General features: G+C 43.7%; 1 pseudogene across 1 annotated transcript; it reads right to left on the bottom strand.

Annotated features, from left to right (window-relative positions):
* Nucleotides 1-35234: 35234 nt before the first annotated feature.
* LOC308525354 (DNA-directed RNA polymerases I, II, and III subunit RPABC4-like) lies at nt 35235-35411 on the bottom strand (annotated as a pseudogene). Its single transcript has one exon. The product of its transcript is annotated as a DNA-directed RNA polymerases I, II, and III subunit RPABC4-like (transcript).
* Between the last annotated feature and the right edge of the window lie 36678 nt (nt 35412-72089).

Below are 72089 nucleotides of genomic sequence, written 5' to 3'. Positions count from 1 at the left end.
TATGAGAAGACATAGCTTAAAACCTATTGTAAAAGTCCTATAACTCATCGATTATAAGAATTATTCCTTCACTTTTCACAAATAAAATTAGATGTGGATTGACATTATTATTATTTATTGGACTCTTTTTTTTTTATTTCAGAGAGAGGAAGGGAGAGGGGGAGAGAGATAAAAACATCAATGATGAGAAAGAAGCATTGAACAGCTGTCTCCTGCATGCCCCCTACTGGGGATTGAGCCTGCAACCTGGACATGTGCCCTAGACCAGAATTGAACCTGGGACCTTTTGGTCTGAAGGCTGACGCTCTATTCACTGAGCCAAGCCAGCTAGGGCTATTGGACTCTTTAAAATGATGAAAGATAATTTCAACCTGATTGAAAACTGGTGTCTTATATGAAGCTAGAGGCCTGGTGCATGGAATTTGTGTACAGGTGTGGTCCCTAGGCTTGGCTTGCTATCTAAGTGAGAGCATCTGGCGTGGAAAGGCAGGTCCCAGCTGAACGCTGGGTTCTGGGCAGCACCTGGGCCCCCGCGCCCCCCGCCCCCCCGCCTGAGTCATGGCGCCTGAATCCCCATGCAGAGATGTGGTGAGTGCGGCTGGATGCCACAGGCCGGGGTGCAGCGTGGGCTTCGGGGCCACCCAGCAGCCCGCATGGAAGCCAGGCGGGCAGCGCTCTCTCTCTGGCCTCGCAGACTGGCTCCTGTGCGAACCCACAGGGAGCCCGACTGGCCCCTGCGGTCCCAGCGGCTGTGGCCCAGCTCACCCAGAACAGGCCGAGTGGGTGCAGGGCGAGCTCCTCGTGGGTGCCCCGCACCTGAGCATGGGGGCTTCCCTGGCGCGCAAGCCCTGGTGTCCTGGGGGAGGGTAGCAGGGGGAGTGAGAGCGACCTCGGCGGACAGCCCACATTCTCACTGCACCTCCATCTCCGTCACCCCCGCCCCCAGGTTGCCAGTGAGAGGTTTCAGCCCCTCACCTGAGTGCTGCCACCTCCAACCCCCCACCCCCCAGTTTCCTATCCCAGTCTGCAGCCTGGCCCGATCAGGAGATCAGGGCCTGCCAGCCGCTGATCGCTGATCGCCATCTGAGGGGCCATTGGTTGGGGCCAGGTGGCAGCCCCACGCCCCGCCACCACTGCTGGTTACTGTCTGTGGGGTGATTGGCAGGGTGATCGGCCCGCTTGTACTTGCCTTGACCTGGTGCCACCCGCTCACCTGTTCCACCATCCTGCCGCGGTCCCGTTCTCGTTAGGGCCCATCAGAGCTGGCAGTGCTTCCGCTGCCACTGCTGCTAGCGCTGCATCGCCGATGCCCGCCATGTTTCCCGCAGTGGTGGTCAGTGCACATCGTAGCCAGCAGGCAAACTCCTGGTTGAATGACGGCCCAACGGGACATTTTGCATATTAGGCTTTTATTATATAGGATGCCCCAAGAAATACAAGAGATAATGCTTTTTAATGGAAAGATTAAAATAGATTTTGAGATACTGGTGCTTTGTAATTTCTTTGGGGTATGACTTTTAAATAATAATAGCAATTACTAATATTAGAAAAGTGTCTACTGTGTGCCAGGAACTTTAATTGTGTTCACTCATATGTTGTCCTCATAACAACCCCATGAAGGCTCTATTAGTCTCATTTTTTAGATGAGGAATCTGAGGCACAGAGTGGTAATAGTTTCCCAAAGGTTGCACCACTATGTTAAATAGACTTTAAACTCAGTTGCTTTGGCTCCAGTGTTGTAACATATCTATTCTACATGTCAAGCAAAAGTACTCAATATTTAAAATATATCTTTTATATTTATTTTTTAAAAATTAAAGCCTATTAAGAAATATTTATCAACTGACATTGGTTTAAAAAAGTGTATATTGTTTATGGAATTTTTTTTTTGCTAACAGTGTAAAATCCAGATGGAAACCAAACCCTACACAACATAGAAAAGGTACCTGTGACATTTTGTGCTTCGTGTGGTATTAGAACTGGTTAAGCATCCTTTCAGTTGAAGGCATATCCCTTGTGTCATTGGTTTCTTGATTGACAGGCTGAAACTGATGTGCAGCACCCAGGAGGGACTTCAGTCACATCCCCTTCCTTTCATTGAAGTCCAAGCCCGCCCTCGTTGCCTTAGGCCTTCTTGTGCCAGCTCTTTAACATAATCACAGTATCACTTGATGTCACGCGGATTTGGGCCCTGCTAACAGGCACTGGGGAATGGTAATTAGGACTTAGTGCATGGCCCTTATGCGAAGAGGACTGACCCAGCTATAACATACAATAAATACAGCCCTGACAGAAGCCTGAAAATTGGTTCTGCTTGATTGCCTTTACACAGGGCTGTGACTCATTGCTTAATTTCTTCCTGATGCGTTTGCCATAAAGGTTCTGTAGCCTATAATTTTTGTAAAAAATATATCCAATTTATGGTGTTAAAGAAGGTTTCAGGTAACTAATCACATTTATGGGACATCTTAATCCTAGGACAACATTTATACTAACTGTGCTTTATTTTTTTAAAAAAACAAGTGTAATAGGTTTAGTTTGCTTATTTGCTGTTTTCTTTTTTTTCAATATGAAATGTATTGGACACCTATTATGTGAGAGGTCCATAAATTTAATCCTGTCTGCCTTATCCTCCCCAGATATCATATACTCATTCTCTAAGAATCTCTATTATAAAGTTGATCTCCCTGTTAACCATACTGTGATCAGATGTAACACTACTGGTATGGATCCCAGAACAGCAATAACTCTGACAATATTTCCAATCCTTATGCTTTTTTGCAACACGAGGTAGTCTCAGCACACACTCCAGCCAGCTGCTCCCAGCCTTATCTGACTCTGTTTATATCTCTGTGAGGTTTATAGACACCACAAACACTGATAACTTGCATTGAATGCCATTGTGGACAGCCATGCTCCAGCCACAGTTCTTCCCCTCCCAATTTCACACTCCCGAAGGTTCACGATCTTCTGTCATTCAGTCCCTAGGACCTGGAATAGAGTGCCTAGCAAGTGGCAAAGAATCAATAATTGCTTGTTGATGCAAATATGGTGCATCCATTAAAACATGCTTTTTCATAAGGGTGTTGGTTCTTTTTTTCTTTTAATATATTTTATTGATTTTTTACAGAGAGAAAGGGAGAGGGATAGAGAGTTAGAAACATCGATGAGAGAGAAACATCCATCAGCTGCCTCCTGCACACCTCCTACTGGGGATGTGCCCGCAACCAAGGTACATGCCCTTGGCTGGAATCAAACCTGGGACCTTTCAGTCCACAGGCCGACGCTCTATCCACTGAGCCAAACAGGTTAGGGTGGTGTTGGTTCTTATAATTGCCTATAGGTTTATTAGTTGAAATATCTTTTCAGTTAATTACATCTTTTTGTCAGATGATAAAAATAATATGCATTACTTATCGATATTTTACAGAAAACTTTAAATAAATAAAACAACCTCACACATTAACATGGTGTTTTTATTTTTAAAAAAATTTGGTATAATTTCTAGATCGTTTCTAGTGTTTTCTACTTCTTATAGTATTGGGAACCTTCCCCCTTACCATTAAATATTCTTTAGAATAATTTTAAATGAATGTTGGCAGAAGATTTTATCATATGGAATATACTATCTTCCATTTGCTCTTCTAGGTCCACTGTCTACCCTTCTCCACCCTTCTCCAGCTTCTCTCTGCTCTGGAGACTACCTCATGGACCGTACGTATAAGAGGGTTCCTGCTCTTGGCTCCTAGTAGGTTTGGTCCATGGGAAGTCCCAGCAGAAACTGGAAGAGAAGGGAATGAAGGAGGAAATGAAGGGCAGGTATTTTATTCTCTTGACTCTCTCCCTGGCAGGTCACCTCAGTTTGGTTGTGTCCTCCTACTAAAGGCTAACTCGACAGGGATCTCTCCTTCTGAGGTCCAGTAACTATTCTCTTCCTTCACCTTGTTACTACACTACCTGTTGTGGTTTCCAAAATATACTTTTGTAAATAGGCACTTGAATATCCTATCTTGAATGCATTATATTTTCCTGATATATGTAACAGTTTAATAATTTCCTGGGATTACATAATATAAATTATATTTCAGGGGAACATTCTGGTCCCTAGATCCTGGTGCTAATTTCTGATGTTGTACACCTAAAACTGACATAATAATCCATTACAACTGTACTTAAATGATAAATGAAAGGATAACTTCTAAAATATTATTATCTGGTCAAAAATTAAAATAATATAATGTTAAGACTATGGACATGCATCCAAATTAACTTCCAATGTGAAATATCTACTGTGGGTAGCCATTTGCTATTTGTTTATTTACTTTATGCTATTTTTTTTTTTGAAATCCCAGTATCTGAATTTCTTTCTCTTGTGGTTAATGAGTCTTGGTGATAAGTAAGGCTCTGCCTCTCACTTTAGAAATGAAGGAACCAGATATTTCCTCTCTACTCTATGGCAACAAATGCTTGGGCCTACGAAACAGGTTTTGGAATGGGATGTTCTTGCCCTGAACTTGAATCTGAGAGATCTATGGATCTGAAGAGAAGAGTGACAATTAGAGATTATGAACAGTGGGGTGGGATGGCAGAATTGCTAGTGTACTGGTTACCCTGGGAGCAGAAATAGTGGCACTAGTGAGTAAACCAATAGGTAGCCCCCCTGTTGTCGTAGCTGACAATGTCTTTGTTCTCTGCTACCAAGACTCTCTTGGTTCCTGGCTTTGATCTAAGCCTGGTTCTTCAGCCTCCCTGTCATTCCTTTGTGAATTGACTCTTTTTATCGTTATAAAATGTCTCTATTTCTTAAAATATTCTTCGTTTTGAAGTCTACTTTGTCTGATATTAATATAGTCAATTTAGCTTTTTTGGGGGTTGATAGAAATATTTGTTATCTTTATTGTGGTGATAGTTTCTTGGAAGGATTCATATGTTGAAAACTGCCAACATATTTCCACTTAAAATATGTTTATTTCAATAAAATTACAAAAAATGGCACAAGTTGGTCTTTTCAAGCATTTTTGAACACACAAAGAGAAATACCACCAGAAGTGCTACAAAGCAATAGAAAGAATATTATAATACCCCTCCCCCCAATTATATGTACAGGACTTATGCAGAATGGCTTTTGTGTTTTGCAAGTAGCCTTCATGAACATGTGCATGTGCCTCTATGGATATGCTGGCTTTGTAGACAGACTTCATGGGTGTGTGATCTGTGCAGTCACAGATGATTCTGTGTTTGATTTAATGCTCTGCTGTCACTATCTTAATTTTTTTTTTTTTTGCTTGAGCAACAGAAATTTATTTTCTCATAGTTCTGGAGGCTGGAAGTCCAAGATCAAGGTGTTGGGAGGTTTGGTTTGAGGCCTCTCTTCTTGGCTGACTTCTAGCCACCTACTTGCTGTGTCCTCACGTGCTCTAGCTTTTTTACGCTTACTGTTTGCATAGTATATATTTTCCACCTCTTATTTTAACTTACCTGTATCTTTATATTTAAAATGGATTTCTTATTACTATAAGAAATAGTATGGCTGGAAGCAGAAGTTGCATCTCTGCTATTATTTTGAACTAGTTTGGTCCTTCCTGTAAATTTCTTTTCTGTTTCATCAGCTAGAGTTCAATTCTATGATTTGCAATCAAGAATTTTGGAGGTACAGTATTGGTACTGGGAACAGATTGTAAGCAACAGATCCTTAGGAAATCCTCAGGCTTGCCAGTTGGGGCAAAAGGTGATAAAAGTCCCTTTATATTAAGGGATGGTCTTCCGGCAGCTTAGGCCATGCAGTGATGAAAAATATCCCTATTATCACCTGGAAGGAAGAGCTCATTGAATACAAAGTTTAAAGAAATAAAGTGGTTCTTGGTACTGAAGAGTATGAAGGAGGTGAAAATTGAAAATATTGTAGGATGGTCTGACCTAGCCAGACCTCACAGAAAGGGAGAAAAGGGGTAAATATAGCCTTTCTCTCCTCCCTCTTCCTCACACTGTGACTGTCACATTAAGGCTCCTCACTTTTCTGATTTTGAGTAATTTTGGATTGTATCATGCACATTATGGAGTCAGACGCGCCACCATTGCGGCACGAGGTCCTGGCGTATCATGCACATTATGAATGTCATGTTGTAGAGTCTGAATTCTATTAATTTCCTCTTATGAATCATTTTTTTATTTGTTTGTTTTGCTTCTTCTTTCCCTACCTGTGCCACTGTGCAATTAAAGTGGGGATCACTTTATAAAGCATATGGTTGTCTAACCACTATACCATATGCCTGAAACCAATATAAAACAATACTGAATGTCAACTGCAATTGAAAAATAAAATTAAAAAACCCCAGAGATCCTTCCAAATCATTTTTTTTTTCTATCTCAGGGAAGCAACACACCACCCACCTACTCGGAGTACTGTCCCTTTGGGGTTCCCAATTATCATGCAGCTCTAGACTAGACTGTGAAAGGTTAAAGATAAATGATGATGCCCTCCCCTGCATGACTCTGAGCTTTCTTTTGCAAGGAAGCAATAACAGAGACTTAGCCATGAGGAAGGAAGTACCACTTCCTTGTTACAGTTTGATGATGCTTTTCTTTGTGACTTGTTCAGTGCGCTTGTCCTAATTTATGATTTTTTTTATTACCATCTGGTTTATTTCTCTTATTGTTTTTTTTGTTTGTTTAATGTAAGCTTTTTTTTCCAATTATAGTTTACATTCAATCTTATTTTGTATTAGTTTCACTCAGGTGTATAGCATAGTGGCTAGATAATAATATACTTTAGAACACCCCTTCCCACCCTGTATTTCCAGTACTCACCCTGCACCATAGTTAAATATCATTGACTATATTCCCTATGCTGTACTTTATGTTCCTGTCAATTTTTTAGAACTACCAATCTGTACTTCTCAATCCCTTCATCTTTTTCATCTAGTTCCCCAACTCAACCACCCCTCTGGCAACCATCAGTCTGTTCTCTGTATCTATGAGTGTGTTTCTGTTTTGTTTGTTCATTTATTTTGTTCTTTAGAGTCCACATATAAGTTATATCATATGGTACTTTTCTTTCTCTGACTGACTTATTTCACTTAGCATTATACTTTCTAGGTCCATCCATGCTGTAGCAAATGGGTAAGATTTCATCTTTTTTTAATGACAAGGAGTCATTTTTTTTCATGTTAGCAAACTTGGTTGGATATGAGCTCCAAACTCTTTTTTCCCCCCACTTCCAACTCAGTTTGGTTCAGACCTTTTACTTTTAGGTGAGGTGTTTTGAGTCTGCTCCATGCATGCACAGTTCAGGAGTCAGCCAAATTTGTGGCATGCAAAATTTGCGTAATCCTTTCTGTCTCTTTTCCTACCAAAATTTCCCCTTTCTCCAGTGACTGTAGTTGCCCTTGCTTGATGCTCTGTGTATGAAAACTGAGCCTGCCCTCAGGCGAGAAGAGAAGTAGGCAATTGAGTACTTACTCCATATAATAATTCCCTTCCTCATGCGGACCCCTCCCTGGAACCCACTGTTCTTCACCCTCTTGTACCTCCATCGAGTCCTTCTTGTATCTGTCCATATTTCATATATAAACTGTGCAGAGTTTACTCTATGTATGCTGTGAGGATTATGTAGAGGGTTTATCCTATGTGAAGTAGGTTCTTGGCTATTACTGGAAGCTCGATCCATATTTTAAACCACCTCCCTTTTTTCTTTTCATGTTTCTAGATGTCCTTCTTCCCACCATTATAAATACAACATCTCCTTCAAAATGCTTTCATGTTTGCTGTGAAGTCTGGGTTTCTAAACATTGAAGGGGCATTACAGGTGATTTAGCTGAACCTCTTCCATGCAGATGAGAAAACTTGAAGCAAGTAATTTACCTACAGTGAGGGGTAGCATTGCTGGGGAAGACAGAGTGATCTGGGAGAGATGACAGAGTTTGCCCGGGAGAGATGCATCTTCTGAAGAGTGAAATGTAACTTGTGAAGCTTGTTGGGAAGAAATGTTCCCTTTGGTGCCTCTCTGCAGCCGTGACACGGCCATTCTAGATTTAGAGGCTTGAAATGAGGAAGAGAAAGGATATCTTTGGAAATCTTGTCTGAAACTGCCTCAGATTTTAGAAGCATCCATTTGGAAAACACATCAAACACGTCTTTCTCAAGTGAGTTGTCACATTGCATCACCGTGGCTGGTGCTCTCTTTCAGTCCCCATCTCCTAAGCGGCTGCGCTTGTGCTGAAATGGAGCTCAGAGCTTGAGGTGGAGGATGACGTATTGCCTCAAATGAGAAGCTTTTACCAAAAGGTTTACCTCTCAGATGTTTTTTGCCTGTCTGTTTAAATAAGAATATACAGATTCCTCCCCAATGCAATGTCCTCCTTTTTCCCATGTCTTCCTTCTTTTCTACTCTATCAAAACCAGTATTTGAAAAGTTTGACCTCAGTCTAGTCTCTTACCAGTGTTCACTCTTTATGCCAAAGCTGAATCTAGACATCTTATTCATCAAGATTCCTTGGCTCATTGGATGGTTAAAACATCTTAAATTTATGCTTTCTGAGTTTTTATTGTTGCTGTTGTTTAGATTCCAGAGTCACAGTAGTTAAGTTAAGGAAGTATGGGGGGAGGAGGGGGGGAAAGCCAAGTTAATAAAAAAACTTGAGAAGGGGGATATTTGAATATAATATTAAACATGGTGCCTGGAAGTAGAAGAGAAGGATAGTAAGGTATAAAATACTTTATCTCTAAATTAGATATATTTGACGTAATTTGTGGATAATTGTGACTTAAAATAGAAAGGTGGATTTTAAGAAAGTGAATTCATTTAATTTTGGCAACTTTATATTTGGCGTTACTCCTCCAGTACCATGGGCTAACCTGTGAGGGGCAAGATGCTGTCCTGTTACTATTCCTGGGACTTGAGAGCCATCTGTTCATCCAAAGGACTGCAGATTTAAACAAAAGCAACCAAACAAACCACCCAACTCTTATTAAGTGAGTAAAGAGGGGGTTGATTTATAGACCTGGAAAGATGCGTTTCCTCACATGTAATCACCACAACACACGAAACTATGAGATCTCTTCGTGCTCAGGGGCTAAAGGCCCTCTTAGTAAGGTGGGTGGGATTTTTCAGGTTCAACATGTTAGTTGAATTCAGCATGTTTAGAAGGACTTTTCTGCAGAGGGTAGATCCTGGCGGGCACACCTATATATTTGTGGGATGGATGAGTGGTTGGGTGACTCTATAATTCAGTGTCAGTGGTAATAGCATCTAGTGACTCTTCTCTTGGTGGGTTCATGCCAGTAACCCCATAGGTACAAGGCTTTTTATTTGGAGATCAGGAAGTAGCAACTGGACACAAAATTTTTCTCTCTGAAATCAGTTATTAAACACTAGAGGCCTGGTGCACAAAAATTTGTGCACCTGGGGGGTCCCTCAGCCCAGCCTGTGCCCTCTTGCAGTCTGGGGCCCCTTGGGGGATGACAACCTGCTGGCTTAGGCCTGCTCCCTGGGGGATTGGGCCTAAGCTGGCAGTCAGACATCCCTCTGGCAGCCCAGGAGCCCTTGGGGGATGTCCACTTGCCAGCAGGGAGCTGGCCTAAGCTGCAGTCAGACATCCTTAGCGCTGCTGAGGAGGCGGGAGAGGCTCCCACCACCACTGCTGTACTGGCAGCCATCAGCCTTGCTTGTGGCTGAGCAGAGCTCCCCCTGTGGGAGCACACTGACCACCAGTGGGCAGCTCCTGCATTGAGCATCTGCCCCCTGGTGGTCAGTGTGTGTCATAGTGACCAGTCATTTCCAGTCGTTCTGCTGTTAGGGTCAATTTTCATATTACCCTTTTATTATATAGGAGTGCCTGGCCAGCCTGGGTGAGCGGCTGATGGGTGTTTTCAGGCTGGCCAAACCCCCTTCAGGGTGGGGTTCCCCCCTGGGGTGCCTGGCCAGCCTGGGTGAGGGGCTGATGGGTGTTTTCAGGCTGGCCACAGCCCCTTCAGAGTGGGGGGTCCTGCTGGGGTGCCTGGCCAGTGTGGATGAGGGTCTGAGGGCCGTTTTCAGGCTGGCTAAGCCCCCCCAGTGGGGATCCTCACCCCATGAGGGTGTGGCCAGCCTGGGTGAGGGGCTGATGGCTGTTTGCAGGCTGGCCATGGCCCGCAGTCACCCAAGCTCCCAGTGGAGGCTGGCTGGAAGCAGGTATCTGGGATTTATTTGTCTTCTATAATTGAAACTTTGTTGCCATGAGCAGAGGCCACAGCTGGCTCAGGGCAGGTGGGAAGCTTGGCTTCTGCCATCGCCCGGGCAACCAAGCCTCCTGCTTGCTCCAGCTCTGTGGCTGCCGGCCACCATCTTGGTTGGGTTAATTTGCATATAGTCGCTCTGATTGGCTAGTGGGCATGGCTTGGGGCGTAGCAAAGGTACGGTCAGTTAGCATCTTTGTTTTTTTGTTTTTTTTTTAGTGTAAATAAGCTGTTGCCATCACTAACTTTCTCACTCTAAATGGAACTGACACTATGACCAAATAATTGGTGGTAATTGTAGGCCTGGTGTCAGATTTAATAAGCCACTCAAACCGCAAACCCTGTAAAGATGCAGTTAGTTCTTCTTTATCACAAGATAGGACTTTCATATCCTTTAGTACTAGGTTACTGTTGCTTATATTTTTCTTCAATATAATATTTCCTGCTTTTTAATAAAAGAACTGTCATTTCTAATAAAAATTAAAAAAATCACCCAGGAAAATAACACAATTGATAGCTATCACAAGCTGAACACACCAAATAAGTACACATCTTCAAAAACTTGCAATAGAATCTTGACCCTATTTAACCTGGGCCTTATATTGGCATTGTAACTCACCATGGGATGTGGGAGAGTTCCTCATTTCTGAGGTTCCTCAGTCTGATCCCCTTGTGTGCAGAAGGCCTCTCCCTTTAAATGAGTAGTGGAGTTGCTTGATCTTGAGTAGAAGCTGAACACCCTTTTCACCTTTTGGGGAATGCAAATACATTTATTCTTTTGGGCCCATGTGACAGAGTAAATTTACAATATGCTACACCCTTCCACATTAGAATTGTATACATCTGCGCCCTTTGTCATGTGATTGGTAGTCTCTCCCAGTATAGGGAAGAGAGCGTATTTCTTTATTGATGTTAAGATTGGTCATATGACTTGCTTTAGCCAATGGCATATAAGTGAAAGTGGCAGTACTATGCTAGTTTTAAGTCAGAGCTTCAAGAAGAATCATGTATTTCAGCTTATGCTCTTGCACTGATGACACTGCAGAGGAGAAAAACATGCCCCTTATAGCCTCTGGTGCAAGTAAGATGAGAGACTCATGAAGCAGACCTGATCCTGGTCTTGAGATTTGGGGTGGTTTGTTATGCAGCATTATTGTGGCAAGAGCTGACTATCATTGATCTCTAGCAAGATATGGAATGAGCCTGTAACCTAAGTGTGGCCAGTGAACTGCTTTTGACTGAGTCTTTGGTCCTTGACAGAAAGGCAAAGATGGGGGATGTCATGAAGACCTTCTTCCTGGTGGTTATGACTGAATTAGAGTCGGGCAGCATGGCAGGGAGCATCTGTGGAGCCATGGTCAATGGCTGGAGTCAACAGTGCTGGTGGTGGGTCCTGAGTGGACTGTTCTTATGACAACATCTTCACTATGCCTCACTGCCCTCAGAGTTCACTCAAGTTTTCTTTGCCAGGCTTTCTTTATTTCTGAGTCACTTGATATCCTTAGTGTAAATTTCTTTTCTCCTTAGGTTTACCAGAAATACGTTGTCTATTTGCAACCAAAAATCCTGACTAGTATACCGTGAACTGGGAATGACCTGTTTTTCCTATGATTATATCCCCTCTGAATGGTTTTATAATATACTAGTAGTCTGGTGCACAAAATTCGTGCATGGTGCGGGGGGGGGGGGGGTGTCACTCAGCCTGGCCTGCACCCTCTCCAATCTGGAACCCCTAAGGGGATGTCTGACTGTGGGCCTAAACCAGCAGTTGGACATCCCTCTCGGAATCTGGGACCACTGGCTCCTAACTGCTCACCTGCCTGCCTGCTTGATCACCCCTAATCACTCTGCCTGCTGGCCTGCTCTCCCACAATTACCCCCCTGCTGGCCTGCTCACCCCCAACGGGCCCCCCCTGCTGGCCTGCTTGCCCCAAGATGCCCTCCCCTCCTGGCCTGATTGCCCCTAACCACCTCTGCCTTGGCCCCACCAGTATGGCTTTATCTGGAAGGATGTCTGGAAGGTCTCTCAGTCTAATTATCATATTACCCTTTTATTAGTGTAGATATAGCAATCCTAGATGGTCTCCTATAACCCTCACAATACCTCTATGCACAGTAGAGTAGAGTAGTGAGGAGCTCTTACTCCATGCTATGGGGTTTGCGCTCTGTGCCTTCAACTGCCTATATTGTTGGGCAATCCATTTAACCTCTCTGTGCCTTAGTTTTCTCATGAAACTAGGGATAAAAATAATACTACAAACAGTTTATGTGCAGCTGAAGGAGACTTACTACCTGTTCCTTGACACATTCTCAATAAGTATCTATACTAATAAAAGGGTAATATGCTAATTAGACTGACATATTCTGGACATCCTTCCAGACAAAGCTGCAGCAGCTGCCTGAGCCTCGGCCCTCATAGCCAAGGCTCAGGCAGCTGTGGCGGCTGTTGCTGTGAGGGCCGGGCCAAGGCTCAGGCAAGTCGCGGATGGCGCCTGCTGCTGTGAGCGCCGGGCTGAAGCTCAGGCCAGCCGCAGCAGCCAGCAGTGGCAGCAGCAGTGGCATGATGGGGGCATCACCTTCCCCTGATCAACCTGGTAGCCTCCTGCAGAGGGAGGCCAGAGGCAGCAGCAGGGAGCGGGTGATGGGGGCAGTGCCTTCCTATGATCTGCTGGTCACCTCCCTAGGGAGTGGGCCTAAGCTGTCAGTAGGACATCCCCTAAGGGCTTCTGGACTGTGAGAGGGGGCAGGCCGGGCTGAGGGATTCCCCCCTGTGCATGCATTTTCATGCACTGGGTCTCTAGTTAGTTATAAACAGTAATAGTAGAGATGATGAAATGCAGTTGCTAATATAGTATTATCCTGTGAAATAACATTTGTTTGTGATGCTTGTTCTAACTTGTACAGATATACATGGTAGAACTGTGATCTACTCTGTTTTCTTCTAGGTTTCCATGCTTCTAAAGCCTTTTATGAGTTAACATAATGCAGTGCTTGTGAACCTTTTGTTCCACATGGCTGGTTCATATGTCCACAGCACTCTAATGGCCACACCCAGATTTTGAAGAGGCTCTTCTTGTGCTGGGATGATTATATTCAAACCCACATTCATTTGGGTAAACATAAAAAGCTCATACTTCACCTCATCTGCTCTCTTTCTGATGGAAGTTGTGCTGTTGTGCTTTGGGTGTTATATCTCTTAGAAATATTTGGGTAGGGAGAAGACTGATGATAATTATTAGATAATCTAGTTGCTACTACAGGGTGGTGTTTTGATGGTGGTAGTGAAAGGTGTGTCTTGAGCAAGCATCCAGGAAGATGCAGCCCAGGAGCCAGGAGGCAGCAGAGGGAACAGCTGGAGGTGGAATCAGCATTTCAGGATGGAAAAGTCTAGAGAAATCTTCACTTCTTTTATGTAAGACTCTCCATGTTTCATGAATGTTGCTGGTACCAAAAGAAGTATAACAGGTTTGAAGCTCAGCCCCAAACTCAGGTGTGTGAAATATCACTTGCTTTATATTCTACTAGGGGCCCAGTGTATGAATTCATGCACCTTGAAAGGATCTGTGGGCCACGAGGCTGTAGTGGGCATAGGGGCAGTACTCGGCCCATCCTCTGTGCCCCTGCTCAGCCCCTCCTGCCATGGCCCTGGTCTCCTGTCAGCTGGCAGCCCTGCTCCTGCCACTGCTGCTCCCATGCGCTGATGGCATGGAGCGATTGGGGCCAGCACCAGCAGGGGGTGCGAGGGGTGGCTGCCAGCCCCAATCGTCCCTCAGGAGCAGGGGAAGTTGGAGAAGCCTGATCAGGGCTTGTGCTGGGTGCTGGCAGCAGGTGCAAGCAGCGGGTGGGACTGCAGTGCACAGGAGCAAAGAATTTTCAGTAACCACCAGAGGCTCATCCCAATGACAGTGACCAGCACCCCACCTTGGTCTGACGCTCCTGCTTACCTGCTCCACCATCCCGCTGCAGCCGATGCTTGCCATGTTCCATGCTCTGCTGCCTGCTGCTGATGCCTGCTATATTCTGTGCGTGCCCCCTGGTGGTCAGTGCATGTCATAGTAACTGGTTGTTCGGTTGTTTGGTTGTTCCGCTGTTTGGTCTATTTGCATATTAGGGTTTTATATATATGGACTAGAGGCTCGGTGCAGAATTTGTGCATGGGTGGGGTCCCTCAGCCTAGCCAGCGATCAGGGCCAATTGGGACCAGCTGGCTGGGAGGAGGAACCGTGGGAGGTTGGCTAGCCATGGGAGGTTGGCTGTGGGAGTGCACTGACCAACATGGGGCAACTCCTGCGTTGAACATCTGCCCCCTGGTGGTCAGTGTGCATCATAGCAACCGGTTGACTGGTTGTTTGGTCAACCTATTGTAACTGTTGCTTAGGCTTTTCATATATATACTAGAGGCCCGGTGCACAAAAATTTGTTCACTTGGCAGGGTCCCTCTTGCAGTCTGGGACCCCTCAGAGGATGTCCACCTGCTGGCTTAGGCCCGCTCCCTGGGGGATCGGCCCCAAGATGGCAGTCAGACATCCCTCTGGCAGCCCGGCAGCCCTTGGGGGATGTCCATTTACCAGCAGGGAGCAGACTTAAGCTGCAGTCGGACATCCTTAGTGCTGCTGAGGAGGCGGGAGAGGCTCCCGCCACCACTGCTGTGCTGGCAGCCATCAGCCTGGCTTTTGGCTGAGCAGAGCTCCCCCTGTGGGAGCGCACTGACCACCATTGAGATGCTCCTGCATTGAGCATCTGCCCCCTGGTTGTCAGTGTGTGCCATATGGACCAGTCATTCCAAGTCGTTCTGCTGTTAGGGTCAATTTGCATATTACCCTTTTATTATATAGGATAGAGGCCTGGTGCATGGGTGGGGGCCAGCTGTTTTGACCTGAAGGGTGTCCTGGATCAGGGTGTGGGTCCCACTGGGGTGCCTGGCCAGCCTGAGTGAGGGGCTGATGGGTGTTTTCAGGCTGGTCACACCCCCTTCAGGGTGGGGGGTCCCCACTGGGGTGCCTGGCCAGTCTGGGTGAGGGGTGAAGGCCGTTTTCAGGCTGGCCTAGCCCTCTGGCAACAGAAGCTCCCAGCCTCTCCTTTTTTCATTTTTTTTTATTCTGGGATTTATTTACCTTCTATAATTGAAACTTTGTAGCCTTGAGTGGAGCTCAGAGCCGGCCAGGGTGGGGTGGGAAGCTTGGCTTCTTCCATCACCAGGGGCAACCCAAGCTTCCTGCTCGCTCCAGCTCCATGGCCACGGGTGGCTGAAAGCAGGTATCTGGGGTTTATTTATCTTCTATAATTGAAACTTTGTTGCCTTGAGTGGAGCTCAGAGCCGGCCGCGGCAGGCAGGAAGCTTGGCTTCCTCCATCATGGGTAACCAAGCCTCCTGGTTGCTCCAGCTCTGTGGCTGCCAGCCGCCATCTTGGTTGGGTTAGTTTGCTTATAGTTGCTCTGATTGGCTGGTGGGCATGGCTTAAGGTATAGCAAAGGTACAGTCAATTTGCATGTTTGTTTTTTTACTAGTGTAGACTAGAGGCCCATTGCAGGAAGATTCCTGCAAAGAATAGGGCTTCACTCCCATCTCTGCCATTCCTACTTTCTCTGCCGCTCCTACCCCGCCCTTCTCTGCCACTTCTTTCTAGCCTGTCTCTGCTACCTCTGCTCCGTTGCTTGGCTTCCTTCTACAGTGTCTTCAGTCTTCACTCCCAGCCGGTATATGCAAATTAGCTGCCATCTTTGTTGGCAGTTAATATGCATATAGCTCTGATTAGCCAATGGTGAGCGTAGCGATGATACGGTCAATTTGTGTCTTTGTTTATTATTAGATAGGACTAGAGGCCCGGTGCACAAAATTTGTGCACTCCGGGGGCTATCCCTCAGCTCGGTCTGCACCCTCTTGCAGTCTGGGAGCCCTTGGGGGATGTCTGACTGCCAGCTCAGGCCTGGGGAGTGGGCCTAAGCCATCAGTCAGACATCCTTAGTACGGCTGCAGAGGTGGGAGAGGTTCCTGCTACTGCCGCTGCACTAGCCAGCTGTGAGTCCGGCTTCTGGCTGAGCAGTGCTCCTACTGTAGAGCGCACTGACCACCAGGGGGAAGCTCCTGCATTGAGCATCTGCCCCCTGGTGGTCAGTGTGCATCATAGCAACCAGTTGTTCCACAGTTTGGTTGATTTGCATATTAGCTTTTTATTATATAGGATAGATAATTCAGAGTCACTACTCCACTGATAGATAATTAATGCTCAGCTGTCATGAGTATTCCCCCTTTACACTGCTTCTTCCAAAAGGACATGGGTCAATGTTTCAGGTATTAATGCCATGTTTGGGGCATGAAGAGCATTTGGGGGACCTCTGGTGACTGGTCCTCTGTCTCTAAGCTGAGACATTCTATGTCTTTGTCCTTATGGTCTTCTGATGTTGGGATACTACTACTTCCTAAACATGCTGGAGCTCTGAAAATCTTTGCTGAGCCCAGGGTCTATACCTAGGGTGTCACACACCCATAGCACTGCCTCTCAGGGTCTTTTCCCCCACCTGGCTGCAATGCCAGGAAGTGGGATTATGGATCACTTCTGATTTGGGACACAGCTCTCTCTTCCCACTCTTCCTGAATCTCAGCCTCTTTTACGTTGGGGGATGTCTTCTCCTTCCATGTTTCTCCATTTGCTATGTCTCCTGCACCTTTCCAACACTCCATCTTCCTACTTCCAGAATCTTGTGGAATTTTCCAGGGTTAAATAAATTTTTGCCTTCCCTGGGGCACTGAGCTGAGAACTCTGTTACAAGCTTGAATAAAGGGAAGAGAAACTATGGGGAGTTCTCTATGCTCATTGATCAATATTTCTAAAAGCTTTTCTAACCACATGAGCAAAATTGAATGCGATCCTCTGCAGATCAGTGGGAATCATCTCTATCACTGCCGGTCAGTTCCTGGAAAACAATTTGCTATTCCGTGCCTCCGTTTCCTCATTTGCAAATAAACAGTGTTTCTACCAATTTTCTAAACTGAAGGCACTGTTATAAGGATGAATGGTTTAAGAGATATAAAAGTGTTTTGAGAAAAGAAAAAATTACTACTACAGATATCTGGAATTAGCAAATGAAACCCCAGGACTCAGATGAATGAATGCTGGAGTTATTTTGTAATGGCTATAGTGTTTTGATGTTGAATTTGTGGAAAAATATAATCACTGAGGAGAAGGCGAGGGAAGTGAAGAATGAAAACAAAACCTCATACAGAAAGATAATAATGATGTTTCTCATCTCAAAATCATCTCCAAACTGCCTGTTTTCCTCCCATCAAACAATTGACGGGCAATGAGATTGTGCTTATTTGCAGTTAAAGCTATTGCAATGTTGACAATTAAATGTGCATGCGGAACAGAATAATGGGGCAGTCTCATTTTATCACCAGTGTTAGCCAACTTCTCCACAGGGCTTAAAGACATGTGGGAGAGCTCTGTATGATTTGCATGTAAAATGCATCCTCTGCAGCCTGAAGTGGGGTCAGTAGTTTGGGTTGGGTCACAGTGCATCTGCTGGTCACTGCAGAGTCACTCACTGTTAACTGCTCTGGTCTTGGTTTCATTCCTGTCCTCATTCCTTTGGTTTGTGGAAGAAATTACTGACCTGGAGGAGTCCATGGCTGCTATCAATCTCAGGCTGAGAGTATTTTCCACCTTCACAACAATTGGGTTCAGGGATTTCTTCACAAATGACCTTAATTATAGCCCTTCAGCTTAGTGATTAATAATGGCCACAAAAGCAGGAACAATAGGGAATAGAAAGTATGGCAGATACTTTTGTTGTTCAGCCTTTAGTCCTTGGCTGACCTGGGTTCATCAACTGCTTGAGAGACATTAGCTTCCTCCCTCTAAGCACCTGTTTCTCTTTTGCTCTGCCTGAAAGCTTGCTTTGGTGCTGCTCAAACTTTCTTATCAGTGAGGGACAACCAGGAAATGTGTGCGCGTGAGTTAATAACCCAGGACAAACCTTGAGCAATGAAATATCTCCATCCGTAGGACACCAGTCAATGGCTAGATGCCCAAGCTTCTCATCGTTTAGTAGGGCTTTTCTCAAAGTGTGGCCCTTGCATGCAGCAACACCAGCATTACCTGGAGCTTATCAATGCAAGTTATTGCTCCCCACCCTGACCTACTGAATGGGAAATTCTGGGGTAGAGCACAGCAATCTGTTAACAGGCCCTGCGGGTGATTCTGCTGTGTGGTCAAGTTTGGGAGCCATTGCTTTAGTGGGATGAAAATGAGCTGGTTTCCACACATTTTCTCAGATGGTCGGCAAACTGCGGCTTGGCAAACTGTGGCTCGCGAGCCACATGCGGCTCTTTGGCCCCTTGAGTGTGGCTCTTCCACAAAATATCGGCTCTTCCACAAAATACCAACTTCTGCGCATGGGCCACGAAGTTTCAATTGCACTGTACGTGCGCGCCCGCACATGGTATTTTGTGGAAGAGCCACACTCGTGAGCCACGGTTTGCCGACCACGGATCTAGATGGGTTTGAGCTCCATTGCTCACAGTGGTTACCTGGCCTCTAACATATCCTTTATTGACTCTTCTCCCTTCCCTGTCTCACTTGTCCTATTTCCTCATTTATGCTTCTCACGATCACTTCCCAAATCCACACAAATCCTTTTCTCAGGGTATGCTTTAGGGTAGGGGTCCTCAAACTACGGCCCGCGGGCCACGTGCAAATACAAATATTGTATTTGTTCCCGTTTTGTTTTTTTACTTCAAAATAAGATATGTGCAGTGGGCATAGGAATTTGTTCATAGTTTTTTTTTAAACTATAGTCCGGCCCTCCAAAGGTCTGAGGGACAGTGAACTGGCCCCCTGTTTAAAAAGTTTGAGGACCCCTGCTTTAGGGACATAAACTCAGCCAGGATGAAGACCATCTGCTGAAGGCTGACCATGTGTTAGGTGATTTACATACATAATCTCATTTAATCCTCACAGATGAGGAAACCAAGGCCCAGCTAATACAATTAGTTATGTTTTCTATAGTCACCATTGGTAAGTAGTAGGGTCAGATTTTAAATTTCTTCTCTGACTCCAAAACAAACAATTTATAAATATGCTGGTTAAGAGGATGAGTTTTAGAGTCAAATATTTGTGTTTAAAAACCAGTTTTATCATGTCCTAATTTTATCATGTAACCCTGGGGGATTTTCTTCACCTCCCTGAACTTTAGCTTTTTGTTCTGTGCAAAGATAATCATGGCCACCTCACAGTAGCATTTCTAGAGTTATTTAGCTAGAAATATCCTATGTGAAGTAGGTTCTTGGCTACAAGAACAATAGAGCTTCAACCTACCCTCGCCCATGCAAAGTGCTGCTCAAGCTCACTCCAACCCCAGTTACCTTCCTTGTTCTCTTTTGGTCCTTGAGCAATAAGAAGTTGCCAAAATGTTCCCAGGGCCAAGTTTACTTTAGGTGAGTTGGCAAAGCATAATTAATTTGTTCTAAAGCAGGGTATAATTTGGGACCGCAGCCTTGGAATTATTTAGTTTTGTGTGGTATGGTGTTATAAAATATGCTGAAAATGTAAAGACTGCACCTTATCTATATTTAAGTAAAGCCACTAAAATTTGAAATATATTTAAACTAGCAAAGAGTAAAAATATAGTATTTCTATATATAAATAAATAAGTAGCTATATATCAAATGTTATATATAATCAGAAATTTTACTGGGGGGAGAGAGGTAAAGAGCTGTAAGTTTGCACTTGAGGATAGCAGGTAAGGGGTGGGGTTGAACACAGTATAAAATATTATTAAATGCAAACAAAATAAGACTCACTTAGGTTCTCACCATTTATAATTTTGATCAACGTTTTTGAATCCATTTCTATTTCCTGCCTGCACCTTCTCCTGGGGGTAATGAATTCCACAAATTTATTACCTGCTGTGTGAAGTAATACTCCCATCAAGCACACTGGGAAACCAGCTTTTCCAGCTGGGAAGGTGAATAAACTCTCTGCCAGTTATTTCTGCTTATTAAGTGTGGCAGGGCCATTTGTGAGGTGGAAGGATCTTCTGACAAATTGTGTCATTGTGATGCATCATTTTCATAAATTATGTTACTATGCAAATTTAGGAAGCTTGAGCAATTGGTATAATTTTATCTTATGGACATTGAATTGTATTTCCATCTTTGGAATGATTGCTAGAGAGTGTAGAGAAAATTGATGGCACCCATAGCTTGTGAGTAGAGATCCATAGTATGCATCTTTGTATTAGTCTCATTTCTGATCCTATTTTGCATCTTTCTTTTGTTTTTCTTTTCCTTTCTCATCTACTTTGAATCTGCATTATCTTGGTATATTGTATGCATATTTGTGAGATGGCAATAAACCCTTTTTGAATATGCAAGGAGGAATGGGAAAAGCAGACACAGACAGATGGAGACAGCCCCACATAAGAGCCCCACAGAGAGAGACATAGACATGGAGAAGAGACTAGACAAAGAGAGAGAGAGAGACAGAGATAGGGATGAAGAGGAATCCAGGAGGTGAGTTTTCGAAGACAGTGACTTCCATGTGGGACTTAGGGAATTTCTATCACCATTTACCTCATAAACCTCATAATTATAGCATTCTTTGTTGATTGTTCTATAGTTTCATGTTTTAGTAAATCAATCCTATCTAATAATAGAGAAACATGGTAATTAACCATAACTTCGCTACCCTACCCATTGGCTAATCAGCGAGATATGCAAATTAACTGCCAACCAAGATGGCGGCCGGCAGCCAGGCAGCTGAAGCGAACAGGAGGCTTGCTTGCTCCAGTGATGGAGGAAGCCAAGGTTCCCTGCCTGCCGCTGCCGGCCTCTGAGCTGCACTCTAAGCAACTATGTTGCAATTATAGAAGCTAAACAATCACCAGAAACCTGCTTTTAGCTGTCAGAGCTGGAGCGAGCAGGACCACAACAGTGTTACAATTATAGAACCCAAACAAACCCAGATACCTGCTTTCAGCCAGCTGGGCCTCAGAGCTGGAGTTGCAACAGTGTTTCAATTATAGAAGCCAAACAAAAGCAGATACCTGCTTTCAGCAGCCGAAGTCTCAGAGCTGGAGCCGAGCCTCAGAGCTAAAGCCAGCTCTCAGCTCCAGTGACAGCCATAGAAGGTAAATAAATCCCAGAATTAAAAAAAAAAGAAAAAAAGGAGAGGTTGGGAGCTTCAGTCACCCGCCAGCCTAAAAACGGCCCTTAGCCCCTCACTCAGGCTGGCCAGGCACCCCACTGGGGACCCCCACCCTGAAGGGGGTGTGACCAGCTGCAAACAGCCATCATCCTCTCATCCAGGCTGGCCAGGCACCCAAGCGGGACCCTCAACCTGATCTGGGACACCCTTCAGGGCAAACCAGCCAGCCCCCACCCGTACACTAGGCCTCTATCCTATATAGTAAAAGGGTAATATGCAAACTGACCCTAACAGCAGAAGGACTGGGAATGACTGGTCACTATGACACACACTGACCACCAGGGGGCAGACGCTCAATGCAGGAGCTGCCCCCTGGTGGTCAGGGCGCTCTCACATGGGAGGAGCTCTGCTCAGCCACAAGCCAGGCTGATGGCTGCCAGTACAGCAGTGGTGGTGGGAGCCTCTCCTGCCTCCTCAGCAGCGCTAAGGATGTCCGACTGCAGTTTATGCCTGCTCCCCGCTGGCAAGTGGGCATCCCTGGAGGGCTGCAGTGCTGCCAGAGGGATGTCTGACTGCCATCTTAGGCCCAATCCCCGGGGAGCGGGCCTAAGTCAGCAGGTTGTCATCCCCTGAGGAGTCCCAGACTGCAAAAGGGCACAGGCCAGGCTGAGGGACTCCCCTCCCCTCCAAGTGCGCAAATTTTTGTGCACCGGGGCTCTAGTCTCTGAATAATGGCCAACAAGCAATATGAGACATTAATTACTCAACCAAATGACAAGGCTCATCGATAGTCCAATAGAAGCAGAGTACATGCCCTGTATCCATTGAACTTTCCTTTTTAAAAATTAAGTCAGATTTACCTAGGTCTTGATTTTTTTAAAAAAAATATTAAACATTTTTAAAATTCAGCTGTAGCAAATGACATCTCCCCCGAGGCTTTGGAACTACAAACCTTCACAAAGAGCAGAAAAGGAAAGGAAGAATGGGCAGAAAAGATGCAGGGTAGGAAGTGGAATTCTAAACAGTAGGACTGGTTAGATTAAGCTTTTTAGATGAAGTATTTCTGGGCCATTTCACGTCCTTTACCCTTTGTCTTGTTGCTTATTAGACTTTTCTCCTGGTCCCTTTCTTTCATAGACTCCTCTACTCTACTACTCAGATTCTTCTCTCTTCTTAAGACTGCACCCCAGGCCACGTCCCCTTGGATATCCCCAGAAAATCAATTCTGTTCACTTAATTATGCAGATAGAGTTGGCTCTCAGTGCCCTACTAGACTCTAGTCCTTCCTTTCCATATTTGAAGAGTCATCAACGTGCAACAAAGCTCATCTTACTGGTCATGATTCTTGGTTGTGAACAGCAGAAAAGGACTCTGGCTAATCTAAGCAAAAAAGGAATTTATTGGAAGGTCATAGTAACTCTCAGCATCAAAGGAGAGGCTTTAGAGCAGGCTCAAAAAATGGGAAGGAGTCAGAGAAAGCTCAGCAGGCAAGAATGCCACCAGTGTCATGCACAAGAATGATCTCATTGGGATGCTCCTGTGGGTACCACTGGAGATGAACGACTTGCTGTTGGTGGTACTGCTGCCACCATATACAACACGACAGCCACTGCATTCTTGATTCCATTATTACAAATAGCTTCTATCTTTGAATCTTGAGGGAGTGAAACAAAAGTGTAGACAGAACTTCTCTAGCCTTGGTCATGTTATTGCTGTGATGATTAGAGAGTGGAAACAGGAAATAATTCTTCTTCCACTGCTGTAGGCCCTGCTTCCTACTAAGAACCATAACATGGGAGGGGTAGGGGGAGGGGGAGGGGCGGTATTTATCCCAACCTGGAAGGAATTACAGATGTTGAGAAGTCCAAAAAGGGGGAAATGTCCCATAGACCTTCTGCTCTGGTCCTCACCATTTAGCATCACATGGGCAATTACTCTGAGTGAGGCCAGAAGACATTGAAACATTTAGAAGAGATGAGAGGCATGATATGACTTGTGTTTTATAAAATCACCTGGATTCTGTATTGAGAATAGATTGTAGGGGCATAAGGGCAAAAGCAGGTAGACCAGCTAGATTTAAAATTTTTATTTTTGGGAGAAAGGCATCTGTTATTTTGTTGCAATTTTTAACGGCACAATCCTCTGCACTCCTCTTCTTTCCTAATCTGATTTTTTTCTTGGCCTTCAAAAATGATGTGGCCTATTTAAAAATAGCCATTTTGAATATGCTTTCATTTAGATTTGATAATTTTCTTGTACTTTTGGCTAGTTTCCAATCTGGCCGTAGGACTGGTTCCACAGCCTCTCCTTTGATTCTGAGAATTACTGTGACTTTCCAATAAATTCTTTTCTGCTTAGCTTCGCTAGAGTCACTTTCTGTTGTTTACAACCAACAGGGCCAGCCATGTTGAGTATTGACCACATGGATGAAACAGGTCTTCCACATCAAGCCAGCCAAGAATAAGGTCATGTTCTACACATAAACATGAAGGATGATCCTTTTGGAGACATGCAGTCTCCCCTCACCCTGCCCCCCACTTATATGTTTATAGATTTAGTATATAGAATTCCTAGTTCAGCAATGGATTTGAGAAACTTCTAGCTCAGATATTTTTAAACAGCCAAATACGCGTGAATTATTGCTGTATAACATTTAACGCAAAGTATACATTTTAACCTTGAGTCCCTTGGCTGGCTTCCTATCTGCCAGTCTTCATCTATACATTGAACAAATGAAAATGGACTTGAATTCTCACAAACTGTCCTATCTCTCAGGGCTGGCTCTGCTTGTTTTTGTGTGTTTTTTTTCCCATTGTGTCATTCCTCCCATTTGCTGAATTTGCCTATTCTATGGATGGTAAAAAATATGACCTGCCCGAAGCAGTCATTAGCTTCCACATTAGATTAGTGTTCCCTATATTAATACACTCAACAAATGTTAATTCTCTTGAGTTTTTATCTCAGCCCAAGAGAATTGGACAGGGAGCCAGCAGTCCTTAAGTTTGGATGATTTTCTTTCTTTCTCTCTGACTATAGCTCTTCCCCACTCTATTTAAAAAACTATTTACTTCCTTCGGCAGCCCAATCCTACATGTACTTTATTTTTAGTAGGGACGAAATAATGAAAGTGAAATATATAGAGAAGTGAAATATATAGAGAAGGGAGTTCAAGTATTTAGTTATTAGATAAATACATGTTCATTTGATTTGATTATTTTTCTTGCACTTGAAATGTTTTTGTAATATTCTTAGATGGAACCTACTTTTTCAGTGGCAAGAGATTATGAGAGAAAGCTTCAATTATTTGGGAGCAGAAAAAAGAAGATACTAAATGATGTTTTTATTTTATTATTTTTTATATTCTGCATGATTCCATTTATATGAATCTCAAAAACAGAGTATTCAATTCTATGTGGTTACTGGTGGTGGTGGTGGTAATGTTGCTGTTATTGGTGATGGTAGTGTGTATGTTGAGGGGTGGTGACAGGGAAGGAAGATAAGGGAACTTTTTGGTATGCTGAAAATATTTTATATCTTGATCCAGGTGGTGGTCACATAGGTGTTTATGTAAGCGAAAATTTCTTACTTAAGACTTTCATTTTGATTGTACATATATTATATCACAATCATCATCATCATCATCATCATCATCATCATCACAGCATATTTGAATCTTTGCAGACTAATTATATCCTAAGCTTGGCTTACTCATAGTAAATTCTATTACTAAACCAAGGTGATTGGAATAGAATTAAACTCTCTTCTCTATTTTCTTTTTAAATTGAATTTATTGGGGTGACATTAGTTAATAAAATTATATAGGTTTCAGATGTATAATTCTATAATATAGCATCTGTATTGTGTGTTCATCAACCCAACTTAAGTCTTCTTCAATAACCATTTATCTCCCCTATATCCTCTTTTACCTCCCCATCCCTTTCCCCTCTGACAATCACCAGGCTGTTGCCTGTGTCTATAAGTTTTTTTTTAAAAATTAATTTCTTCACCCTTTTACCCATCCTAGTAACCCACCTCCCCTCTAACACCTGTTAGTCTGTTCTTCATCTATATAAGTTGTTTCTATTTGATTTGTTAGTTTATTTTGTTCATTAGATTCCACATATAAGTGAAATCATATGGTACTTGTCCTTCTCTGACTGGCTTATTTCACTTAGCATAATGCTCTCCAGATCTATCCATGCCATTGCAAAGGGTAAGATTTTCTTCTTTTTTATGACTGAGTAGTATTTCATTATATAAATGTACCACTGCTTTTTTATCCACTCATTGGGACTATTTCAAACTAAAAAGTTTTTTAAAATATATTTTTATTGATTACAGAGTGGAAGGGAGAGGGAGAGAGATAGAAACATTAATGATGAGAAAGACTCATTGATTGGCTGCCTCCTGCATGCCCCCTACTGGGGATTTAGCCCAAAACTCGGACATATGCCCTGACCAGGAATCCAATGGTGACCTCATGGTTCATAGGTTGATGCTTAATCACAAAGTAACACTGGCCAAGCCAAACTAAAATGTTTTTGCATAGCAAAGAAAACCATCAACAATAGGAAAAGACAACTCACTGAATGTGATAACATATTTGCCAATGATATACCTGATAAGGGGTTAATATCCAAAATTTATAAAGAACTTTAAAACACAACACCAGAGAGAACCGAGATGGTGGCCTAGGTAAATGCCAGTATTTGCTGCCTCCCATAGCCACATTAAAATTACAACTAAACTACAGACTAGCCATCATTCAGAACTGCTTGAGATCTATCTGGCTGAATGGAATTCCTACAACTAGAGAAGTAAAAAAGAAAGCACATTGAGACTAGTAGGAGGGGTAGAGGTTCAGAACAGGCTGGTCTGACACCCATGTATGGTGTTTTTTTAATCAGGAGGCATATCTAGGCTGCAGAGGCCTCCCATGAGGAGCAAAGGGCCCCAGCCCCACACCAGCTCAGGGTTCCAGAACTGGGAAGATAAATCTCTGTAACTTCAGGCTGTTAAAATGAGTGAGGAGAGTGGCTGAGTGACACAGAGGCTCTGGAGTCCCAAGCAATTCCTCTTAAAAGGCCAGCACATGGACTTACCCAGACTCACTCCCTCTGAGTTGCAGACAAGGATGGTCAAAGGGTTCATTGTGCCTATGTTTAGACCTCCCCCATTGCAGAGCTTACTTGTAGCCATATCTGAGTCTCCATCAGCCTGGCTCACACTATTCGCTCTGTCCTGGTGATTCCCTGAGACCCTTCTCCACCCAATTTTCAACCCCACCCAAGCTATCTGCAGTGGCTTTTCCCTATGAATGGTTGTCCTGGATCAGGCTTCAGACTCCTAAAATCTTTCAAACAAACAGCAGCTTATGTCAGTGTGTCCCATACCTATCAATAAAAGGCCCAAGACCCCAGCACTAGCAGTAGCCTGCCTTGCTTCACAGCTTGGCCTCACGTGGGCACTTCCAAGCCCAACAGAAGTATTAGCCATATGAAAATTGCTCTGTAGCTCCTGCTGGGTGGTGTTAGGCAGTGGCTGACTTTGCACCTCCTGGGTGGCCCCAGAACCTGTGCACCTGGTGGACACCTTCAGACAATACCAGATTATAACTGTATATATTCCCGAGTGACACACTCAAGGGGCAGACTCAGTGAGCACCAAAGCCCCACTGAAGCAAGTCCTGTTCCATAGGGGTGTCTCCTGAATAGCAGCTTTTCCACTGTAGTCGCAGCTGGTCCTCACAGCCAATTGACCTGAAGGCCAATTCATCCCTGTGACATCAACAGCAATCTAGGCTCAACTACAACAAGACTGTGCACACAGTCCACACAGGGGCGCACCTGGCATGCCCAGCTCAGGTGGCTGGGGAGGTTGAGCCACTGGGACACCTACTGCACAAGGCCACTCTACCAATTCCAGGAGACAAAGCAGCTCTAGCTAATACATAGAAAAAACAACAACAGGGAAGCAGCCAAAATGTGGAGACAAAGAAACATGTCACAAATGAAAGAACAGAAGAAATCTCCAGGAAAGAACCTAAATGAAATGGAAGCAAATAAACTACTAGATATAGAGTTCAAAACAATGGGTATAGGCATGCTCAAGGATCTTAATGAGAGATTCAAGGGACTTAGTGAGACTTTCATGGATCTTAGTGAGAATGTCAAAGACATGAAAAAGGACCAGTCAGAAATTAAGCATACACTAACTAAATAAAGAATAATTTACAGGGATTCAACTGTAGAGTAGAGGATTCTGAGAATCAAATCAATGATTTGGAATATGAGGAAGCAAAAACAAACAAACAAACAAACAAAAACAACAACCTCAAAACACCCAATCAGAAGAGCAAAAGAAAAAAAGAATCCAAAAATATGACGAGAGTGTAAGGAACTTCTGGGACAACGTCAAGCATACCAACATTCACATTATGGGGGTGCCAGAAAGAGAATAGAGAGGGCAAGATATGGAAAACCTGTTTAAAAAATAATGACAGAAAACTTTCCCTACCTGGTGAAAGAAATAGACTTACAAATCCATGAAGCACAGAAAGTCTCAAACAAGAGGAACCCAAAGAGGCCTATATCAAGATACATCATAATTAAAAAGCCAAAGGTTAAAGACAAAGAGGGAATCTTAAAAGCAGCAAAAGAAAAGCAGTTACCTACAAAGGAGTGCCCATTTAACTGTCAGCTAATTTCTCAACAGAAACTTTGCAGGCTAGAAGAGATTGGCAAGAAATATTCAAAGTGGTGAATAGCAAGGACTTACAACCAAGATTATTATACTCAGAAAAGCTATCATTTAAAATTGAAGGTCAGATAAAGAGCTTCACAGACAAGAAAATGTCAAAGGAGTTCATTACTACCAAACCAGTATTACATGAAATGTTGAAGAGTATTCTTTTACAAGTGGAAGAAGAAGGAGAAGGAGAAGAAGGAGAAGGAGAAGAAGAAATAAAAATATGAACAATAAGATGGCAATAAATACATATCTATCAATAATTGAATGTAAAAATAAAAATAAATGAACAAGGAATCTAATGAACAAAATAAACTTATGAATAAAATAGAACCAGAGGCATGGAAACATGGAACAGGCTGATGAATCTCAGAGGGAAGGGGGGGGAGGGGGAGCAGGAAAAGACTAACCAAAGAATTTATATGTATATATGCATTACCTATGTTCCCGAACAATAGGGTGTTGAAGGTCTGGGGCTGGGTGGGAACTGGGTATGGGGGGAGGGGGAATAGGGGGATATCTGTAATACTATCAACAATAAAGATTAAAAAAACACACAATTCAACACCGAAAAAAACCACAAACCAGTTATAAATGAGCAAATGACCTGAATAGATACTTCTTCAAAGAGGGTATACAAATGGTCAATAGGCATATGAAAAGATGTTCAACATTACTAATCATCAGAGAAATGAAAATTAAAACCACAATGAGATATCCCCTTAACACTTGTCAGAATGGCTATCATCAATAAATCAACAAACAACAAGTGTTGGTGAGGATGCAGAGAAAAGGGAATCCTTGTGTACTGTTGGTGGGAATGTAGATTGGTGCAACCACAGTGGAAAGCAGTATGGAGTTACTTCAAAAAGTAAAAAAAAAAAATGGAACTGTCTTGTGACCCAGTGATTCCACTTTTGGTAATATACTTGAAGGAACCTAAAGCACTAATTTGAAAGAATATATGTACCCCTATGTTCATTGCAATGTTATTTACAATAGCCAAGATTTGGAAGCAGCTCAAGTGTCCATCCGTAAATGATGATTTTACAAGCTCTGCTATGTGTGACTCAGCCAGGAAAAAGTAAATAGAGACCACAGGCAGGCTCTCCTTTTGCCACAATGGGTTTCTAAAACCTCTCACAAAGGAAATTTCATTTCTCTCTTTGGGGCTACATTCTTAACTAAGATATAATATAAAAAACAGTCATGTATATGGTCATCAATATTCCCAAAAGAAACTATTATAAAATCAATCTAATTTAAAATAAAGTTATATTACAATTTCTAGAAAATATTAATAAATATACTGTGTATATTTACTACAGAAGGGCCCACAGAGTACTATAAAACACACATAAACTATCAAATATAAATCTACTGCTCTATAAATGACCTGAAACATATTAATTAATTCTCACATGATTATTACAGCTACTACCTATTTTGTTTGCTTTTTTATTATTTAGGAGATTTATAAAAATAACTAGAGGCCTGGTGCATGAAATTTGTGCACTGATGTGTGTGTATGTGTGTGCGTGTGTGTGTGTGTCTCCCTCAGCTCAGCCTGCACCCTCTCCAATCTTGGACCCCTCAGGGGACATCCCTCTCACAGTTAGGACTGCTGGCTCCTAACCACTTGCCTGCCTGCCTGCCTGATTGCCCCTAACCACTTCTGCCTGCCAGCCTGATCACCCCCTAACTACTGCCCTGCCAACCTGATTGACACCTAATTGCTCCCCTGCCGGCCCGATGGCCCCCAACTGCCCTCCCTTGCCGGCCATCTTGTGACAACGTGGGGGGCAGCCATCTTGTGATGATGTGAGGGCGTGAGGGTCAATTTGTGTATTACATCTTTATTATATAGGATTTTGATGACATAAAAGAAACAATGGGTACAGGGAAACAAATCAGGAAAAATAGAAGGTATCTATGTATCTTTCCTGGAACAAAAAGGCATCTCTACCAACCCCAGAGCGATATGGGCTCTCAGTAAATCATTGCTTTCTGCTGTGAGCAATAGTGATAGTATGTTTTCCATGGAAAACCATGTTTACAAATAAAGGCCTCTCTCCCTTTCAAGCTATAGCAGGGAGGCTCATTTACCTTCTCTTAACCTTTAGTGCTTTAGCCAGCTCTTCCCTGCTGCACAGACATTGCATTTTCTCTGTAGATAACACTCTAAACCACTGATTCATTAGATCTCCACTGCCACCCCCTAGTGCCAGCCACCATCATCTCTATCTTGGATGGCTGCTGGAGCCTCTTAATTATCTTCCTGTTTCTATTCTTGCTTACCTTTCAATCCATTAGTCAGAGTAATCTTAAAACAGGTAGATTAGATAATATCACTCCCTTGTTTAAAATTCTCCAGTGGCTTTCCATTTAACATAGAAGGAAATAGAAATTTCCTACTGCAGCCCATCAGCTCCACACAGTCTAATTTCCTCTCTCTCCCCCCCTGCCATTCTGCGCCTGGCTCACTCTGCTCAGCTCGCCAACCTTCGTCAGTATTAGCATTCACCAAACTCCTTTCTGTCTCAGGGACACTGCACTGCTGTTCCTTCCTCCCCCTGCCAGGAATTTTCTGCTCCAGCTATCTGTGTGGCTGGCTCCTTCTCAACTTTCAGGTCTTAGCTTAAATGACCTCCTTGGAGAGCCTTCTCCGGTCCTGTCTGAAATACTCTCATGGCTCGTGTTATTCTGTGTTACGCTCTGCATTCATTTTCTTTGTAGCACTTACTACAAATGGTAATTATTTGGCTTGTCTGTTTATTTTGCTTATCTCCCACTAGACTATAATAATAGTCTAGAGTACTTGCTATGTGCCAGGCAGTAATGTTTAACATTAATTAACTTGTTTATTGTAACAATGCTATAAAGGAGGTACTATATTATCAGTGGCTTACAGATGGAGAAACTGAGGCATGGAGAGGTTAGCGTTCCTTGCTCAAGGTCATGCAGGCTAGAAAGTGGGAGAGCCAGGTTGTGAACCCAGGTGATTTAGCTCCAGTGCCCCCACCTTTCACCTCCATGCCCTCTTGCCTCTATGATGACATGTCTGCCTTGTTGACCATTTGTGCTCGGTGCAGGCACAGCGTGATACATGGGGTGGTGTGGACAGTTGTCCCTGTTTGGTATAGATGAGAATCAACCATAGCCAGTGAACCACTGGGGCAGGACAGAGGGCGAGAGGAGCGAGGCAGGTGCGCTTTCTCTGTAAGGAATGCTGCAACTGTTGGAAAGGAAAGTGCTGAGTCAGCTCAGTGTTCATCACCTAGATTTATCTCCTGGGTTCTGGGGCCTCATGCAGAGCAGGGTGTACAACTCAATGGCAAAAAGATATCTTATTCACAGGTGTGTAATAAAATTGTGGCACAAGCTGTATTGTTGTGGGGCACTTTAATGAATGAGATAGTCTTTCTCTGCTTACTTCCACCTCTCCTCCTTTGCCAAGGACCACCATCATATGGACTTTAGGGTATCAGTGGAGGTGCCAGGAAGGAGTATCAGTGACTATTGGAGACAATGGTGAGATCAGGAACAGGGTGCTCCTACAGGCCGACTAAATCATGTGTAAACAATTGCCTAAGCACTTTCACTGCATGTATGTGCATGTGCAAGCGTGTTTGTATTTGCAGAGTCTAAGCTCTAACATGAAAAGATGGGGAATAGATTTATTGGCCTTTGAGCTACTATTATTAATAGCTGGTGAGGTCTGGGGAAGCTTTGCAAATCACTCTGCAAACATTTATTTAACATACACTTATTGAATACCTACTATATTTCAGGTCTGTGATAGGTACTGTTGATACTGAATATCAGTGATCACTGGCCTTGGGAGCATACAACATAGCTGAAAATGTAGAGGATATGGACATGTAAAGAAGTAATTACAAAAGTGTGATAAATTCTAGGGTCATGGGAAGTACAGAGTGCTTTGGGATTCCCAAGAAAGTAGCACCTGCTGGCTGGTGTGGCTCAGTGGTTGAGCCTTGACCCATGAACCAGGAGGTCATGGTTTGATTCCCAGTCAAGGTACATGCCCAGGTTGTGGGTTTGATCCCCAGTAAGGGACATGCGGGAGGCAGCCGATCCATGATTCTCTCACATAATTGATGTTTCTATCCCTCTCTCCCTCTCCCTTTCTCTCTGTGAAATCAATAAAGAATATATATCAGCACCTAATTCAGACTGAGGATTTAAGGGGAAGGGAAGAAAAATATTCTGGAGGCAATGACAGTTCATCTGAGTCTGGAAATGTGAGCCAACCTAGGTAGACAAGCAAAATGGTGAAAAAGGTCTGGGTAGAGGTACAGTGTGTACAGAGTCATTGAGGAATGAAGGAGCATGGGAGACCACAGGCACTGAACACAGGCAGCAGAGTGGGTGTTGAGATATAATACTGGACAGGTAGGTGGGAGCCAGATCATTGATACTTTAATGGGTTTGAATTTTAACCTGGGGCAGTGAAATCCACTGAATATTTTGTAGACAGAAATGCTCTTATTAGATTGTGTTTGAAGAGAACAGTGTGCAGAATGGCTTGACAGGGACTGAGACTGAAATTGGAGACCAGTGAAGAGTCTGTTGCAATAATTCAGATGAGAAAGGATGAAGCAGGAACTGGGGCAGGGCCAATGGACTGGAGAGGAAGAGAGTGATTCTAGAGAATTTAGGAGGTAGAAACCATAGGACATTGTAGCTATTTAAATTTGGGAGTGGATGAGAAGCAATTTAAAGATTATTATTAAGTTTTCACTTGGTAGTTTATGACTTGATAGGTGGGTGGGTGGAGTGATTTCCTTAAATGGGCAATAGAGAAGGAGGAATAATGAGAGAGAGAGAGAGAGAGAGAGAGAGAGAGAGAGAGAGAGAGAGAGAGAGAGAGAGAGTTAGTTTACGAGGATACTTTCAGGTTTGGACATGCCTGTAGATCATTCCAATAGAGATGGCCAGTGGGGAAGACTATAGAACTGGCACATAGTGGGAACTCATTATGTATTTGTCAAATGAATGAAAATGGTAGACCTCTGGGACACAAGTTTGGATGGGTTAGCCATCACTACACCACATTCCCACTTATGATCATATAGATAGATAGTAGTTGCTTTTATGGGAGTTGATAGAGTATACAGCCAAAAGATGAAGACTAGAAGTAGTCCTAATTTAAGGCAGAGGTGGATAGGAGCCTAAAAAGGAAAATAAAGAGTAGTCAGAGGCAGAAAAACTCCAGGAGAGAGAAGTAACCTGAAGCCAATGGTAATGATTTCAGAGAAGAAGGCATCACTGATGAAGAAAGTCAAGTGAAGGAAGAATTGGAGAGGTCCCATCTAGTTTACCAACTGAGGGGGAGGTTGGCTGAAGTTTATTATTGTGATTTCACCATATGCAAGGCACCATGTGATGCACTGAACATACAATTAGGGTTCAGTGATGTGGTGGAGGCTGAATCCAGATTGCACTGAGTTGATGGCAAGGAAATGGAGACACAAGTAGAGAGTACACTCTTATGGGTGGCTTGTGTGGGAGAAAAGAGTTTGAATGAAAAAATCAGAGGTATGTTGTCTGAGGGGAGTTACCCTTCCCTTCCCTTCCCTTCCCTTCCCTTCCCTTCCCTTCCCTTCCCTCTACTTCCCTTTCTTCCCCTCTCCTCCCCTCCCCTCCCTTTTCCTGTTTCTTCCTTTCCCTTCTTCCCTTTCTCTTTGTATTTTATTTACCCCCCACCCTTCTGTCTCTGTCTTTCTCTCTCTCTCTGACAAGGTTAGGTCTCTGAGAAAGTGGAAAGGTTGGGATGGAAGCTCAGGTGGAAAGATGGACAAGAAGAGGGATATCTGACAGTGACAGGTGTGATGAAGAGTGGAGACAAAAAGGTGATGGGGGCCAGGAAATGAAAGGAGTTCATTTCTCATGCCCCTATTTTCCTCTCCATGTGGAAGGAGGGGAGTTGGTGAGTCTGGGGACTTAGAAAGGAAGATAAAGTTTAGAAATTGCTAGTTATGAGGAACAAGAGGGGCACATAGAAGGACTGCAAAGCACCATGGAAGGCGTTTAATTTTATGCCTCCCACCCAACAAAAGTGTGTGAGTGATTCTTTCTCAATGGTCCTGGTGTGGAATGGGAAGGTGGTTGGCAGTACTGGGCCAAGCTGGGGATTTAGAGTGTGTGTGATAGACTCTTCAAAGCCTAATCTTTTTTTTTTTTTTTAAATCTTAAAAGCAGATTTTTTTACTTTAATGAATGATTATGCCTGGAACTGCATGTGCCTGAATAGTCTTCATCTTATGTGGGTTGGTTTTTCCTTACAGGAAGCAACCATTAGTTTCTTTTCCCTCACTCAAGATTTAAAAAATAGTCAAGCTTTATATACAAATACAGAAAGGCCTACTTCAAGTAACAAATGAAAAATGTAACTACAAGTGATGTATGCACACTGACAGTACGTTCACTGGCACCTTCCATACAAAATGATGCTGAAGACTTTACAAACAGTTAATATAAAACAATGGTTTCCAAGGGACAAACTTAATCAGACCTATAAAGAGCCCTAGAAAACTTTAGTTTAACAAAGGCCCCAATGAGTCTAGGTTTTGATAAAAGTATGGTTTGGGGAAGCACTTTAAAAAATGTATTTTTATTGATTTCAGAGAGGAAGTGGGGGGGAGAGAGAGGGAGAGAGAGAGAGAGAGAGAGAGAGAGAGAGAGAGAGAGAGAGAGAGACATCAATGATGAGAGAGAATCATTGATTGATTTGCTGCCTACTACACGCCCACACTGGGGATCTAGCCTGCAACCCAGGCATATGCCCTGACCAGAATCAAACTGCAACCTCCTGGTTCACAGGTGAACATTCAACCACTGAGCCAAGCCAGCCAGGCATAGGGAAGCACTTTTCACCTTTATCATGTCAGATGATATATACAATAAAATTAAATTACAAATCATGTAATTGAACAAGAATAATTTCTTTATATAAACTGTTAATAGATACCTAAATACAATATGATTTTTAAAATGAAATTGTGTGTGTGTAGTTGTATTCATAAAGATAAGTACACTAATCAAAAGCTATACAATATTAACAGCAAGTCCAAATTGGAACAAAGATATTCTTCTGAATTCCATATTTCATTGAGCATCAAAAACTACCAATCTCTTAGTCCTTTTTTTTGTACATTATTCTGTATCCACATTCTCTGCATCTGATTGGATTCCTGGATTTTATTTCATTTTCTGCGTGACATGTTCCACAGATATATATCATTGGCTGTTGCTTTGGGGGTTGGACATGCTCTGGGTGTCCATTGTTAGTCTGTAGCAATGACAAACTCTTCACCCTGCTCAACGTCTAATCTTAAGTAAAGCTCCCTAAGATGAGTTTAAAAAGTTACAACATACTGCCAATTTGTAGTACTAAAACTTTGCTGGAATAATAGAGTACTCCACTCTCTTGGAAATCCATAAACCTAGCTACTAGGTTATTGCACTCTAACATAGCCAGATGGTAGAATCCAACACAGATGGCTGGAAAAATCAACAAATGAAAGGGTGAAAGTGTGAGTGGTGAGGTGACTCTTAACTGGGCAGAAAGAATGAAATGCAAAGCAATAAAAGGTGTGGAATGTGGCAATCATATAGTTACTTACTATATATGTTAACTTTCTTTGTGGAGGCACTGAGATATTTTTCCCCAAACCCTGAGTTTTCAGTTCTGTGATAAAGATGATCTGATGAGAAATGTAACACAGACAGTAAAATGGTACAGACTCAGGGGCACAGTTGCTGAAGAAGAAACTCCTCCAGCCTTTTGAGTGGGTGATGGGTAGGAATTCATGAAGGAGTAAGAAACGCTGCGACTCTGTTTTTTCTTTTCTTTTTTTTTTTTTTTTTTTACCACCAGTTTTACTAAGGTGTAAATGACAAATGAAATTATATATATATTTAAAGTGTACAATGTGATGATTTGATGTATGTGCATTCATTGTGAAAATATTCCCACCATCAAGTTAACACATCTATTACCTCCATTGTTACCTCTTTGTGTGTGTGAGAATGTTTAAGATCTAGTTTCTTAGCCAATGTGAAGTACATATACAACACAATGTTTTTAACTATAGTAACCACACTATACATTGGATCCTCAGAACTTATTAATTTACTAGAGGCCCAGTGCACCAATTCATGCACGGGTGGGGTCCCTTGGCCTGGCTGGTGATCAGGCCCATGGGGGCCGAGGGAGGTTGGAGGCCGAGGGGAGGGGCTGCTGGAGGTTGGCCAGCTGTGGGAGATTGGCTGTGAGAGCACACTGACCACCTGGGGCAGCTCCTGTGTTGAGCATGTGCCCCCGGGTGGTCAGTGTGTGCCATAGTGACCGGTCGTTTGGTCGACCGATCATTCGGTTCTTAGGCTTATATATATATAGACTAGAGGCCCAGTGCACAAAATTCATGCATGGGGGGGTTCCCCTCACCCCAGCCTGCACCCTCTCCAATCCGGGACCCCTCAGGGGATGTCCGACTGCCGGTTTAGGCAGTCGGACATCCCTCTCAGAATCCTGGACTGCTGGCTCCTAATCACTCACCTGCCTGCCTGCCTGATTGCCCCTAACTGCCCTCCCTGCTGGCCAGGTTGCCCCCAAATGCCCCCTCCCTGCCAGCCTGGTAACTCCTAACTGCCTCCCCCTGCCAACTTGGTTACCCCTTACTGCCCCCCCTGCCAGCCTGGTCGCCCCACCCAGCCTTCTGTTCAGTTGTTTGGTCGTCCCTTACTAACCCCCCCTGCCGGCCTGGTTGTAGGCAGCCATCTTGTGAGGGCTAATTTGCATATTACCGCTTTATTATATAGGACTAGAGGCCCAGTGCATGAAAATTCATGCACTCAGGGGGGTCTCTCAGACCAGCCTGCCCCCTCTCGCAGTCCGGGAGCCCTTGGGGGATATCCACCTGCCGGTTTAGGCCTGCTCCCCAGGGGATCAGGCCTAAGCTGGCAGTCAGATATCCCTCTGGCAGCCTGGGAGCCCTCAGGGGATGTCTGACTGGTGGCTTAGGTCCGCTTCTGCGGGGAGCGGGCCTAAGCCACAGTTGGATATCCTTAGCACTGTGGAGGAGACTGGAGAGGCTCCCGCCACTGCCGTTGCACTTGCAGCCATCAGCCCAGCTTGTGGCTGAGTGGAGCTCCCCCTGTGGGAGTGCTCTGACCAGCAGGGGGCAGCTCCTGTGTTGAGCGTCTGCCCCCTAGTGGTCAGTGCATGATGTAGTGACTGGTTGGTCCCAGTCATTTTGCTGTTAGGGTCAATTTGCATATTACCCTTTATTATATGGGATAAGTTTGTACTCTTTGAACAAACTACCTCATTCCCCTTCCCACCCCCACTCTGGCAATCATTGTTCTACTTTTTATTTCTATGAGTTTGACTTTTTTCAAGAGTCTACATGTAAGTGATATATTTGTCTTTTTTCTGTCTGACTTCACTTAACATAAAGTCCTCCAGGTTCATTTTATGTTGTCATAAATGGCAGGATTTTCTTATTTTTTAAGGCTGAATAATATTTCATTGTGTATATATATATATATATATATATCACACTTTAAAAATCCATTCACTCACTGATGGATACTTAAGTTGTTTCCATATCTTGGCTATTGTGACTAATGCTGCAATGAACATGGGAGTGCAGGTATCTCTTTGAGATAGTGACTTCATTTCCTTTAAATTACATATCCATAAGTGGGATTGCCAAATCATATGGTAGATTTATTTATTTATTTATTTATTTATTTATTTACTTATTTGAGGAAACTCCACAATGGCTGTACAAATTTACATTGCCACCAATAATGCACAAGGGTTTTTCTTTCTCCACATTCTTGACAGCATTGGTTATTTCTTGTCTTTTTTTTTTTTTTTATAATAGTCATCTTAATAGGTGTGAGGTGACATCTCATTGTGATTTTGACTGCATTGCATGGGACTCTGGTTTTATAGTTTAACTAGAGGCCCAGTGCATGAATTTGTGCATGGGTGGGGTCTGGCCAGCCTGCCCCAATCGATTGGGCCAGGCTGGCTGGGGGGGAAGGGCTGCAGGCAGTTGGCCAGATGGCCCTGCCCCCGATCGGGGTGGGGAGTCCAATCGGGGTGGGGCTGGCTGTGGGGGAGAGGGATCACAGGTGGTTGGCGGGCCAGCCCCACCCCCAATCTGGGTGGGGGGCGATTGGGGGTGGGGTTGGCTGGGGAAGGGGCCGCGGGCAATTGGCCGGCCCCACCCCCTGGTTGAACTCTGTTGAACTCCTGCTCGAACTCCCGGTTGAGGGGACAATTTGCATATTAGCCTTTTATTATATAGGATGTGGATGTAAGTTGCCATAGAATTTTAGAGGTGACAGGTGCATTTGCATGCCAATCAGGATTTCAGTCACAGCCCAAAGACAGCTACATTTGTATTTCGTCTCATAGGAAACTGACTGCTGGTCCCTTGTGAAGCATTCCGTCAACAGTTGGAACCTTCTGTGATCCTGCTTGACCCACCAAGGCGCATTGCTTGCCTACTCTCTAAGATTAAGCCTGTTACTCTGCCCTGCTTGAACTTTTTGCAGAATATGGGATCATGATGGGTATAGTTGCGATGCCTCCTCCTATCTCTTCACTTGAACATGAGTTTCCATTTCAGATAAAAGATGAAAGTAGTACTTGGGTATTCTCTCTAGGGGTGTAGGTGGGGGTGACAGGAAGTAGCGGCTCCTGTTAAGGACCAAAAGGCTTATAGCTGTCTCTACTACTTTTAGATCCTCTGTACTCCTCACCAGAAAATTGGGCTGATGATGTCATTTCTCATATAAACTACATGAAACTGACACTTGTATTAGACTGCCTAGTAAAACGACTTCCATCAATCATTATCTTTGCTTAATAGCATTACCATGTTAATAACAAAGAGTTTTCCTCAAAGACGTGGGATTTTTAATGTAGTTAAGTGTTAGTCTGTGGCCATAGGTTCCCTTTTCTCCAACCCCCAGCTGAAATCCTGTGAAGTCTCACAAACTAGTCTGAGCTGGAAAAATTAAGTAGAAAGCCTTCGGGGGAGAAAGCACGCAGTGCACTGTTAGATTTGAATAGCAGTGCAGTAGATGGCACTCTTTCCTCTGAATCCAAGCCAGCGGACTGTTCTGAAGTTGGACAAGGAATATGTCTCACTCCATGTAGGTAGCAACATTCAGAAGTAGATGAAACAGGGACCTTCCTGCTAATCCACCAAAAGCCATATTTTCACCCCAAGCCTCAGCTTGTGAATATTTGAGTTCCAATCAAGGATGAGCTATGTGGGTAGATAAATAAAATAGCAAGCATTAATGCATATAACTCCAAGCTCTGATTTTGGCCAAGGTGCAGGCTTAGCTTTCTTTTTCTTGTAGCATTATAGACCATCTGAGGTGCAATATCACTGCTGTCTTTTGAAATACAAAATTTATTTCTACATATATGAAAACTGAGATACAAAACTTAGGTTTTGCAGGACTTCTTATTGTTTTTCACAGGCCTCGATATCAGCTCTGCAACCTGCCATGCTCTACTTGGGAGGTTATGTTTTACTGAGCTTAACCAAGGCTACATACAGAGTGGAGCAAAAGTAGATGTACAATCGTTCTTATGGAAAATAATACAATAATTAATAAATAATAATACAAGGATAAACTGTGTTTCAGGTACTCACAACTGTAAAGCTACTTTTGCCCCACCCTGTGTAACCCTATAGATAAAAATTCACTGTTTAGACACCATTCATTGTTCAACACCTGGTTTTAATTTCCCCCTTTCTTCTTTTTTTATCCAGCTACATCATTGATTTGTGTCTCTAGCTCTAATATCTGGCAGGGAGTCTGGGTTAAGGATGATGTCAGTCAGTCTAGTGGGGAATGAGTTGATAAAGAATCCATATTTTTTATAGACTCTCAGCATTATTAAAAATTGATTTTTTGCATCATTGTACTTCATGTTCACTGTAGAAGAATTAGAAAATACAGTTAGTAAAAACAAAACAAAAACAACCCAAATCACTAAAATAGTATCCTTTTGTATATTTACTTCTAGTCTGCCTCTGTCTTTGTCTTTTTCTGCCCCGCTCTCCTTTCCACTCCTAACTCACACACACCCTCTCCTGTCAGTAAAGGCTGTCAGCTTCTGGCAAGAAGCAGTGCTGCCTATTTACAGGCCTAGGAACTATTGACAAAGGTGGGGCAGGGTTAGGAAAACGGCTAAAGTACCCTGGGACTACAGAGGGGAGCTGCTACTACTCCTTTACCTGAGAACACTGCACTGGGAAGGCTAATGGGTGGTTTGCCTCTTCCCTTGCCCTTCAGCTTCCAGTAGAGTTTCATCAATGGGAGGCATTAGAGGAAGCTCCAAGGGCTGAGTAGAGTGAGGTCCAGGTGTTCATGCTGAGGCTCCATCTCTTCTAATTTACCAAGGGTTGGCTGCATTCCTCCACTGGAGGCACGGTTACTGTTCTGAGCAACCACCTTCACAGCTCTCTCTCTGAGTTATGGTAACTTCTCCCTCTCCTTATCCTTTCAGACTCCTTGCTCTTACTAGGTAGGTATTTCTCTACCTCTTGTTAATTTCCCTGAACCCCATTATCACCTTTGTAAATAGTCACTTTATTAAACTTTTCTCAATGATATAGTTTCAGAATGCTGTCTCTTTTCTGCCAGGACCCTGACTGATACCCATATCTTCCATCAATTCTTAAAATTTCCCAGGCATTCTATTTTGTTTATTGTTTCTACCTCATTCTCTAATTTCTCTCCTTCTGGAATTCCAATAGGCGTATTTTTAATCTCACTCTTAACCTCTCTCCCACATTTTCCATTTCTGTCTCTCACTGCATTTTGGATGATTCCCTCACACCTATGTTCTCATCAGGCACCGCCTGTGGGCAAATGACTGCTGAATCATACTCATGGTGACTCCTTTTCTGCTGTGTTTTGTAAGTTTTTATTGTGAGCTCATTTTCAGCCAGAATACATTTATTCATATGTGTGTTTTTGGGTCTTAGAATGTTCCGTGTATTTTGGGGTTTTAGAAGGCTTGTTTCAAATCCATTTTGTGTTTGCTTTTGTTGGAAGCCCAGGGGTTTCACTTATTTGGGGTCCGTTTTGCATTAATTTCTTGGCTGGAGATTCCTGCACCATGTGGATAGGTTGAATTCTTGTACATGTATGGAACAGGCGTTGGCTTTATATTTTAATGGGAGACCTTTCCCCCAGATATAGGGCACAGACTAGCTTCCTTATACCTTCCTTGAGTTGATGAGTGGAACTCATGTATAGTCCCACTTTACCGAGGGATAGCCCTTCAAGAATCCTGGCTCTGCCCTGACTGGTTTGGCTCAGTGGATAGAGCATCGGCCTGTGGAGTGAAGGGTCCCAGGTTCGATTCCGGTCAAGGGCATGTACCTTGGTTGTGGGCACGTCCCCAGTAGGGGATGTGCAGGAGGCAGCTGAATCGATGTTTCTCTCTCTCTCATTGATGTTTCTAACTCTCTATCCCTCTCCCTTTCTCTTTGTAAAAAATCAATAAAATCTATTTTTAAAAAAAGAATCCTGCCTCTATTGCGGGGCGGGGGGTGGGTGGGAAGAAGGAAGATTCAATTCATACTCCCCTAGCTTGTGCATTCTGAGACTAAGCTTCTTGCTTCTGTGTGAATGTTAAACCCCAGCCCTTGCTCACAAGCTTATCACTTTGGTTTGATATTTCTTCTTCATTTCTGGCAGTTGGGGATTTTCTTCTCTTTTAGGCTCAGATAGGTTTTTATTTCTTTTGGTTCGTTACCTGACATTTCTATGAACTTTTACTGAAGTGATTGATGTTCCATGTTCACTTACCAAACTATCCCTACGTTAGTTCTATAATTTGCTTTCCTACACAATCATGTCTTGATATGGAAAGATATCTGCTCTCTACATAGTTATCTTCTTTAATGACTACATAGTAGAAAGAGTCTGAAAGAAAGGTTATTAGAGCTGTCTTTAGCATTACATTTCCTGGGTTAACATACTGTCTCCTCTATTTACTAGTTCTGGACCATGAATACATTATTTTAACTCTTCATGCCTCTATTTCCTTGCCTGGCAAGTAAAGATAATAATATATCTACTTTGCAAGTGTTGTAGGGTTGCTGTTACAAATCACCCCAAATCTCGTGGCCTAACAGAACACAAAATTCTCACAGTTCTGGAAGCTGGATGTCAGAAATCAAGGTGTGGTCAGAGCCATAATCCCTTGGGAAGCCCTAGGGGAGAAACTGTTCTTTGTCTCCTCCAGCTGGTGTGGCAGCAGGCGTTTCCCTGGCTGCATTACTCCAATCCCCGCGTCCACCTTCAACTGCCTTCTCCTCTGTGTATCTACTTGGAACTCCCTCTGCCTGCCTGTTATCATGTATCTTGATTCCCATGTAAATCACAACTGGTGCTAGGCTCGGGGAACTGTCCTTACTCTGTGGCTGTTGGTGATTGTCTCAAGCAGGCACTGGTCCTTGGCTCCCACCAACATCCATACATTTACTCATTCATTCAAGCCTATAATACATTTAAAATAGTTTCAGAATTGTTTTCCCAAAATATGTACAATAGACAAACATATTAAGAGTTCAGGATGCATTTGCAGCTCTATTCATCTCTCAATCTTATCCAAGATTGGGGGCATACAATCAAATACTATGCTCACAAGGGACTTGGATGAGTTCCTTGTTTTATTATTTTTATTTTTTTCTCCTTAATGATGATTATAGAATTCCACTTGAAATACAATTGTTTCATTTGTTTTAGTTTGCTTTTAGGTTTTAGGATTTTTTTTTTCTTTCCTCTTCTCAGCATTGTTGATTTCATTTGATTTTTTGGATGTGCAGAATATTAACAGACTTCTATAAATCAAAATCATAGCAAAAAAGTACACTTAGAGAGGTGTCACTTCCTTGTGTAACCTTTCTATTTTGTTTTCTTCCCTTACACCTTGTAAGTAACCTCTATTTCCTTGTCTGGAAAGGAAACAAGTAACCACTTGTTTTCTGTTTTATTTGCTTTGTGCTGCTTCTTATAAAGTAAACAGACATATGTTTACTACTTTCCTTTCTTTTTTAAAATAATTCTCACCCACAGATATATTTTCTCATTGATTTTCATAGAGAGAGTGGAAGGGAGGGAGAGAGAGGGGGAGAGAGAGAAACATTGATGTGAGAGAGACACATTTATTGGTTGCCTCCCACACATGCCAACCAGGGCTGGGGATCAAACCCCCAACCCAGGTATGTGCCCTTGACCAGGATTTGAACCCATGACTCTCAGTGTAAGGGCTGACACTGCAACCACTGAGCCACACAGACCAAGGCTCCCTTTCTTTGCTCCCTTTCTTTATTACACAAAATATGGTCTTTTTCACTTTGGGAAACTTCTTTCTCAATGGGAGAAGCAAGAAAGGAAGGGTTGAGATATCACTTTCACTATTCTCAGAATTCCTTTTTCTTCTTAGTCCTCCTTTACAGGCTCTCCCCGTACCTTCAAGGGATAAGGACTGTTCAACTGAGCTGGGTGTGGATTTTAATGTGCATGTGAATCACCTGGGATCTTGTAAATTTTGTAGGTCTTTGGTGGGGTTGTGACTGTGTTTCTAATAGATTCCCAGCTGAGGCTGAGGCTGCTGGTCTGGACCTCAGACAACTGGTGGATGTGATGGGACTGCATTACGGGCAGTCTCCCTTAGCTCTGAATAAACTTTAGACCACAGTTCCTGAAATGTCTTTTGGAACCATTACATATACTTGCCTAAATTGGTCTGTTCAGTTCAGAAATGGAGCTTGTCTCCAAGACTGATGCTGCATTTCGGGGATAGTATTCTGGGGGAGATAAACATGAAATGCTATTATGTATTTTCATGAAGTGTAAAATATCTATCTCACTTATTTTCTCCTCCTGTTCCCTTTCTACTTCTCTAACCAATGGTCTCATAACTGCTGTTTTCTGCAAAGAGCATCAAGTCATTTGATCAGGGATATTAACTATTGAGCAAACACACCAACTTTGCTCTAAAATGAAAATGGTAGGCCTGGGCAGTGTGGCTCTGTGGTTGAGTGTTGGCCCAGGAACCAACAGGTCACTGGTTCGATTCCTGGTCAGGGTACATGCCCAGGTTGTGGGCTTGATCCCCAGTAGGGGGAATGCAGGAGGCAGCCAGTCGAATAACTTTCTCATTGATGTTTCTTTCTATCCCTCTCCCTTCCTCTCTCTCAATACAAAGAAAATTAAAAGGGAAAAGGTGGGCTGTGACTTTTGTCGTAGTGTACTATGACAAAGGAAATGCTTTTTAAAGCCAGGAATTTAGTGTAATCTGTGTTCCCTAGCTTTCAGTCTTTGGGAACAAAAATGGTAATATTTAAAAATATACAGTTCCCAAATGTTATACTCTACTTTCCCATATGAGCACTCAGTCACTCTTCAAAGGCTTCCCCAGTCTTTTTGGAAACCCTTGGGCCCTCATCAGTTGTGCTCAGGTCCACGTTTGTTGTTGCTCATCTATTCCGTTTCCTTGGGGCTTGGCACCTGCATTCTTTCCATTGCTTTCCTCTCTCCTGGGCATCTGCACACTAACCTCACTCTCCTCTTTTACACAAACAAAACAAAACAAAACATCAAGCATATCAGTAAATGAGTATCTGGAGGAGGACAGAGTCAAACTCTAAATTCCTTTCAGGCTAATTCTACCCTAATGTGCTATTATGACATTAAAAAACACACACACACAAAACCCTGAACATTTCATTTATTCTTAGCTTTAAATTGGGGTAGAGTTGTGTCCAGCAATTATTGGGCATGGCTGTTTCAGTCTAGAAAAAGTGGCAGTGGTTATTCTGGGCTTGTGGCTTCTAATTAGTGAAATGAGTTTGGTACTTACCACCTCCCCCAGCAAACAAAAGGCCAGCTTCTGATAAGAAGAGTCCATGCCTTTTTACTCTGGAATGAAGTTTAAGAAGATAACCAAAATAAACCTTCTCTCACTACATGGGCTCTTCAGTCCTCGATGGACAATAGTCATCATCTCAAATCTATGACATGTAGTTCCAACATCATTTAGCACATCTGTCAATCTGCCAAAGCAGGGCCCCCAGACCGAGCTTCCATGGAGACTAAGTCATCTTCCTCTGAACGGGTCATCTGCACAGTGGACAAAGGTCACTTGGCAGAGAGCACAGGGGAACTTTGGTTTGTGTCTTTTTGTTCCTGGTTACGCATCTTCTCATAAAAAATACATGTTCAGTTTGCAGACACATCAGCATAAGCCCCTCCAGCAAGTGCAAATATTTACTTGGGAGAGGAAAACAAAATAATGTCTGACCGGAGCTTTCATTTTCTGTTAGACTTTGATGTTACTTTTTTATTTGAAGTCTGAGGAGAACAATAAATGGAATTCTTGGTGTGAAAGCGAGGCACAGTAAAGGTTGGATAAAAATTCAAGCTCAGTTTGTAAGTTAGGGAGAAAAATGCTGCCTTTCACGAAAACGCATATGACCTATACATTGTTTTCTTCACATCATCTTTAAGGATTTTTTCTTTTTGAGGAGTGAATGGGGGAGAGAGTTGCATGTGTGTATGACTGCATTGCTGATTGACAGAGTTCAGGGATGGCTCCTTTGAAGTGAGAACAATCTAATCCTGGAGCCACAGAACCACCCTCAGATGTCACTCAGATCTCAGCTGTCAACATGCCACCTTATTTTATTGCCATTTTCTTTGCTCTTGGCTTTCATCAGCCATTGTTCTTCAACTAGCTAGACAAGTGTAGCACATTGTGAATATATATATATAGCCTGGTGCACAAATTTATGCACAGTGGGGTCCCTCAGCCTCGCCAGCAATCGGGGCCAGTCGGGGGGCCGGCTGGAAAGAGGGACCATGGGAGGTTGGCTGTGGGAGTGCACTGACCACCAGGGGTAAGCTCCTGCATTGAGCGTCTGCCCCCTGGTGATCAGTGTGCATTATAGTGACTGGTTGTTCCAGTTGTTTGGTCATAACAGTTGCTTAGGCTTTTATATATATACTAGAGGCTCAGTGCACAAAAATTTGTGCACTCGGGGAAGTCCCTCAGCCCGGCCTGTGCCCTCTCGCAGTCTGGGACCCCTCGGGGAATGAACACCTGCTGGCTTAGGCCTGCTCCCCGGGGATTGGGCCTAAGCTGGCAGTCAGACATCCCTCTGGCAGCCCGGAAGCCCTCGGGGGATGTCCACTTGCCAGCGGGGAGCAGGCCTAAGCTGCAGTCGGATATCCTTAGCGCTGCTGAGGAAGCGGGAGAGGCTCCCACCACCACCGCTGTACTGGCAGCCATCAGCCTGGCTTGTGGCTGAGCAGAGCTCCCCCATGTGGGAGCGCACTGACCACCAGAAGGCAGCTCCTGCATTGAGCGTCTGCCCCTTGGTGGTCAGTGTGTGTCATAGTGACCAGTCATTCCCAGTCTTTCTGCTGTTAGGGTCAATTTGCATATTACCCTATTATTATATAGGATATACTGGAGGCCCAGTGCACGAATTCATGCACGGGTGGGGTCTGGCCGGCCCGGCCCCAGTTGGGGAGGATTGGGGACGGGACTGTTGGGAGGAGGAGACAGTGGGAGGTTGGTTGGCTGGCCCACCCCAATCGGGGCCTGATCAGGGCTGGGTCAGCTTGGGGAAGGGGCTACAGGAGATTGGCTGGTGGGCCCTGCCTCTAGTTGGGGTGGGGGAGCTGATTAGGCTTTTATCATATAGGCTATATATATATATATATATATTTTTTTTTTTTCTATAGCTACAAGTAGGGACTGATGTTTCATGTCCTTAAAGTTTACTCTTAGGAAACTTGTCATGTAAAAATATATCCAGGGACACTTTTTGTGCCCTAGGGTCACTCATACCACATGGATATTGATGGGTAGGTCACCTGGAGTTAGGTACCTTTGTCAAAAAAACAAACCAACTATTTCTCTCTCATTTTAAAAAATGTTTTTGTTCATTTTTTTAGAGAGAGAGGAAGGGAGAGGGGGAGAGAAAAACATTGGTATGCCTCCTACTGGGGATTGAGCCTGCAACCCGGGCATGTCCCAGTCTGGAATCGAATCGGTGACCTTTTAGTGCATGGGACAGTGTTCAACCAACTGAGCCATACTGGCCAGGGCAAAAAAACCCCCACAAACCCACCCCACCTCGTTTCTCTTTGTGAAGTGATGTGAGAAAATGCCAGGATAAAATGCTATTTAGGTTATCTGGTGAATTTCACTTTGTAGCATAAGATTAACAACCCTACAAAACTCTTGGGGGTTTTTGGTGCCAAACTGTTTGCATCCGTTCTGTTCTGAGCCTCAGTACACAGAATCACCTGCATATAGAAGATTCAAATAACTGCTGTGATAGTGAGGCTATGATCTGTGCCACGGCTGTGGGCACTGCCGGAGTCTAGGCCTGCCTGGCCATGCTCAGTGTACTGCTGAGACGGGCTGAAAGCTGCTGGCGTTTCTGAGTTTATTTGCCTGCAGGCATATGTTTTTGGCTGAAGGAGAGAGTAGGCCATTGTGTGTGAGGTATGGTGGTGGTGGAGTGCGGGGAGAGAGCGGAGGATCATTCCTAGGACTACAGCGGAAGCTGGGGCAGCCCGTCAGTGACTGAGCGGCTGGGTCTGAGGCAGCACTGTACTCTTCTGGCTCAAAACGTGGCCCGGGGAGAAAGGAGCATCTTCCCACCTTTGTATGAGCCACAGTGTGGCTCTGGCATAGGAGGATAAAAAGAAATGTGTCGTCTTGGCATCTGGAGGGATTGGGGACGTTAGAGCAAGGAATGTAACACTGTCAGTGCAGTCTCATGGGGGGCGTGGGCAGCAGAGGTATCGGGAGGAGCTGCAGGCAGGACATATGTTATGCAAAGTGTTGAGGTCCCAGAAAACCTGAGCATGTTGTTGTGGATTCCAAAGAAATAACCTAGAGGACTGGCTGTGAAAGACATTGGTCTATTAGGATATATGTGTGCACTGGTGGCGGCCAGCCGGTGAAGCTGCCCCACTAAGTCCCATCCAGCCTGTGGACAAGCTGCACCGGGGGCAGCCGGCTGATGCTGTTGTTTTGCCGCCAACCAGACATTCCCAGCACAAGGTTTTATAGAGAACAGAAAACAAACAAAACAGGTCATGCAGGTGGAGAATGAGGGGCCTCTGGGCAAACGGTGTGAGATTAAAACACTAGCTGTTTACAGTCAGGCTCACGTCTAGAGCAGGTTCTCTTTGGCCTTTCTTAGACCCAGTTGCTGGGCCGGTTCCCAGGGTCTCACGGTCCACTTACAGATGGCCTGCACTATATGTCCCACAGGGTGGGAGGGGGGTTGGAGCATGGGAAGGGCCCATGTTCCCATTTACCATCCTGCATCCAAAAGGGGGTCTGGAGAAGAACATGGTGGTGCCACATGGTGACCACATGTGACAGATTGATTTCTAAGTATATGTGAGGCTTGGAGATACAGCTGGGAGGAGCTTGCAGGTTGTTCCAGGACTAGAGCTGGAAGCTAGAGCTAGTCAGAAGCCGGAGGGTTAGAGCCATTGAAGTTTGGATATATATTATGACTGTATCCATAGCTTGGGGAAGCTTGAGAAAACTGTAGTTATATACCCCAACACTTTGTTTTTGCTAACAATTTAAGGATGATTAATGCTAGAATTAGTGAGATTTACTCTCTAAGGTACATAAAACTCTCAATGGGCCAATAAAAATGACCCAAAAAAGTGTGTATCTGACACTTCTTGGGCCCTGCCTCACATCCTCTTTGCTCACCTTTCTCCTTCTAGTTGTTGCTGTGGCAGTCAGCTGTGCTCAGGTGTACCTGACCCCACCTCACCTCAACTGCACTATTTCTCACCATCTTTCAGTCCCCTGAGGGGTCCCAGATTGTGAGAGGGCACAGGCCAGGCCTGGGACATCTCTGCTACCATCACATGGACGCCTGCAGAATTAGCTCATTCTGACATAGCCACACACCTAAAAGTATGAGGAAGGTAAGATCCCATAGGTAACCCTTGGCCAGTGGGTGTACTAGAACCAACCTCCAAAGGAGGACAGGATGGAGAAACCGAAGAAAGAGCCCAACAAGTCCAGTTTATTAGGGAGTTTATGGACAGAAGCAGAGTTCTGAATGACAGCAAGGCTGTGGATCTCCACACCTGAAAGCTGGGGGGTGATATATATCCAGCCTCCAGGAATACAGGTGGCCTGTAGCCAAGTGGCATGTGCTGGTTAAGAGGTGTATGTTCCAAAGCAGTAAACAACTTAATGGGCCTACTTATCTATGGAAGTACTTTCCTTTCAGGTGACACAATCCACGCCTTCCGGGCTGACCTGGTAGTCACTGAGAGCAACTTACTTCTGACGATGGCATCTGTCATGTTGAGCACCAGACACCATTTGCCTAACAAGGAATAAATTCTCCCATTTTCTTTCCCTTGGGGGAGGGACAATTTTGAAATACTTTCTATATGGCTTTTCAGGGTATCCCCAGTGGGAGAGAACCCCAGTTGCCCAAGAAGGGACTAGTTTGATAACACCTTATTTTGACTTTTTCTCCTTCCCTGTTTTACTTTTCTAAGCTCCTCCAACCCCACTTCTGTTCTCAGGAAGCTCTTGTATCAGGCTCCACTTTTCATGGGAATCCAGGCTAAGAGGTTGAAAGTCAGCTCTATGTGCATTGAAGAGTCCCTTACTTTTCCACCAACACCATACCTGGGAAAGGTGAGTATGGCCATGGCCGGTGTGGCTCAGTTGGTTGGAGCATCTTCCTGTACACTGAGAGGTGGCAGTTCAATTACTGATTAGGGCACTTATGTAGGTTGTGGGTTCTATCCCCAGTTGGGGCATGTACAGGAGGCAACCAATTAATGTTCCTCTCTCATGTCGATGTTTCTCTCTCTCTCTTTCTCTCTCTCATCAATTAAAAATAGAATACTGACTTTATTTCAAATAAAAGTGAGTATGCGGTGGGGGTAGGGGATGAGGGATTGGGGCTGAGGGGTTGGGGGAGAGGCTGTCCAATTTCCAATTGATAGCAAAAGTCTGTCATTGTCAAGCTCAGAACATTTAACATTCTTCTACTATGATCCAGGGACTGCTTTTATTCAGAAACCAGGAAGATAGATCCCTGCCATCAGCAAGCTCACAAAGCACTTGAGGGAGGCAAACGTGTTCATATCTTACAAATAGAAAGTGCTAAGGAGAGGGTTAGTATGCATTAAGAGTAGAGAAAGGAACAGTTAATTTTGACTGGGAGCAGGAAGGCTTGAGGTCAGGGAAGCCTCCACAGAAGATATGGACCTTGAGAGATGAAAAGGCAATTGAAGATAGTGAATTAAAGTGTTGGAGCAGCTTAAAAAGAGTTGTGCTGAAATAGAGTTTGGTGAGCTTTACTGTTCTCTCCACTCAAGGGCAGAGGCCGGCAGCCCTCCTTAACCCTAGTTCCTCTCCCTTTTGCTCCCCTAAATAGTGTTTTGATTGCTCTCTCACAACTTCTCTTCTGTTTAGCTTTTATCCTGCTTTACCTTTTTTCTTTGGATGTGTTATTGGCTAGTGCATGATTCACAAGACCACTGGATGAGATTCAAAGACGAGCTCCTTTACCTTGAGGGTGGAGAAGTTGCATGTGCAGGCTCATTCGTCCTCTCCTGACTTTTTTTGCACTTCTAATCATGAAATGTAGGTTCTTATTTCACTGAAGGGGTGGTAAACAGGGCTGTCTTCATTTTTTTTCTTTTTTTAAAATAAAGACCAGAAACGTAGAGACCTAGGAAGAATTATAGGACTTGGCTGCAGGAAGGGCAGGCTTGGTGGGATAGACAGGTGATTGGAAGGACAGGGACACTGTTCTCTGCTGATAACCTGACTCAGCCACCCTCTGCATGTCTGTACCTCTTTCTCATCAGCGTCCAGATGACAAATTTTAGAGTTTTAGTTTTCCAGCGAGGAAAATAGAACAGCCCAGGACATGTCTCACCAGATCAAATTAAGATTGATAATGCTGTGAGAGAAAGGTCCAGATCATAGCGGACAGTTTAAGATAGATGGGGAATTGGGTATGGTGGGCATCTGTATTATTATCTCTAGTCAATATAATCTCTGGCCACCAGACACACACCCTTCTTCCTAGATGTTCAAACACATCCTACCTAGCATCTTCTACCCCATGCATGTCTGTGGATGCTTACTTCACTTCCAACAGAGAAGCAAAAAAGGCCCAATATCTCAGTCAAGGTTCCCACAGGAAATGGGTGGTACTTTCAAAATAATATAATTTGATGAGGATCATTTATAAAGGGACTATTTTTAAAAGTGTGGGTGAGGAGAACCACAAAGATAGTTCAGTACACCAGAGTTTGTGGTGTTGGAGCTGTTATCACCTCTTGTTCCAAAGGGATGGGAAGAAGGGATGGTTTTTTGGAACCTGGAAGAAGAGAGAATCATAGACTCAACTGCTTAGAGAGGATCAATGACTTCTAATCAGGGACATAACCAACGTGAAGCAACCCTGCAGGGGGATATTCAGGGAAATAATGACCTTGCTGTCACTCTTTCCTCACTTATATCTCCTGTTGGGGGTCTCCACTAGCTAAACCAACCAGAGCCAGAGGGCTCACAGCCCAATTTATATACTGCATGTAGATCAACCTTCAGGCAGGGAGCCAGTGGAGAAGGGTGGAGAGTGCATGTGGATGGGCTATTGGCACAGTGATTATATGAAAAGACTAGAGGCATGGTGCACGAATTCATGCACCAGTGGGGTCCCTTGACCTGGCCTGCGGGATTGGGCCAAAACAGGCTCTCTGACATCCCCTGAGGAGTACTAGATTGTGAGAGGGCACAGGCCAGGCCGAAGGACCCCACTGGTGCACAATCAGGGCGGGGAGGGACCCAGGAGGTTGGCCAGCCTGGAGGGACCATGGGAGGGCTCCAGGGTGTATCCAGCCCATCTTGCTCAATCCGATTGGCCAGACCCCAGCAGCAAGCTAACCTACCAGTCAGAGCATCTGCCCCCTGGTAGTCAGTGTATGTTGTAGCGAGCAGTTGAGCGGCCTTAGCATATCATTAGCATGTTACGCTTTGATTGGTTGAACGGATGACCAGATGATCAGACACTTAGTATATTAGGCTTTTATTATATAGGATGTCTCAGGGCAGTGTAAGAGTGTTCACCAGTCTCTTTCTACCTATAGATTACCATTGCTTTCTATTCCCCCAGTTCCATTGTGACCCTACTTAGCTGTTATTATTCACCATACTGCCATCTGAGTTAAAAGGAGGCATGAAAAACACTCATTGAAGATATTACTAATCAATTGTAGCTCTCTTTTTCACTAAGCTTGGACTTGGCATCAACATCCTTCTTAATACAGTGGACCGGGCAGTTGCCCCCAATCAATTAGCATTGACTTGAGATGGAAAAAATTTGCCATCCCTAAACTACTTAGTAAATTTATCACCTACCCACTTTCATGCCCAATAATGGAGGAAAAACAGAATATGATTGAGACAATTAGAATGAAAAATAAATAATTTATTAAAAAGGGAAAAGAAAAAAAAACAATAATAAGACCCTTTTTCCAGTCCTTGCATACTCTCACGAGAAATTGAAATCTTACATATAGATTGTTATGCAAAGAGCTGAAGTCTGAGAAAACCTTAGCATATTCTTGCTGATTTCAAAGAAATAACCAGGAGGATTGGTTGTGAAAGACGTGGGTTTATTAGGACTTACATGCACACCAGGGGTGGCCAGCCAGTAAAGTTACCGCAACACAGGCTTCCTAGCACAGTGCTATGTAGAGTAAGGGAAACAAAGCAAGCAGGGCAAGCAGGGGATGTGCGAGTGTGCAAGCTGTGAGATCAGAATGCTAGCTGTTCCTCTGCAGTTGTTTCCAGTCCAGGCTCATATCTAGAAGCAGTTTCTCTTTGGCCACTCTTTCACCAAGGAGCTGGCCAGGCTCCCAAGGTCTCACAGTCAGTCCACTGACAGATGCCTTCATCATATTCCCACAGGCTGAGAGAGGGAGTTGGATCTTGAGAAGGGGCCCTTGTTCCCATATACCACACATAGACAGTGGCCACAACCCTTGTTTCTGTCATTAGTCATGCAGCCCAAACTGGCATTGAATGCTTTCTCCTTTGGTGCCATTGCTGAACTGTTGTTATTTAACATCTACAGCATCCTAGACACTGTGTTAAGTACTTTACACAATCACATATCTCATTTAATTCTTACAGTAGTTCTCATAGGAAGTTACTTATTTTCTCCATTTTATAGATGAGGAAGCTGAAACTTAGTAAGGTTAAATAACTTGACCAAAATGATGAGTAAGTGGTAGAGATGACACTTGAACTCTGATCTATCTGACCTCAAAGCCCAGGCATTTGACCTTTAAGCAATATGACTTATCATTCAGTCATTCCCCTGTTTTTGGCAAACATTCTGCTGGCCACGGAACCAGGGAGGTCACTCCCTTCAGTTCCTCCCTCCTTCTCCCACAACTTAATGAATGCAGTTGACTTCTGCCTGATTCCCTAGCAAGTACAAACACTATTGTGGTTATGCCTATAACCATTGTATCTTGGATTTGTATGTGTGAAGAGCCTGGGGACTCATGTACTATATCACACTTCTACCAGCATCGAACTTCCACCCAGAAACTTGAGGAACTCTCTAGAGTGGGCAGCCCAGGAACAAGCTGCTATCATCTCACCCTACAGGAAGGTGGCTGCCACAATATAGATAAAGTATTATATAAAGAAAGCCAACACTTTCTCTGGTTAGACTTTGTTCAATAGGTATCCGGTGAATTTAAGGTATCAAGCATTGTGTTGGGTGCTGGGGGAATTAAGAAGAATAAGACATCCCTGCTGCCTTCAAAATGCTTAAAGACATCAGATTAGTCCAGATTTTCACAGTGCAACTTTTTCAGTGTCATTTGCCACCCTGGGGCAAGGTGAGGTTCATTTAGGAAACCAACACACATTCATCAACCTTGTACTGAATGACCAGCTTCCCCGTTGTCCTTCTACCTTTAACTTTTGGCTGGGATCTCTTTTGAAGACACTGCTCCAGCCATTTCTGTTACCAAGGGGCTTGGCTGGGTCCTGTAAATCTTGATTGTGTGCCTCTTGGTTGCCACTTTCCTAGTGTGGCGGAATCTTCAACATCTCTCCCAGGCACTGAATATACTGAACAGTGTACCAACTGAGGAATCAAGTGTCCTGAGTTTGGACCTCAGTTCTGCTGTTTACTTTCTGTATTATTCTGGGCAAGTTACTTTCCCTCTCTGGGCTTTATGCTTTTAGATGACAATAGCTTCTACAATCTATGGTTTCGCAGTTGTCATAGACTCATAAATATTTCTGGAACCAGGTTATGTCAGGAGTTTTAGCAACCTCTGTTTTCTGTAACAGGGGGAATCCTTTTGGAGTTGCTCTGGCTATTTACAACTTTATTGGCTGCAGATGGGCCAGCCAGTGTCAGTTTATTTAGCCACTGGCTACTCCGAGTGTGATCTATGGGCCAGTAGCATTGACATCATCTGGGAGCTTATTAACAATGCAGAATCTCAGACCTTAGCCGAATCAGAATCTTCATTTTTAAAAGATCCCCTGGTGATTGATCCTTATAATTAAGTTTGAGAATCACGAAGCCCAAGGCACATGAGAATCATATTGATTCCTAGAGCAATCAATCACCAATTTAATCACTGAAGTCAGAATCAGTGTGATTGAGTTCTGGGCACTCAGGTGCTTGGGTGAGGGTTAGCATGCAGCTAGCACTGAGAACCTCTGAGGAGCCTCACACAGAATGGAACCCCTTTGTGTAGAACGGGTGACAGAACATGGGTGTCTAATTCAGACTGTGGGGAGGATCAGGACAGAGAAAGCCTTCTGGAGGCCATGCTTGAATTGCTTGCTTGGAGAAGGTAAGTTGTGAGGCAGAGAGGAGCCGAGGGGCACAGCGGGTGCACTGACCAAGTGGGAGGCGGCCACAAGCCTGCCTGGTTGGAGCATGGGGCTGGGGGTGCTGCAGATGAGGTCGGGACCACCTGTGCCCTGCTTGGGAGTTCATACTTCATGTCAGGGACAGTGGGGTGGTGTCGGCTGATGGCTGAAAAGATAGTTTAAGTGGAGAGTGATGTCACTAGAATTGCATTTTAGGAAGCGCTGTCTTCCAGCTGATGTGGCAGGTTGTTTGAAGGTGGAGGAGAATGACAGCAGATAGAACACTCTGGGGATGATTTCTAATTAGAATCAAACAAATGTGAGTGTCAGGAAGGATGGAAAGGAAGAGAGAAATTGAGATCTACCTAGTTGGTGACTAATTTTCTGAAAGAAGATAATGAGGGAAGAGATTAGAATGATTCTGAGATTTCTGCTGTGGTGGTGTGGGGGATGGTGGACAGTTCACCAAGACAAAATATGAAAAATAGATGAAAGAACAGGCTTGGCATGGGAATAAAGCAGCGGTTCTCAACGTGTGGGTCGCGACCCCTTTGGCGGTCGAATGACCCTTTCACAGGGGTCGCCTAAGACCATCCTGCATTTCAGATAGTTACATTACGATTCATAACAGTAGCAACATTACAGTTATGAAGTAGCAACGAAAATAATTTTATGGCTGGGTCACAACATGAGGAACTGTATTTAAAGGGCCAGAAGGTTGAGAGCCACTGGAATAAAGGAAATGATAAAGGGGGAGAAGAGGTGCAAGGCTTTTAAATTGCCTATAAGATGAACTAGTGTAGATATCCAGGAGGTAGTTGGATATCAAAGCTCAGAAGATTGGTCTGGCCTAGAAATGTGGATTTGAGGATGAATAATAAATAAAAAAGTAATCAAATACATGTATTTGAATTTATAGGAATTCTTCCAGAGAGAGGTCAAAGAATAAAAAAATTAGAGAGCCTCATATAGGAAATCAATCATTTGAAGATCAGAGGAAGAGAGAGGTGCCACCTGCAGATGGGAGGAATAGTCAGAGAGGTAAGTAGAAAATTGGAGGGGGGAGGGGGTCACAGAGGCCAAAGGGATAAGAACACCAGAGAATGGTCCCCAGAAGTCAAGAAGTTTACAGAGTGAAAATATCTCCTGGACTTGACAATCAGACCATTCTCACCACAATGAGACTTGGTGATCGTTGGTGGTATTAGAGCAGCTTTACTCGTATTAGTGTGCCAGATGGCAATTCTCACTTGATACTTCACGGCTTCCTTTTGAGCAAATAAATTTTCATTTGAGCAGATTTTTTGAATGTTTGTCTGTGCAAGGCACGAGGGCTTTAGAAATAAATAAGTGTAGAACTCTGGCCTCTGGGATTCACTGAATCTCAATCAGCTCTTCCAGAGCAGGGACTGAGGCCTCTGTCTCCCAGACCGTCCGCAGGATGGCTGAAGCCAGGTGCACAGAGGCAGCCACTTACTAGTGGAGCCGCTGTGGTATGCTGGGAACCGTGCCGGCCACTTGGGATACAAACGTACATGTTTATTGTGTGAATTGACTCTCTGCTCTTCTGGAGTTCTTGCTGTGGGTGAGCTAGATGGATAAAACAATTAACTGTATCACTAAATTTTAAGCACTTTATTAGAGGTTTCAAGAAGATATCTTAGGAAGAACATTCATTGGCTTCTAACATATGCCTGGCTAAACTAATAGTGTGCCTTTTTGGTTGTGCTTCTGCTTGGAAAATCGGTTGCAGCTTGCAAACATAGGCTGTGGGGCTGCAGGATATAACCCCATGGGAGTAGGCTGGCCTCACGTGGGTGGTGTCTAGTTAGGGTTGGGGAATACATTCCTTTAGCATCATTTGAGCAGTTTCATAGACACTTTACAGCAGGGGTCCTCAAACTACGGCCCGCAGGCCACATGCAAATACAAATATTGTATTTGTTCCCATTTTGTTTTTTTACTTCAAAATAGATATGTGCAGTGTGCATAGGAATTTGTTCATAGTTTTTTTTAAACTATAGTCCGGCCCTCCAACGGTCTGAGGGACAGTGAACTGGCCCCCTGTTTAAAAAGTTTGAGGACCCCTGCTTTACAGGGTGAGATGGGGGGAAGGGTGGTTATCAGGAACAGTTGGCTAAAACTTCACGATGTCATCACTACATTTCAAGGTAAACTGTCTCTTTGGAAACAGATCCTTTTTTACTCAAAGTGAAGTTGGAGGAGACAGACTTTGCTGGGATCTAACTAGTAGGCAGAGTACACAGGCTTCACTTTCTGCGAAGCGTGTATTGCTATGAGGATGGCAGAGGAGGTGCAAACTCATTGAATAGCTTTGGCTGTTTGCAATGAGTTTAGATCTGAGGTGTTTTTCTCTTTTAAGGTGTATAGAGGAGAACCTTATTGTGTGAAAGTCATCCTACATATTTCAGACTGAACAGCCTTTCAATCGCCTGGGAAGCCCAACCTAAATTTGGGGGAGTTTGGAGGTTGTTTTTAGATTCTTTTTGCTGGGATGGGATGGGATGGCCAGCTGGGAAGTACAAAAGCACCAAACCTGAGGGTTGAAATAGCAGTATATGAACGTTTTTATACGTATTTCACTCTCTGTTTCCTTGAAGGGGAGGATGAGGTTCAATGTTATGTCAAAGCAATTTGATCTAACACATAGAATGTTTACAAAATTCCTTTCTATACATCTGGAGATTGAAGATGAATATGACAGTCTACTAAAAAAATAGCCTGGTCATGGAGATGACAAAAAATATGTAACTCTAGTCCAATGAATGTATAAGGTATTTTGATAACCTAAGAGAGCAGCTGATTTTTCTGTCGGGAGGAGGCATTCAATGAGAGAGAGAGAGAGGAGATGGCATTAGTCCTGGCCTTGAGGTATGGATGAGCAGAGACTCCCAGCAAATGGCATCCTGGGAAGAACAGCAATCACAGAGGGGCTGGAACCTGGTGATGTCTAAACAGGACCCAAAGAGGCAGCTTTGTTTAGGGAATTTGGTTTTAAGAAATACATTCAACGTTCAGAGGCATGTACTTAGGCTGTTGGACTAGAAGGGACCTCATTGGGGTCACACCTCCAGTCTCTCAGTGAACAAGTAAAGGAACTTAGTTGAGGATCTGAGGTGGTGGCTACAAGCTCGCCATAAGGTCTTGGGCCTGTGCTGGGATTTGAAACACTTCTTGACTTCCAGTGCTTTCCCCAATTTAGTTACTGCCTTTAGCCCCTCTCTCTCACATCTTCAGACCTTATTATTACTCATGCATGAAGAAAACAAAGATTAAAATAAAGTGTATTGTTCGTGAATAGCGATACCATTGGCAAAGTAGGACTGGGCAAAACCTACCCTCTTAATCCACAGACACTGTATACAGAATGCAAGGTTGGTTTCAACTCTACTGTGGTTGCTTAAGGGAGGATTCTTCTCAGTGAAATACAATTGAAGACATGTTTATTGAATCCACACTATGTGCAAGACCCAGGGAAAATCAGAGTCTCCATCTCAGGACCAGCATGGACGTAGCTATGACTTCCTGTCTGTGTTGGGGCAGCCTTGGCCATTCTGAGTGTGCTCTGTGCTACTGTCCCACCAGAAAGAGGCTTATCACAGTATGCTTTGTTTGTAGAACTGTATGACCTACAAATCTTTGCATTTCTGTGACCTGGATGTGGGTTCAACAATGACAGACTTTTCTGGGTGGCTGGCCGATGTCTGAGGGGTTTCGTCCACTCTGGGTGCTGTGTCAGATGCTATGAGTGGTGTATTCTGGACAGAGATGGTAGTGGTTCTGTTTTCAACCTCAGGGTCACTGTCAAGCAGTGGTCCCTGGGTTTTCATCAAATGTAGCTCCTGTTGCCCATGCCACCACTGCTGAGCATGCAGGAATCCGTAGCCTTTGGTTTGTTAATGGTCTGAATTACTCTGTTTGTTTCTAACATGTTTGTTTACCACGGTAGGAACTCAGCTATCTATTCTCTCAACTGATCCTTGGTGTTGCTCTGCTTTTCTCGAGGGTGCTGCTTAGAATGCTAATAACGTGGTGTTGAAGCCAAAGACCATCAGGGACACACCTGGAGTGAAAACAAAAACTTAGGCTATTGAGCTTGCTGCAGCCGGGGAAGGCACCGGGGCGGGCCTGGGATGATCCCTCTTATAGGATTCAGGCTTATGCTGGATAATTCCTAGGAGGAACTGGGGGTTAGGATCATTTCTGGATTGGATAATGTCAAGAAGCAGCAGTCAGGTGGCTGGGTATCCTAACACATTTTATCAAAGAGACTAGTGGATTTAAGCTAGGCTAGGAGTAGTTACTGGAAGGGAAAATGGCAGTCTCTCGTGTGAGAAAAGGGTGTGTTTTGTCATTGTTGAGGTTGCAGAATGGCCTTGTCTCTGTCTTTCCAAACAGCAGCGGTGTGATCTTGTCTAAGCATGGCTTATATTTGTTGATCATGTTCAGCTGGGAACAGCACTGCTGGCCGCTGGCAGGGCCATTTTTCATGATCTCAGTAGCTTCCTCATTTGTAAAATGAGAGGACTGCACAAGTCCAGTGGTTTTCAGATTGTATTCCCCAAAGGTCTAGCGTTCTGTGGAGGCTCCCTGGGGAGCAGAGTGGGCAGGGCTCCTGGGGCTCTGACCCCTCTTCAATGGAGCAGCTATGCTATTCCAGTTTCACGTTTTAGAATAATGCACTAAACCACATTTTAAACAAAAATTCCTTCTCTAAAGAAGAGCTTGAAAACTGCTAAGCTGTATAAGCTCTAAGGTCTCTTATTGCCTCATGGCATCAAGAAATATAACAATTAGTACCAAATTCAGAGCTAATTGGATTCAGTAGCCTAAGTTCAAATCTCTGCCACCAACTTCAGAAGTTTGCTTTTTAAATTTATTTTTTCTAGTGTCAGGATTCCAGCATGTCACATCTAAAGAACTGGTGGGATGGACATACTGAAAATTTATTTGAATGAGAATCCCAGAAACCTCATGAAAAAGATTGCATTAAAAATGAGACTCATGTAAGTTTGGCTCAACAGTAACAGACCCATTTTTACCATCTAGTAGGTGAGGTCTGGGGAATCATGGGCTTCATATTCTCCCATGATTGATCAAGTGTGGAATAGGAAAAATTTGGCACAGATTAAACTAGGTTCTTATTTATTATACAATTCTCTTGGTGATAACTATGCTTCCACTCATTTTATGAGACTCATCCTTATATATTTATATTATTAGCTACTTATTTACTAGATTTTATTTTCTACTTTATCTCTTCTGTGGCAATGTGGTTGTTGCTTTTTGTTTTATATACCACATTAGAGGCTTCCAGCACTGGCTTCCCTCTGGCACCTGGGACCCAGGCTTCCCTCACAGCCCCAGCTTTGTCTGGAAGGACTTCCAGAAGGATGTCTGGTCTAATTAGCATATTATGCTTTTATTATTATAGATGTGAGTGAAATCATATGGCTATTGATTTTTAAATCATTAAAGAAATCAAATGAAGAATAATATGAGATATTAAAATTATATAAAACTCAAATTCCAACATCTATAAGTTTTATCAAAACACAGGCAGACTCATTCATTTCCGTATTGTCTATGGCTGTTTTGTGCTACAATGACAGAGCTGAGTAGTTGGAAAAGAAACCTTATAACCTGCAAAAGCTAAAAGAGTTACTATCTAGCCCTTTACAGAAAAAGTTTGCCCATCTTTGGTCTATAAGATAGTGTTGCATAAGTAAAAATCCAAGAATTGTTCTTAGTAAGTAATCTCATTAAATTGTGACTGCTTGCCAATGAACACTTATTTACCCTATTTTTTTGGGGGGGGGCATTATATTTTGGAATCAGCATATTTTGTCTTATAGATAGGGCCACAGAGGGTTTTAAAATTCATTCTCTCCACATTTTCCAATTATCACCTTGATCTTTACTGTTTTTATGAAAAAAACCCCTCATATTCTCTATATTAGTTATTAATCTTTCTCCATGTTTCTGCTTGTGGATGTTTTGCATATAGCCAGTTTTATGCATATTAATTAGGTTCATGTGTATGGCAGAAGTGATGTGCTTAGGCTTAAAGGGAATTGATGTCAAAGGAAGGAATACATGCAATTAAGATTGAATGTGGGAATGCAAAATTCTAAGGGGGTCATGGTGATACTTTGTCAGCAAGCGCAGACCTGCAAAATGCTGTGTTGCAGTGTACATTGCTGTAGGGATAGAATCTGGAGTCTCTGGGCAGAAAATGCCCATTTCTTTCCACTTCCCTGGTCACTGAAGGATGGAAAGAATTGGCCTTTGGCTCAGGGTAGATGTAGAGAAGAGAATCTAAGTTCTCGAGGAGCAAGGCTAATGTGAGAGTGCTGTTTGTTGTGAGCTACCAGGAGTTCACAAGAAGACAACTAAATTTCCAGGTGAAAACCCCTCTCCAGGGACAAGGGATTCTAAATCGAGGGGCATATTTTGCATTTGCAGGCTCATTCCATCTATTTTTTCTAATCATACTTGTTACTTACTGTGGAACATGGGTTGTTGTGGTGGTATGAGCACAGAAATCATCAGTTTCTCATAGAAAACGTTAAGGACCCTATAATATTGGCAAAAAGAAGGGAGAAGATGGTGTGACGTCAATGACCAGCTCAAGAGTATAAACTTTCAGCCCGATTTTGTCAGTTACCTCCTACTCTTCATAGCATAACCTTTTACAGCATTCACCTAGCGCCACCATCTCAGGTCATCTCCAAAACCTCTACCAGCGGTTCTCAACCTGTGGGTCGCGAACAATGAAAATACATCCTGCATATCAGATATTTACATTACGATTCATAGCAGTAGCAACATTACAGTTATGAAGTAGCAACGAAAATAATTTTATGGCTGGGGGTCACCACAACATGAGGAACTGTATTAAAGGCTCGCAGCGTTAGGAAGGTTGAGAACCACTGCCACACTCCAGTGAGTAAGACTTCTGTCCTGTGAGCCTGAAGACCTGTATACTGACCCCAGTTCTATGAGTCCCACCTTCCTAACCTTTCCCAACCTGAATGTAGTATCATATATGCCGTCAACATTGTAGTAAGTAGACCATATTTTCAGTACAGTTGCTGAAAGAATTTATTAGCATTTGCCTCTCAACTGAGGAAATACATATTTTCACACGATCCAGTTCACCTTCACAGGAGAGAGGACTTAAATCAAGAAAGCTGTGAGAATCCTCACCGCATTCTCTTCCAGTGACATATGCTAATCACAGGCAGAAGACATTGTGACCTGTTGTATGAGTTTAGTCTGTTTCCTGATCTCATCATTAACATGGCTTTCTTGTTACTAGACATTTCTAAGAAAAAGAAACTATAGAAGTAAAATCATAGAAATCGAATAAACTATAGGAGAATATTTATCTTATCACAGAAGAGGGAAGGACTTTCCAAGCACAAATGCAAAGGGGGAAACCATAAAAAAATCTAACTTGTTCTAGAATAGGGTTTCTCAGCTTCATCACTGTTCACATTTGGGGCTAGATAATCCTTAGTTGCCTGTGTGTGAGGGTAGGGGGTTGAGCATTGTAGGATGTTTAGCAGCATCCCTGGCCTCCACTTACTAGATTCTAGTAGTACCCCTCCAGTCATGACAATCAGTGAATTGGAACAGATGTTTCCAGATGTTGCCAAATGTTCCCTAGGGGGGAAACCACCACTGGCTGGGAACCGCTGTTCTAGAAGGATTGTTTTGGATGCAAGGGGGAAAGAAGCCCTCCAAATATCAAGTCACGGAGGCTTATTTATGCCTACAGGAAGCCTTGTCTCTGAAATAGAAAATTTCAAGGGGTCAAAGCAGATAAAAGCACTGGGTCTGGTCTCTATGTCTGGGATAGGGTTTGCGGTATTTCTTTCAGAGCAGCACTGCCTCGGTTCTCACCCTCACCAGTCCTTTTCCCTCTGTCTACTCACTGGCTTCCTCTTATTTCATTTCTGATCCTGTCTCCCTTTCTCTCGCATATTCCTTGAGCTTGCCAACTCTTTCCATGGAATTGATTCCTTCCAGAGCCTGCCCTGCTGCTCTCTGTGAGGGAGAGAAATTTAGTTCCCCACAATAACCGTATCTCTGCTGTTATATCAGGCTGCATTACAGGCATAGACTTCAGGTCAAGTTATGGAGAAGCTGTTCATGGGTTGATGCATACTCCTCACCCACCAGCTGTGACCTGGAAGGAAGAGGTCACTTGGTATAAAGCACGATTCGAGGCAGCAGGAGTCATGGACTCCTGACTCACTCCAAAGTTTTGCCTTTCAAATTAGTAAAAAATTAGAAAGGATACGTTTTCATCTAATGTTGGTGAAAGATTAGCAAAATTGTTATGTTGGCACCAAAAGGGAAATTGCTGATGTTAGTGAAAATCAGTTCAGCATGTTTTGGGGTATAATCTGGCAATATAGATCAAAGCACCAGAAGAGTTCAGACCTTTTGAGTCAGTACTCTCCCTCGGGAGTTTATCCTCAGTAACTATTCAGAGAAGTGAGTAAAGATTTATATATGTAAATGAAATGTTCAGAGCAAGTTTTATTTTATCAAAGTATTGAAATTAAATATCCAAAAGGGGATTGATCAAAGGTATTTTCAAAACATATTTAATGACATGAGAAATGCTCAGAATATTATGTTTAGTGAAATTAATGGCTTACAAAGCTATTTCAAGTATCATTCAAATTTTGCATATATCCTCCTATCTAATAAAAGAGAAACATGGTAATTGGCGTACAACTGCTACCCTTCCCATTGGCTAATCAGGGCGATATGCAAATTAACTGCCAGCCAAGATGGCGGCCGGCAGCCAGGCAGCTTGAAACTAACATGAGGCTTGCTTGCTTCAGTGACGGAGGACTCCAACGTTCCCCGCCTGCCGCTGCAGGCCTCTGAGCTGGCAGTTTGAAACATAGTTACAAAAATAGAAGCTAAACAAAACCCCAGAAACCAGCTTTCAGCTAGCCAGGATCTCAGACCTGGAGTTGATACAGAGTTTCGATTGTAGAACCTAAACAAACCAGATACCTGCTTTCAGGAGCAGAGGCCTAAGAGCTGGAGCCTCAGAGCTAAAGCTGGCTCAGAATAAAAAAAAGAAAAAGAAAAAAAGGAGCAGTTGGGAGCTTCAGTCCCAGCCTGAAAACAGCCCTCAGCCCCTCACCCAGACTGGCCAGGCACCCCAGTGGGGACTCCCACCCTGATCCAGGACACCCTTCAGGGCAAACCAGCTAGCCCCCACCCATGCACCAGGCTTTTATTCTATATACTAAAAGGGTAATATGCCTCCCAGCACTGGGATCAGCGGAGCTGCGAGGTCTCCCGGCACTGGGATCAGCATGACAGGGGGCAGCGCCCAAACCCCCTGATCGCCCTGTGGCTCTGTGTGTGACAGGAGACAGGGCCACAACCTCCCTATCGGCCCTGCTCTGTTCCTGTCAGGGGAAGGCGCCCCAACCCCCTGATCGGCCCTGCTCTGTGCCTGATAGGGGGGAGCTCCCCAACCTCCTGATCGCCTGCGGCTCTTTGTGTGACAGGGTGCAGCGCCCCCCCCTCCCCCCCTCACGGGCCCTGCTCTGTGTATGACGGGTAGAGCCATAACCTGCCCATCGGCCCTGCCCTGAGTGTGAGAGTGGCGGCGCCCCAACCCCCTGATCCGCCCTGCTCTGTGCATGACAGGGGGGAGCTCCCCAACCCCCTGATGGGCCCTGCTCTGTGCGTGACAGGGGGGAGCTCCCCAACCCCCTGATTGGCCCTGCTCTGTGCGTGACAGGGGGTGGCACCACAACCTCCCCATTGAGCCTGCCTTGAGTGTGACAGGGGGCGGTGCCCAAACCCCCCAATCGGCCCTACCCTGAGCGTGACTGAGGGTGGCATCACAACCTCCCAATCCGCCCTGCTCTGTGCATGACAGGGGGCTGTGCCCCAACTCCCCAATCGGCCCTGCTCTGAGTCCGACCAGGGGCTGTACCTAGGGATTGGGCCTGCCCTCTGCCACCCGGGAGCAGGCCTAAGCCAGCAAGTCATTATCTCCCAAGGGGCCCCAGACTGCGAGAGGGCACAGGCCGGGCTGAGGGACCCCCCCACCCCCCGAGTGCACAAATTTTTGTGCACCGGGCCTCTAGTATATAATAAAAGCGTAATATGCAAATCGACTGAACTACGGAAGAGCTGGTAGAACAACCGGTTGCTGTGATGCACACTGACCACCAGGGTGCAGATGCTCAATGCAGGAGTTGCCCCAAGCCCACAGGCCCCAGGCCAGCCAAGGTGGGTGCCAGTGGGGGCCCCCTGATTGCCCTGCTGGTCACCCCACAGATTGGTCCTGATTGCCGGCCTGGCCTAGAGACCCTATCCATATCCATGTACGAATTTCATGCATCTGGCCTCTAGTTTATAGATAATATACACAGAATTAAAGCTAGAAGGAATTCACTATTTCATATATTTAACAGTGGTTGTCTATGGTTGGTAGAATGAGTAGTTTTTATCTTTTTAAAACTTTTCTGTATCTTCTAAACTTTCTAAAATGAGCTCATTACTTATGATTATAAAAATACACTGTTTGCAAATGGTAAGTTTTTTAAAATATATTTTTTATTGATTTCAGAGAGGAAGGGAGAGGGAGAGAGAGATAGAAACATCAACGATGAGAATCATTGATTGGCTGCCTCCTGCATGCCCTACACTGGGGATCAAGCCCACAACCTGGGCATGTATTCTGACTATGAATCAAACCATGACCTCCTGGCTTATAAATTGATGCTCAATCGCTGAGTCTTGCCGGCTGGGCATAAATGGTAAGTTTTAAGACGACTTACAGACTGTGCTCTCACAAATCTTTCAAAGTGAGAATTCACTACAGTCAGATTGAGAAATCCCCCCCCCCCCTTTTTTTTTTTTCCAGCTCTCTAAATGCAGAAAAATTTCTCAGGGGCAGACTCACATTAACTAAGCTTTCAGAGACTGATATCTAAAACCAGAATGCCAATGAATTAAGTTGCAATAAGAAATAGAATGGTAGAAAAAACCAGACACATGTCCTCCAGCTAACTTATTTCATCTCTGTGGCTCATTGTGTGGAAAACCAGTTATAAACATAATATTTTCTTGTGAACAGGTGATCAGAAATAGGAGTTCTAATTATAAGATCTTAACGTTCCACTGAATCAAATTTTAATTGCATGAGGCAGCCTAGTCTACTGCAGGGAGAGGCATGCCTCCAGGACCAGATAAGTTGAGTCCTCCTATGCTGACTGAGATGGAATGGGTATTACCAAAGTTTGCCTTGACTTTTTTAGAATTATGATCACCTTCTTTCTTTAATTATGTCCAGTGTTCCAGGTATGACCTGTTTCATGAGGATTGGCCTGGCTGGTAGTGAGTGAATCTAAGTAAAGAACCAGGAGAACCTTGTGTTCATAACCTAACCCTTAAATGTAAATGTTAAGTCCTGAAAATGGTGAGACACGCGCGCGTACACACACATCTGCACACATTCTAAAGTGAGGCTCAGTTCTTAATTTAGTTAATAAAGGATATAGAACTTAGCTAAAGGGAGGGGCCACAGGGACCCGAAGCACACCGACCTTAGAGCCCCCAGTGGGAGGACACACACACACACACACACACGCTTATGTCTCACCATTTTCAGGACTTAACATTTACATGTAAGGGTTAGGTTATGAGCACAAGGCTCTCCTGGTCCTTTACTTAGATTCACTCACTACCAGCCAGGCCAATCCTCATGAAACAGGTCATACCTGGGTGGCCTGGCCTGAGCTTTCCAGTGCTCCAGGCCTGAAATTTATTGATAAATCAATAAATACTATGAAATGGGATGAAAAATGAACTCAGCTGTGTTTCAGCCTTCCTCTCCCATGCCCCACTAGAGAGGTTTATGGATTGGTCCAATTCCCCTCCCTGCCTTGGGGAATCTGCATAGGCAGTTAAGCTTCTTGGGGATTTATTTTGCAAAATCTGAAGAAAAGAGAAAGGAGAAAGGATAGGATGGGCCAGAAGTCAAGGCCCAGGTGGAGTTTTGTAAGGAGTTTGGAGAGAAAAGAGAAGAAAAGTTCTGGAACAACTGTGGTGTTAAGGGAAGTGGAACAGAGAGATCAGCCTCCTTTGTGGCATTCCAGAAATGCAAAGAAACTTGAATTTTTATCAAATTACTTTTTTTGTCTGCAGATTCTGTTTTTTTTTTCTTCCTGAGAACCAGACCATGTGAAACGTTGTTTTATTTCTGTTTACATTTTATTAATTTCTGATTAATTAGTATATGTGCCCATGATAAAAATTTCTATAGAACAAAATGAAAAGAAAGCCTCCCTCCCATCTCTGACCATGAGTTGCCCAATTCTCTTTCCCTGGTGTAACATCATTATCATTTATTTTCATTTGCAGAGATGGTCTATGCAAAGAGAAGCATATGTGTAACCTTTTGCCTTAAACAAAAAAAGTAAAGCTCTGGCCAATGTGTTCAGTGGTTAGAGCATTGGCCCACACACTGAAGCATTGTGGGTTCGATTCCCGGCCAAAGGCATGTACCTGGCTTGCAGTTTGATCTCTGGCTCCAGTTAGGGTGCATATGGGAAGGCAACCAATCAATGTCTCTCTCTCACATCGATGTTTCTTTCCCTCTCTCTCCCTTCCTCTTTTCCTCCCTCCCTCCTTCTCTCTCTTGCCCCCGTCCCTTCCACTCTCTCTAAGAATCAATAGAAAAAATATCCTCAGGTGAGGATTAACACTTACACAAAAAGTAAAGTAAAAGGAATTTAAAACATATCTAAAAATGTTCCCTATTAATATGTGTGTGTGTACATATTTGCCTCATTTAAAAATAGTAATCATGCCTTTATAAGCATCAGAGCTGAGTGAATGAAAAGTGCTATGTCATTGTTATGGTAAGTGATGGGCACATTTTGATGCAGTGTCTTGCTAAAGATTTCTGCTAAGTGATCCCTGCCTGCTCACTTGCTGTTCTGGGGTCCTCATGGGATTGTAGGCAGACACAGTCCAGTGGGTAGGCAGATGCAGTGACAGATTTGAGACATGCTGTGTTCAGCAGAACGCAGCCATCAGAGAAAGGAAACATTAGAAAGAAGGGAGGACTACCACTGCCCCAGCAGTCTTCACGGATATCAAGTTTGGTGGATTTTTACACAAATCTCACCGTAGGTGTCTTGTCTACCAGACCCTGAATGTACAGCCCAGAGAGTCCTTGGCTCACACACAACTCTTCACCATAAAGAAGTTCACAGCACATCATATAGTACAAGTTTTGTGTATCAGCTCAGTAACCCTCAGAATAGCAATTTTACTTTCAAGTACCCTACCTTGGACTTGTTCGTACACATAATGGAAGGCTGCAAAAGCTGTTTTTCACATTCTCCAGGTAAAGTGAAAATGGTTTTCTCAAGTGTGTCTAAATAACCATGGAGACAAAACTCCGTTATCACTGTTCCCCGTCTCCTCTCTGGATACCGCTCTTTATATACAGCGGCCATTTGAGCTTCAAGCCTGGGAGACCCACATAACAAAAACCAGTGATGTTTCTCTTAATATCCATGGTAGGACTCAAGCATTTTTTCAATTACAGTTGGGGGAAAAGAGGAAAATTATAAGGCCATAGAGATGAAACAGATTCCCTGTAAGACACTTTTATTTATTTATTCATTCAGACTTTTCTTGTCTCCGTTCTCAGTGTAGACCTCCCTCCTTCCCACCACTTCAGCTGAGAAAGTAATTATAGACAACACCAAAGAGCATCCAGACACTTCCAAAGCCAATTCCTGTTATAGATGAGCCTTTAGGACGTAAAGAGCTTTGCAGCAGTTTTCAGAAATCTTTGACCCTGGCTGGGATGCCAGGGCTAAGGATTTGATCCATAACAGCTTTCCTAAACAGCTCCATAGAAATTGTAGCCATATGCTTGCACCCGTAAAATGCATATCTGAATTGAGATAGACCTGGTACCTGGTGCATACGCTGTAGATGCAAATAAAGCATTTTCTCACAAGTACAATTTAAGTGAGGAAGCACGTTTGAAATGGCGGGGCCTCAATGTTTCCTTTTAGCAAATTGCCTTGACGTGGTGCTGTGATTTTAGAATTTGCCTCATTCTGCACCAGGGTTCCACAGAGAAGCTGTCATCATCAGGATGATTTTCCTTCCTTCGGCTCGACTGTGCCGATTGTTCTGATTACAAGGAGAAGGGTTTCCTCTCAAGTAACAGGTCATGTTATTTTTGGATATTATCTGCTCTGTCAGAAAGTGCCTTGTACAAATACTTCCTCTGAACTCAGAATGTAGTTGAAACACTTCTGGGATTTCGAGCTGGCTTATACACTGTTGTTCACACGGGGGGTTTTGTCTGCAGCTTATTTTGGGAACCTAAGCCTTTGTGGGGACAGTAAGACAGTATTGCAGCAAAGATGGAGGAACATTCTGGAGGAACATTCTGACCCTGTTTACCTGCCTGAGGCCTGACATATATCCAATTATTCCTTTCCTTTGCCTTACATCTGAATACATTTTACATCTATGTTTTTAGATATTTCTACTCATCCATATAAATATCAAACGAGCAGAATTTCTAATCCAAATACATCTACGTTGCAAGTTTTAATATTTTCTTTTCTTGGCCCAGCAGTGTGGCTCAGTGGTTGAGTACTGACCCATCCACCAAGAAGTTGCTGGTTTTATTCCCAGTCAGGGCACATGCCCAGGCTGCAGGCCGACCCCCAGGAGGGGGCGTGCAGGAGGCAGCTGATTGATATTATGCATTTACACGGATGTTTCTCCCTTCCTCTCTAAAATAAAAAAAATAAATCACTAAATATTTTCTTTTCTTGGAGCAGATATGTATTTTATATATAGTTGTATATTTGATTAATTAATTTATAATTTTTAGTTTTTTCCCTTGCACTTGGTTTTAATTTTATTTATTTATTTATTAAATTTATTTTTGTTGTTGAAAGTATTACAGATGTCCCCCTTTGTTTCTCCATTGACCTCCTCCACTCCGTACCCATGTCTCCCCTCCTTCCCCTCCCTAGGCCTTCATCACACTATTATCTGTGACCATGGGTTATGAATATATGCATATAAGTTCTTTGGTTAATCTTTCCTTGTCCACCCCCAACCCTCACTTTCCCTCTGAGATTCATCAGTCTGTTCCATGCTTCTGTGTCTCTGGATCTATTTTGTTTGTCAGTTTATTTTGTTCATTAAATTCCACATATGAGTGAGATCATGTGATTCTTGTCTTCTCTGACTGACTTATTTCGCTTAGCATAATACTTTCCAGGTCCCTCCTGCTGTTTCAAAGGGTAAGAGATCCTTCTTTTTTACAACTGCATAGTATTTCCTGGTGCAAATGTATCACAGCTTTTTTATCTACTCATCTGTTGATGGGCGCTTGGGCTGTTTCCAGATCTTAGCTATGGTAAATTGTGCTGCTATGAACATAGGGGTGCATATATTCTTTTAAATTGGTGTTTCAGGTTTCTTAGGATATATTCCTAGAAGTGGGATCACTAGGTCAAATGACAGCTCCATTTTTAATTTTTTGAGAAAACTCTATACTGCTTTTCATAGTGGCTGCACCAGTCTGCATTCCCACCAATAGTGTACTATGGTTCCCTTTTCTCCACAGCCTTGCCAGCATTTTTCATTTATTGATCTGTTGATGGTAGCCATTCTGACAGGTATGAGGTGATATCTCATGGTTGTTTTAATTTGCATAATCTAAATTGGACAGGTTTGTTTATTTATTTATTTATTTATTTATTTTACTGATTTGAGAGCAAAGAAGAGAGGGAGAGAGAGAGACATCTATGTGAGAGAGAAACCTCAATTGGTTGCCTCCTGTATGCTCTCAGACTGGGGATCAAACCTGAATCCAGGATATGTGCCCTGAGAGGGAATCAAACCCTCTAGATTTTGGTGTGTGGGATGATGCTCCAACCAACTGTGTCATCTGGCAGGGCAAATAGTTGCATATTTTACATCTCTATAGATTTTGAAGTTGTATAGCAACATTGGCAGTGCCATGCTTAGGGACTTAAGTGTCCCACCTGCTCCTGTGAGAAAGAAATGCCATTACAAGATAGAGCCAAGGATCAGTAATCCCATTTAGGAAAATGTCCTAAGGTTCTCCTTGTATACAGGTTAATTCTTTGAAATTCTACCCCATAATGGTAGGAAGCAAGGACTCCAGAGATGCATTGAACTGAGTACATATCATACAGTCCTGGCCTGATCCACAGGGACTTGTTTGCTGGGTATAGCATAGTGGTTTTCTGGAATAAGTGTATTAATAGAAAATGTGAGGTATAGTAAGGCCAACAGATCGGGAGATGATTGTCATTGAAAAGATAGTTTAATATGTATAGTTCCGAAGAGGAAGGGTATTCCACACAGGGAATAGGGGGCCACACAGGGAAGCACAGGGGTTAGTCAGGGGAGGAAAGGGGGGAAACTGAGGGCAAAAGCTTTTACTGTGGTTTCCTTGGAAGGAACAGGCGAAGCAGGGTGTGGAGGCTTAGCATCTCCTAGACTGAATAATTTCAGAGGCTCTGGGCATGGGTCCTGTCCCCACTTGTCTTTTCTCTGGCTGTAGGGTAATTAGGGCAGGTGGACAGAGGCCGAGAGTGTGAGAGCCTGATAGAGGAGTTGGTTGGCGGGTGTGAAACCTGGATTGCTTAGTTTGTATTTGAGAAAAGTGCTCCTGGGAGAAGGACTTATCTTGAGGAAGGGTGTGTTGGGTGACAAGGGAGGCAGGGAGCCAATGCAAGATGACTCAAATATATTGGCGTATCTACCATATGCATGTAGGGCAGATGTTATAGCATTAAGTTTACAGAAGCTGGAAACCTGGTTAATACAAATGGTTAACAGTACAGATTTCACAATCAAACTGCCTGAGTGTGAATCTG

Source organism: Myotis nattereri, assembly GCF_964212035.1.
Source record: "Myotis nattereri genome assembly, chromosome: 1".
NCBI lineage: Eukaryota > Metazoa > Chordata > Mammalia > Chiroptera > Vespertilionidae > Myotis > Myotis nattereri.
The sequence above is the reverse complement of the archived record's forward strand: the minus strand, read 5'-3'. Positions and strand labels throughout refer to the sequence as shown.